The sequence below is a fragment of the Miscanthus floridulus genome, chromosome 8 (assembly GCF_019320115.1).
Source record: "Miscanthus floridulus cultivar M001 chromosome 8, ASM1932011v1, whole genome shotgun sequence".
In the NCBI taxonomy this organism is placed as follows: Eukaryota; Viridiplantae; Streptophyta; class Magnoliopsida; order Poales; family Poaceae; genus Miscanthus; species Miscanthus floridulus.
This window is the reverse complement of record NC_089587.1, coordinates 163,751,157-163,823,245: the sequence shown is the minus strand read 5'-3', so window position 1 is coordinate 163,823,245 and position 72,089 is coordinate 163,751,157. Positions and strand designations below refer to the sequence as shown.

Here is a 72,089-nt window from a genome sequence, read left to right as displayed (position 1 = left end):
GACCTCGGGGTCATATGGAACTAAGGGTCGGTCAGCCCTCGAGCCCAGAACTGGTGGCTCATTGCTGGTCTATTTTGGTTCCTCGTACTGAACCGAGGGCTTGTGCAGGTCGCTAGCGAAGATGCCAGTGGGGACCGGCTCTCTGCTCGATGTCATCTTTGCTAATGTGTCGGCTGCTTCATTGATCCTCCTCAGGATATGGTTGAGCTTGAGACCATCAAACTTGTCCTCCAACTATTAGGCCTCGTGATAATACATAGCCACCTTGGCGTTGTGGCAGCTTGACTCCTTCATGACCTGGTCGATGACCAGTTGTGAGTCGCCTTGGACATCAAGCCGTCAGATGCCCAACTCAATGGCGATGCACAAGCCATTGATGAGTGCCTCATACTCAGCCACATTATTTGAAACCAGGAAGTAGACGTGAATTGCGTACCTCATGTGCACCTCGAGGTATAGATGGCCATCAGGCCATGCTAGCATGGCACGGCACGGCATCGTGCCTCGACGGGCCGTCGTGCCGGCCATGCCATGCCTAGGCCATGCTCGTGCCTGGCCAACGGCCCATGGCACGGCCCGTGGGCTGTTTTGCCATGTCATGCCGCCCGGTGGGCACAGCCATTTTCACCGGGCCGTGCTGGCCTATGGCCCATGATGCACACTTCATAGTTTCACACTTCACAGATCATAGTTCACAGTTCACACTTCACAGTTCACACTTCATAGAATCAAAGTTTCACAGTTCACACAATCACACTTCATAGAATCAAAGTTCACACTTCTTTCATAGTTCACAGTTCACACTTCATAGTTTCACAGAAAAGAGAGAAGACAGACACAGCACACAGATGACAGATCATATGATGATGAACTTATATTCAGAATGAGCTGTTTTGTGCAATGCTACCTCATTAAAAACCTTTCTAGGTAAAACTCACCCTTGTGAGAAACCCTAGAAAGGAAAAAAGAGTGCAGCCAGCTCTAAATGTCAAGGTCTTATAGTTCTATCCTATTAGGATAGCCAACATCAGTGGCAAAGTCATTGTGACTTAGTGAGTTCACAGATCACAGCAATAGGAAGCTAGGAACAGCAAAAGTTCTATCCTATTACAACATCAGGTCATCAGTGGCAAAGTTCTTACTTCATTGATCATAGTGACTCACTCCAGCACACCAAAAGTTCCTGCAAGTAAAGCAATGTTAGTACCAGCAGTACTTGAATGTAAAGAAAAGATGCAAAATGGAACTTGAATGTTGATTCTCGTCGACTTCTAGCAGGTCATCTGCGTATGGCGCCTGGTCCTCGCCGTCGCTGAGGGGATGCTGATTCTCCCCCCGCGTTGCGAGGCCGGAACCACCCGCGGACGAGCCGGACAGCCGTGCCCGACCTCGACCTCCAGCAGCACCAGCACCGCCCCTCAATGGGTGCTTGGGTGGCCTAGCCATGTCTACTCTAGAGGAGGAAGATGCGGCATCAGGCGCCAACCTGCACGCAAGAAGAAGAAGTTAGAAGAAGTGAAGAACTGAAGAAGAAGAAGTGAGAAGAAGACGAAGAAGAAGTGAGAAGAAGAAGAACAGATGACAGATCTAGGGTTAGGGTTAGGATAGAAGTCCAACCTGTGTACCCAGAGCCTGGTGCCGGTGATGAAGAGGCTAGCCAAGCAGCGGATGAGACAGACAGACATGGATTAGAATCGACGGCGAGGTGGTGGAGGAGGAGGGACTGCCATGAACACTCACATAGTTCACCGAGAGGGGAGTGAGGGAGTGAGAGTAGAGGAAAAGGAGGGAGGAGGAGACGGCGGGGAAGCAGGGACCAGCGAGGAGCGCCGACGCGGTCACCGCTCGCCGGTGACGGGGAGGACAGATGAATGTCGGCGTCAGCGACGGTGGATCTGGATCGAGAATGGGAGAGCGGAGCGAGAGCGAGAGACTGAGAGAGTCGTGGCGGGGGAGAGGATTAGGTTAGGGTTTGGGAGGGGGATGCACCATGGCTAGACAGCTTATATACGACGAGGGGAGAGGGGTGCGTGGGGTGGGCCGGCAGCTTGCCTTCATGGCTTCGTGGGCCGTTTCTCCGACCGGGCCGCATCATACACCGTGCCATGCCCGTGCCATGCCACGGGCCAGGCCGGCGGCCCAGGCACGGCCCGGTGTCTTGGGCCGGGCTGGCATGGGCACGGTGGCCACTGGGCCGGGCTTGGGCTGGGCCAAAACAACAAGCCACGGGCTGGGCCGGCGGGCCACGGGCTGCATGGCCAAATATACCTCGAGGGGGGAAACAAAAACTAGCTTGACCCTGACGCCCTTATTCATTAGTGATCCATCGAAGTACATCGTCCAAAACTCCTGATCGACAGCCGCTGGTGGCATCTGGATCTCAGTCCATTTAGCCACAAAGTCAGCCAGTACCTGAGATTTGATGGCCGTTCATAGGGCGTACGTGATGTCGCCCTAATCCATCAACTCGAGCGCCCATTTTGTGATTCTCCCTGTGGCCTCCTAGTTCTAGATAACCATGCCAAGGGGGAAAGATGACACGATGGTCACCTAGTGTGAGTCAAAGTAGTGGCGTAGCTTCCTCTTGGTGATCAGGATGGCGTATAGGAGCTTCTGGATCTAGGGGTAGCGTCTCTTGGAGTCAGACAAGACTTCGCTAATGAAGTACATGAGGCATTGTACCTTGAGGGTGTGTCCCTCTTCTCCCTGTTCTACAACTAAGGCGGTGCTGACCACCTGAGTCATAACTGTGACATAGAGTAGGAGTGGCTCTCCCTCAGCCAGCAGGACCAGAATTGAGGCCTTCATCAGGAGCACTTTGAGCTTGTCAAGTGCCTCCTGAGCCTCAGGCATCCACATGAATCAGTCAGTTTTCTTCAGGAGTCGGTAAAGGGGGAGCCCCCACTTGTCGAGGCATAAAAAGAAGTGGCTAAGTGCTGCGAGGCACCCGATAACCTTCTGAACTCCCTTTAGGTTTGGAATCAGGCCCATCTTCGTGATGGTTGAGATTTTTACCAGGTTGGCTTCGATGCCACGCTCGGAGATGATGAATCCGAGCAGCATGCCCCTTGGGACCCCAAAGACGCATTTCTTAAGGTTGAGCTTGATGTCGTTCTCCTAGAGCTTCCTAAAGGTTTGCTCTAGGTTAGCCACGAGCTGGTCGGTCTGCTTGGACTTGACTACGATGTCATCTATGTAAGCCTCAATGGTCCGCCCAATGAGGTCTCCAAAGCATTTGGTCGTGCAATGCTAGTATGTAGCTCTAGCATTCTTGAGTCCAAACGGCATCGTAACGTAGCAGAACGATCTAAATGGGGTGATGAAAGAGGTCATGAGCTAGGCAGACTCTTTCATCACAATCTGATGGTACCTGGAGTACGCATCGAGGAAGCATAGGGTTTCACACCCCAAGGTCAAGTCAACTACTTGATCTATGCATGGCAAAGGAAACAAATCCTTCGGGCATGCCTTATTGAGGCTTGTGTAGTTAACACACATTCTCCATTTCACACTTTTCTTTTCTACTAGAACAGGATTAGACAACCACTATGGGTGGTATACTTCCTTGATGAAACCGGCCGCCAAGAGCTTAGCGATTTCCTCACTGATGAGCCTTTGCTCTTCTCATTGAAGTGGCACAGGCGTTGTTTGACTGGCTTGGAACTCGGCCTAATCTTCAAGGCGTGCTCAGTGACTTCCCTCGGAATTCCTGATATGTCTGAGGGTTTCCATGCAAAGATATCTCAATTGACATAGAGGAAGTCGATGAGCGCGCCTTCCAACTTGAGGGAGAGGACGGTGCCAATGCGCACCATCTTGTTGGTGGAGTTGTCTGGGTCAATGAGGACCTCCTTGACGTTCTCCACAGGCTCAAAGGATCCGGTCGCCCGCTTCACGTCGGGTGCTCCTTCAGTGATGTCCTTCCCAATGGCTGCGACCTCCTCGGAAGAGAGGGTTGCCAAAGTGAGCTCACACTCATAGGCCCTCTAGAAAGAGGTGCCAACGGTGATGACCTTGTGTAGGCTTGGCATCATGAGCTTGAGGTAGGTGTAGTTGGGGATGGCCATGAACTTCGCATAGCATGGTCGTCCTAGGATGGCGTGGTAGGTTCTGTGGAACCCAACCTCTTCGAAGGTGAGGATCTCCGTCCTATAGTTGGATGGACCCCCGAAGGTAAGGGGCAGATCATTCTGCCCAAGTGGCATGGCCTACTTTCCAGGCATGATGCTTTTAAGCAGTGTACGAATCTTGTAGTCGGCCATCGCAGGCTCTAGAAGGCCCTTGAGCAAGGCTACCACAGCAGCGACGTTCTGGCTTGCCTGGGCGAAGTGCGAGAGTGCTTGATCATCCTCAATGATCCTCCAGTTCACATCACGGACCATGGCGCGTGCGCACCCCCCATCTCCATGGTGCTCGATCTCACGATCGAGCCCCACGTGTTCCTGCTTGAGCAGGAGTCGTGCTTCCTCAAGCTCTAGGTATTGGGCCTTCAGCTGCTCCACCCATAGGTGGGGTGGGGCTCTAGAACCCCCCTCAACCTCGACCTCGACCTCGACCTTGCCATCAAGGTCATTCATCAGGGTAGCATCCTTCTCATGGATGCTCTCAACATGTCCCTCGGGGGTACCTATCATGAAGCATTCATGAGAGGGTGATGGCTCCCCCTACTGGAGTTAGAGCCAGAGGGTGACTCTTGCTCCTCTATGAGGAGGTAATGGAAAGACTCCATGACATATTCGATCACCCCCATGAACTTGTCGTTCATGGGGGATGGAACTTGCATTGTGCCACAAGGTGGCCAACGGTCTCTGCGGTGTTGCGGAGACCGAATGGGAGCACTGTCGGGGTGCTCCAGATGACGTATTCCGAGGAGAGCAGCTCTCCCCGATAAGCTACGCCATGACATTGGTGAACAAGAAGGTGAGGTGGCATAGGCCATCCTGGGACTGTTGGGGTCCAAGGAAGATGGCGAGCTGACGCTCTAACCTTCCATAGTCGAAGTCAAGGAGTTGGCCGCTCCTAGGGGCATGGGCCTCTGGTGTGTGCAGCCATAGCTCCTCAAGCGCCTTGGCGATCACATCGAGGCCAGCAGAGTGGAGAGGCTAAATGACGATGGGTGCCTGCGCCAGCTCCCTCTCCGTCGTGATGATGAAGTCTAGGTCTCTAAAGTGCACATGCATGCCCAGGACCCAGGTGATGTCGTGACTAGCCATCTGAGGCCTGGTGTTGATGTCGAGACACACAAAAGTGCCCCTACCTGACGCGCCAACTATTGGTGTTTCGAGTAAACACCAATGAGTAAATTTGTATTATTACGTGTCTAGCTCGGAAGGTGTGTTAAGAGGACACAAAGTTTATACTGGTTCGAGCAGAATGTCCCTATGTCCAGTTTGTTATTGCTGCTTGTGTTACTAGCATTGAGTTTGTAGTAGGGGATTACAAACTAGAGTGAGAGGGAGGAGCTCCCAAGTCTATGTGGTTTGATTGCTCAATGTTTCTACTGCTCGATCTCTTGGTCGATTGATCTCTTGCGGTGCGATGTGCAATGCCCCTGGGATGCCTTGCTTTCCCTTTTATAGGAGAAGGGAAAGCAAGGGTTATAGCAGAAGGGGAAGAGGGAAAAAAGAAAGAAAAATAAGGCTCCAGGGGTGTGCCATCCTCCTCTTCGCGAGGGTCCCACTGACCCTATAGATCATGGTGGCAGCGGCATTGCACCGGGGTCCTGTTGGCCGCTGCAGCATTCATGCGGGCGTTGTGTGCCATTCTTGTCTTCCATCCCATCTGAGCAGACATAATGGTCAAAGGGTCCCCTAACAGAGGACATACAGGGGGCTAGTAGTACAATGTCAGTCAACTGATGTTGGTTGACTAATGTTGAACGGTGGTCAGGCAGGGAGTTGGCAGCATAGTGCTGGCTTATTGACACGATGGGCGACGTGAGTCTCCTAGCATGGCCTGATATGACCGCCAGTCGCATTAGGATGCGCCCGAGACATGCTCTTAGGCGTGTGCCTCCATGCCGTAGTGGTTGAAACAGTTTGGGTCCCACCCTAGGGCCACTGCTTTTGTCTGAGAGCAAATCCGACCCCCAGGGAATGGGACAGGTGGAAATCTCGCCCTAGGGGTGGGGTGAGATGGAATCCTACCCTTGGGGTCAGGCGAGGCGGAGCCCTTCCCATGGGGCCAGATGAGTCGGAGCCCACGCCCTAGGGACAGAGGAGTCAGAACCCATGCCTTGGGGTCAGACAAGGCGAAAACCTCATCCTTGGAGTCAGAGCCCACGCCTTGGGGTCAAACGAGGTAGAAACCTCATCCTTAGAGTCGGAGCCCATGCCTTGGGGTCAGACGAGGCAGAAACCTCGTCCTCGGAGTCAGACGAGGCGTGGCCCGGCCCCTAGGGGTCAAACGAGACTGCAGTTGCGTCTTTAATCATCAGATGAGCCAACATGACGCTCATTAATCCTTTGTCTTGGATACCTGGGTATAGATATCTGAAACACGCATTGCAACATGTGCAACACCCGATCTACTTTTGCAACATCCAGATAAAACACTTGCAATATACATCTGAAATAGCTAAAACACTTGCAAAACACTAGAAAAACTTGAAAATATGTGTGTAGCCATTGCAAACATATGCAAATATCGAGATGAAACACTTGCAACATACGTGTGAAAAAACTTGAAACACTTGCATATATATGCAACATCCCGATCTAGTTTTGCAACATCTAAATGAAATATTTGCAACATACATTTGAAATAGATGAAACACTTGGAACATACACTTGAAACATACGTGTATAGCCACTGAAACGTGTGCAACTCCTGATCTACTTTTCAACATCGATATAAAATATTTGCAACATACCTCTGAAACATCTGAAACACTTGAAACATACGCTTGCAACATGCGTTTTCAGTGCAATGTCACCTTGCTGCTTAGACGAATGGTGGCTCATCATTGTGGAGCTCAACACCAGTGCGGAGGTCAGCTATGACACATGGAGCTCATAGTGGCGTGAAGCTCGCCGGTGCGACAGCGGCACGGGAAACTCGATGGTGGGGCGATGTACATGAAGCTCCTCCCCTGCCCGCTTATTGGAGCATCCATTATGGAGGTTCACCAGCTCGGTGGAGCAGCCACGGTGGGAGGATGGTGCGGTGCATGGAGGAGAAGGAAGCGGAACGATTAGGAGGAGGTGGATAGACGCGGGCGCGCTGCGGCAGGCATTATTGCTGGAGGCGAGACCACACAGGAGGCCACTGAGTGTGGGTCTGGGCGCGGGTGGTTGGGAGCCTGATGAGGACACCACTCCTTTGGATGTACCCGCTGATCCTCCAAACGTCATGCAAGGTCCAATGACCCGGGCTCGAATGTGTCAACTCAATTTAGAGGTGAGCTCGTTCTTAAACGATCATTTTTATACTTTTGAGAATAGACTACTGCCTAATGATGTTATCTTGCTTAGGAACATTAAAGAGGGTCATGAGGGACTTAGAGGAAGAGGTGGAGGCGTTGATGACTAGCAAGGACGTTCAACAGAAATTGGAGGCCCGATCCAACATGATTTTGAGTCTGCCTCGGCCTCCAAGACCAGTCTGCCTTAAACTGGTCACCTAGGACGCATCTTGACTCCGTTTTCTACGATCCACATATGGTTGGAAAGCTAATTTGATAAGGAAGCCAATCCAAGTGGTCTCACGTCAAAAATCCTTCAGAATCAATGGGAATCGTTGAAACAAGTTAGCATCTAGAATCTGTTAGGGTGCTACGACACCGTCTTTTGGTCCGTTGGACCGTGTATCGTGTTTGGGCCCATTAGGGGGCATGTCCAGGGTAGGCGATGACCCTAAGACCTTTATAATCATATGTCGCTGTTGTCATTAGGTTTTGAGTTTTGCTTAGATTAATCTATCAAGAACAGTTTCACCGCTCATCTGTTTGTGAGACCCCAGCTTCGTGAGATTAATCATTCATGTGCAATTTGGTTGCTGTCTTTCTTGTTCTTGCTTATGTTCTTCATTGCATAGGCAGGGATTAGCCTTCTTGGCGAGGTCAATCGGATTCGTGTCTCGATTGATAACCAGAGGAGTTGTAGTGCTAAGATTGCAGGGTTTGATCTTTCGATCTGAAGCCGAATCGGTGTGTCATTCTCCGCCACAACGATAGTTATCACTACCTGACGAAAGATCAGGATCCCCGTTCCCATTATGTGGTAATCAGAGCTAAGGTATACCATCAAGTTCATATTTATCCCCTAGTTTTGAGTGTTTCACATTCGTCCCATAGTCTAGTGCCATTTTTTCCTATCCTAGAACCTTCCACGCCATAGCCTTTGCATATTTTAGTTTCAGAGTTCGTCGTGTTGAGTTTGTGTCATGGTCAAGGTCTTGTTGCCGGTTAGGTCATGTTAGAGTCCAGTTCGTGTGTTTTCTCCCATTGTTTCCATCGAATCTTTGCTGTCGTGACCAATTTTGCGCACATTGTTCTCGTTTTGTCCTCTAATTCGGAGCCAATTCTTAAAACTGGTCTAGTTTTCGCATACGAACTCGGATTTTGATGCTCCATATATCAAAATCGATCAGAAAAAAAAATTCAGATCCGTCCATCCCCCATCTTGTCAGGATTGGAAATTTTAATTTGGTCAAAAACTGGTCACAAGATCCTCTTTTCGTGGTCACAACCTTTTTGTCGATTTTGAGCATGTCTTCTGAAATTTCCACAGGCCACGCCTTTCACTTGTTTTAGCTCATATTTTTTGTGGTTACTTCTTTTTTGCTCCTAAGTAAAGGAAAAATATCAAAAAAATAAAAAAGAAAAAGTCAAAATTTCCCAAAAAAAACAACGACAACCCAAAAAATAGAAAAAAAGAGAGGGACAAAAGAGGAACAATATCTAGAGGAGCACATAGAGAAGGCCAAAGTGAGCCGTGTTAGCGTGTGATGTCTGGTTCCTTGTTTGTATTGCTGTTGACAACCACCATACTTGTTTTTCACACACTTGTCACCTTGCTATCCACCATACTTGTTTGTCACACATCTGGTACTTGGAACATTTTAGACCAGCAACAAGAACAAGTACTTTGGACTATAATTCAGCATTACTTTCTGTTACTGACTTGTGTGCCAAATATACATATTATTCTTTGTGTGCCTTCCAAGCTCCACAAACTCTTCAAATTAGTATAGAAAAAGGGCCTTACAATCTCGGTACCACTGCCTCACAGGTATCCCAAACCAGCCGTTGGTTGTACCATCCACTGCTTGCGTTAGTAAGAACTTTGTAAGAGCTTGGTAAGACGCTTCCACTTGCTATGAAAAGTGACACCACTGCAACCATGTAGTCATTTGGTAGGGATAACTTTCACCGTTTGTTCCTGTTTTTGTGTTTATAATGGCAGGAGGTGATTAGACTAGAGATAACAGTCCCAAGGCTTTCAACGAGTGTGTTAGCCAAGAGCAACTGCAAGCTGCTGTAGATAATGCCCAAAAAAGGATGAATGAGGCCATCAGGAAGGCCATCACTGACGCACTCATTGAACTCAACATTGGCAACAACATGGAGAGATTGCACAAATGAAATTTCCATGCTAACTGACAAGGTTACTGAGTTGGAAACCTTGGTGGTGGTCAACAACAATGTCTCCGACAGCAACACCGATGGTCTCTTGCCAGAAGACATGGTGCATGATGCCCCTACAAACATAGATCGAGCAGCCTTCCGACAAGCAAGATTACGACAACGTCTTCGCCACAACATGATAGGTATGGGTGGTGTCCACCACCATCAAGGTAATAATCACCGTGTGCTCGATGATCCTTATGCTAAGATTAAGTTCACAATACCATCTTTTTTAGGTCATTATGATGATGAGGGATATTTTGATTGGGAGATGATGGTAGAACAAAAGTTTAGTGCCCACCTTGTGCCTGAGCATCATAGAGTTCGACAAGCTACTAGTGAGTTTAAGGACTTTGCCATTATTTGGTGGAATGGGCTAGCTGCGTAGGATGCTTTACCTGGTACATGGAAAGAACTTAAGATAGCTATGCGTGATCGTTTTGTTCCTCCTTCTTATCATAGAGACTTGCGTAAGAAATTGATGCGTTTAGAACAAGGAGAGAAATCTATACAGGATTACTATGGTGAGCTCCAAAAGGGATTGATGCGATGTAGTGTTGTGGAGGGGAATGAAGATTCCATTTGTCATTTTTATTCGAGTTTGAGGCGTGAGATTCAAGACATTGTTGATTATAAAGAATTTAACACTGTCAACCAGTTGTTTCAGTTTGCTATGCTTGCAGAAAAGGAATTGCAGGGGCGTGAACAACAGAGCAAGAGCAAGGTCAGCACCACATACATGCCACGCTCGGCACCATCTTCGGGGCTGACCAAGCCAACCACTTTTCGGGCGCCTCCACCAGCGAGCAAGCGACCAGCAGCCTCTGGAGTTACCGCTACACCTAAGGCACCTCCCGCACGACCTTTAGATTCAGGTAAAAATTCTTTGCAGGTGCCTGCCAAGAGTGCCTCATCCATTGCATTGATGGGACGCACTTCAGGCATTCAGTGCCACCGCTGCCATGGAATTGGCCATGTGCAGAAGGACTACCCAAGTCAACGGGCATATATTGCTACAGAAGATGGCTACATCAGCACCTCTAACAATGAAGATGAAGAAGACAAAGACACAGATGAGGAGGGCGGTGAAGTCCTTGGTGGTGAGGACACAGTGGTCTATAGGAGCATCATTGTATAGCGAGTGATCAGCTCACAAGTACATCAACCTGAGAAGCTACAACGCCATAACTTGTTCTAGATTTTCTTCGTCATCAGCAACCATCGAGCACGTGTCATTATTGATGGACGTAGCTGCAATAATTTGGTGAGTTCTGAATTGGTCAAGAAGCTTGGCTTGACCACATGCCCGCACTCACGTCCATAACATATTTAGTGGCTAAATGATTCTGGTAAAGCAAAGGTAACATAAATTTGTAGAGTATCATTTTCCATTGGTTCTTATGCTGATTCTGTTGATTGTGATGTGGTACCTATGCAAGCGTGTTCACTCTTATTGGGTCATCCTTGGGAACATGATAATGATGCTACACACCATGGTAGAAGTAATAAATACACCTTTGTGCATAAAGGAAAGAAAATTACTTTGGTACCTTTGACCCCTGCTCAAATTATACAAGCTGATAGAAAATGCACTGCTAGCTTGAATGATGTTCAATCTAAAAATCAGCAAGTTGCTAATTCTATTCTCCCACCTAAAAAGGATAAGTCTACATCTATTTCTAAGGCTGAGGGGATTAAATTGAAGGGTGGTGTTATGCTTACAACAAAATGTGACTTTGCTGAAATTTCTGATGATGATATTTGCTATGCTTTGGTATGCAAACGAGCTATGTTTTCGCTTGATGATATTGTTAGCTCGGCGCCTCCTACTGTCACTAACCTTTTGCAGGAGTATGAGGACATTTTTCCAGCTGAGATACCCCTAGGGCTGTGACCTATGAGAGGGATAGAGCATCAAATCGACTTGATTCCGGGAGCAACCCTGCCCAACCATGCTGCCTATCGAACCAATCCTAAGGAGACTAAGGAAATTCAGCGGCAAGTCCAAGACCTTTTGGACTGTAGGTATGTACGTGAAAGCCTTAGTCCTTGTGCCGTTGCTGTACTTTTGGTTCCTAAGAAAGATAGAACTTGGCGTATGTGTGTTGATTGTAGAGCCATCAATAATATTACTATTCGGTATCGTCGTCCTATTCCTAGGCTAGACAACATGCTTGATGACTTGTGTGGTTCTATAATTTTCACCAAGATTGACTTGAGAAGTGGCTACCATAAAATTAGAATGAAACTTGGAGATGAATGGAAAACTATGTTTAAAACAAAATTCGGGTTGTATGAGTGGTTAGTAATGCCTTTTAGTTTGACCAATGCACCTAGCACTTTCATGCGCTTAATGAATGAGGTTTTGAGAGCTTTTATTGGTCATTTTGTGGTAGTTTAATTTGATGATATATTGATTTAGAGTAAGTCTTTTGATGAACATATGGATCACTTGCGTGATGTTTTTAATGCTTTACATGATGCACGTTTATTTGGTAACCTTGAGAAGTGCATCTTTTGCACGGATCGAGTGTCTTTTCTTGGCTATGTTGTAACTCCACATGGAATTGAGGAGGACAAGATGAAAATTGAAGCCATAAAGAGCTGGCCGGTTCCCCAAACCATCACATAGGTGAGGAGTTTTCTTGGTCTTGCAGGATTCTACCGCCGCTTCGTCAAAGATTTCAGCACCATTGCTGCCCCGTTGCATGAGTTGACGAAGAAAGAGGTGGTGTTTCATTGGGGAAAGACACATGAGGAGTCCTTTGACACTTTGAAGGACAAGCTCACACACGCACCATGATTGCAACTTCCAAATTTTGGTAAGACTTTTGAGCTAGAGTGTGATGCTAGTGGAGTTGGCATTGGGGGTGTTTTTATGCAAGATGGTAAATCCATTGCTTACTTTAGTGAAAAATTGCATGGTCCTGTTCTGAATTATTCCACATATGATAAGGAATTGTATGCACTTGTCTGTTCTTTAGAGATGTGGTGTCATTATTTGTGGCCTAAAGAATTTGTTATTCATTCTGATCATGAATCACTTAAGTATCTTCATTCTCAACATAATCTGAATCGTAGGCATGCTAAATGGGTTGAATTTATTGAATCTTTTCCTTATATTATCAAACACAAGAAAGGGAAGGATAATGTGATTGTTGATGCTTTATCTAGATGATATACATTGATGTCCCAACTTGATTGTCGGATTTTTGGGCTTAAATCAGTAAAAGAACAATATGCGCTTGATCCTAATTTTAAGGACGTGTTGCTAAATTGTAGAGAAGGACGTACATGGAATAAGTTTATGATCAATGATGGGTTTTTGTTTAGAGCTAACCATCTATGCATTCCAGTTGGATCCATTCATCTTTTGTTGTTCCAGGAGGCACATGGAGGCGGATTGATAGGACATTTTGGAGCCAAGAAGACAGAGGAGGCGAGATGTAGAACGGTACATGGCTCGGTGCACCAAATGTCAAAAGGCTAAGTCGCGGTTGAACCCACATGGTTTGTATATGCCTCTTCCTGTTCCCTCTACTCCTTGGGCTAATATATCTATGAATTTTGTGTTGGGGTTGCCAAGGACTAAGAGGGGGAGGGATAGTATTTTTGTGGTGGTTGATCATTTTTTCTAAGATGGCACATTTTATTCCTTGTCATAAGAGCAACGATGTAGTTCATATTGCTGACCTTTTCTTTCAAGAAATCGTTCACTTGCATGGTATGCCTTCTACTATTGTTTCAGATTGCGATGCAAAACTCTTGAGTCATTTTTGGCGCACTTTGTGGAATAAATTGGGGACCAAGCTACTGTTTTCTATAACATGTCATCCCCAAACTGATGGGCAAACTAAGGTAGTGAATCAAACATTGTCCACCATGTTGAGAGCAATTCTAAAGCGTAATTTGAAGATGTGGGAAGAGTGTTTGCCGCATGTGGAGTTTGCATATAACAGGGTGGAACATTCCACCACCAAGGTAAGTCCTTTTCAGGTAGTGTATGGTTTTAATCCCCGCGCTCCTATTGATCTTTTGCCTTTACCTACCATTGAGATAACACATAGTGATGCTAGAGAGCGTGCTAATTTCATTCGTAAGTTGCACGAAACAACTAAAGCAAATATTGAAAGAATGAATGAAAAGTATAGAATTGCTGGTAGTAAAGGTAGAAAAGAAATTAAACTTGAATCGGGTGATTTGGTTTGGTTACATTTGAGAAAAGATAGATTTCCAGAGCTACATAAGTCTAAATTAATGCCAAGAGTAGCTGGTCCTTATAAGATAATTGAGAAAATAAATGATAATGCCTACAAACTTGAGTTGCCACCTGAGTTCGGGGTTAGTCCTACCTTTAACATTGCAGATTTGAAGCCTTATTTGGGAGAAGAAGATGAGCTTGAGTCGAGGATGACTTAGTTTCAAGAGGGGGAGGATGATGAGGACATCACTCCTTTGGATGTACCCACTGATCCTCCAACCGTCATGCAAGGTCCAATGACCCGGGCTCGAATGCGTCAACTCAATTTAGAGGTGAGCTCGTTCTCAAGCGATCCTTTTCATACTTTTGAGAATAAACTACTGTCTAATGATGTTATCTTGCTTAGGAACATTGGAGAGGGACATGAGGGACTTAGAGGAAGAGGTGGAGGCATTGATGACCAGCAAGGACATTCAACAGAAACCGGAGGCCCGGTCCAACATGATTTCAAGTCAGCCTCGGCCTCCAGGACTAGTGTGCCTTAAACTGGTCACCCAAGACACATCTAGACTCCGTTTTTGATGATCCACATATGGTTGGAAAGCTAATTTGATAAGGAAGCCAATCCAAGTGGTCTCACATCAAAAGTCCTTCAGAATCAATGGGAATCATTGAAACAAGTCAGCGTCCAAAATCTACCAAGGTGCTGTGACACCATCTTTTGGTCCGTTGGACCGTGTATCGTGTTTGGGCTCATTAGAGGGTGCGTCTTGGGTAGGCGACGAACCGAAGACCTTTATAATCATACGCCGCTGCCATCATTAGGTTTTGGGTTTTGCTTAGATTAATCTGTCAAGAACAGTTTCGCCGTTCATCGGTTTGTGAGTGATGAGGACATGACCTCCATACATATGACCATGCTTGGAGAACCATATGGAGACCAAGGAGATCAGCGAGGGTGTCCTAAGCATGAAGGAGGCCTGAAGCTCATCCGGTTCGAGTCACCAAGGTGGAGGCCCAAATCAAGTTCGAGTCCATCTCGGCCTCCAGGACCAGTCTGCCTTAAACTGGTCACCTAGGATGCATTCGGACTCCATTTTCGACGATCCACATATGGTTGGAAAGATAATTTGATAAGGAAGCCAATCCAAGTGGTTTCATGTCCAAAGACCTTCAGAATCAATAGGAATCGTTGAAACAAGTTAGTGTCTAGAATCTATCAGGGTGCTGCGACACCGTCTTTTGGTCCGTTGGACCGTGTATCGTGTTTGGGCCCATTAGGGGGCGTGTCCAGGGGGTGATGCCCAAGACTCTATAAATAGCAACCATCGCTCTCCTTAGGGTTTGGGTTTTATTTAGTTCTTGATTTCCTCATGAAACAGACGTCATTTTGCTGCAACTGTTACCGCCAAGGCCGCTTGATGTGAACTAGGGTCCCAGTTCTTGATCTTGTTTGCCTATAGCGATTAGTCCTTTCGAATAAAGACTTGAACTCTTTCTCATTATCATGAGCCTCATATTTATTTGCAATTTTAGATTGAGTTTATCTCGTTCTTCCTTGTGTTCTCGATTCGCTTGCAGGAAAGCCTTCTCGGTGAGGTCAATCGTGTTCGCGTGGTTGATAACCAACGGAGCAGTGGTGTAACGGTTGTGGGGGTCCGAATCAGTCTTGGTTCAAAGCCATGATCATGAACGTCAAGTCTCCACCAATTGACGCTATCATACCTTTCGGAAGATCGGGCCTAGTCGACATCAAGTGGTATCAGAGCCCTTATTGCCCATTAGCTATAACTTTGTTTTCCCCTTTAGATTGTTACTGTTTTTGCATTACCTATAGTCCACAAAAAGCAAAAAAAATATACATCGTCACATATTACCTATTGAAAGGTCCTAATATGGCTAGAGGGGGGTGAATAACCTATTTAAAAATCTACAAATCAACTAGAGCAATTTAATTAGTATGACAAATAGCAAAAAGCAAACTTGCTCTAGCTCTACAAGGGTTGCAAGCCACCTATCCAACAATTCTAGTTGCAATGATTCCTAAGCACACAACTTGCAAACTTACTACTCACTAAGAGCTCTCAATCTTGCTACTCTAAAGAGCTCCACTAAATGAACTTAAAATAACAAAGCAAGCTCTCAATTCTAATTACACTAAAGAGCTTGCCACAACTAGTTTGCAAGAATATAAATGAGTGAGTAGGGTGATTATACCGCCGTGTAGAGGAGTGAACCAATCACAAGGTGAATATTAAATCAATCACCAGGAGAATACCAAATGGCAAGAGACAACCGATTTTCTCCCGAGGTTCACATGCTTGCCAACACGCTACGTCCTCGTTGTGTCGACCAACACTTGGTGGTTCGGTGGCTAAGAGGTGATGCACAAACCTCGTCCACACGATTGGACATCGCAAGAACCTACCCACAAGTGAGGTAACTCAATGATATGAGCAATCCACCAGAGTTACCTTTCGGCGCTCCACCGGGGAAGGTACAAATCCCCTCACAATCACCGGAGATGGCCACGAACAATCACCAACTCATGCCAATCCTCCACCGCTGCACCAAGCCGTATAGGTGGTCGCAACCACCAAGAGCAACAAGCGAAATCCACAGCGCAACACGAATACCAAATGCCTCTAGAGGCAATCACTCAAGCAATGCACTTGGATTCTCTCCTAATCTCACAAAGATAATGGATCAATGATGGAGATGAGTGGGAGGACTTTGGCTAAGCTCATAAGGTTGCTATGTCAATGCAAATGGCCAAGAGAGTGAGCTTGAGCCGGCCATGGGGCTTAAATAGGAGCCCCCACGAAATAGAGCCATTGGGCTCCTCACTGCACTGAACACGGGCTGACCGGACGCTTCGGTCAGATTGACCGGACGCTGGACCTCAGCGTCCGGTCATGTGATCTACGCCACGTGTCATCGGCTTCAAACGCCGATCGCCCGATTTCAACGGTCAAGTGATGACCGGACACGTTAGTTAGAAAGTGACTGGACGCTGGACCTCAGCGTCCAGTCGTTTCTAGTAAGGTTCCAAACGTGAATTTTCACGACCGGACGCGTCCGGTCATGCTCGACCAGACTCACCCAGCGTCCGGTCACTCAATGTCTCCACTGTGCACCACACGTCAGCATACATCAGCATTGACCGGATGCACCTTGTCAGCGTCCGGTCACAAGATTGAGATGCGTGCTCACTGCTGCTACTGATCGGACTCTGAAACCAACGTCCGGTCACTCACAGTGACCACCGTCATTTCTATCTAGGGCGCCGGTGGCACCATCGGACTGTCCGCACTCTACTGGCGGACACTCCACTGGTGAAGTTTCCTACCCTTACTCAAATGTGCTAACCACCAAGTGTATCAGCTTGTGCACATGTGTTAGCTTATTTTCACAAACATTTTTAAGGGTGTTAGCACTCTACTAGATCCTAAATGCATATGCAATGAGTTAGAGCATCTAGTGGCACTTTGATAACCGCATTTTGATATGAGTTTCACCCCCTCTTAATAGTACGGCTATCGATCCTAAATGTAATCACACTCGCTAAGTGTCTCGATCACTAAAACAAAATGGCTCCTACAATTTTACCTTTGCCTTGAGCCTTTTGTTTTTCTCTTTCTTCTTTTCCAAGTTTAAGCATTTGATCATCACCATGCCATCACCATCATCATGATCTTCACCATTGCTTCATCACTTGGAGTAGTGCTACCTATCTCATAATAACTTTGATAAACTAGGTTAGCACTTAGGGTTTCATCAATTAACCAAAACCACACTAGAGCTTTCAATCTCCCCCTTTTTGGTAATTGATGACAACCCTTTAACAAAGATATGAATTGAGATTTAATTGAATTCATGTTGCTTACCCAAGCATATCTACCATGTGTAAAAGAATATGGACAAGTTTCATGAACTCCAAATGGTAGTAATTCCTCCCCCTACATATGTGCTAAGAGTTTGGATTATAGCTTGCACATATGCTTAGATAGGAAATATAGGAGTCAATTTCTACCAAATGATGCTAAGGTATAAGAGATGGACCTTTGAAGTGTGATACCAATCGGAGTGCACCAATATACCTTCCTTAGCACCATTAGTAACTAGACATACACAAAAACTAGAATACCCCATGAGATCAACATTACAAGCAAGGGTCTAGTTTCCATAGAATGAACATAAGTCTAGTTACTTTAGCCTATGCATGCTAGTTTTTAATTTTATCATTCAAGCCTATAACTAGCATACACCACACAAGCATGGATATAGAAATTTAGAACTTGTGCTATGCAAGCAAATATATGAAATGCACATCAAAAATGCAACATACAAGTTAATGAGCTTGCTCCCCCTACTTGTGTGCATTTTTTATTGATCCCCTTACAATGTCATTTCATTTGTTTGCTCCTCTATCTTATTATCTTTGTGAATTTCTCTCCCCTTTGTCAACAATTAGCACAAAAGGTGAGCTCAAATTATAGATATGTTGGGGTGAAACCATGTGAAATGAGGATCATTTTCCCAATTTGGTTCAATCTAGATTACTTGCAAAAGTTATTTAACTCGGCTTGATCCAAGGACAAGCTTCTTCACACCTCCAAATAAGGGTTATCTTGTACCATGTTGAGTTAAACACTTATAGCTCATTTTATAGATCAAACACTAGGTTTACAAGCCCACAAACATGTCATATGCTACCACTAGATCATTTCAAGCATCCAAGCAATAGTGGTACCATACAAGCATCAAATTCATTTGAATTTCATGAATGAGCCTATTTAAATGCGAAAGATGTCTAGATGTACTAAACATGTCCTTAGCAAGGATGTATGCTATGCCAATCAACTTTTACCTTGGATTGCTCGAAGGAGAGGCATGTCATATAATTGGGGATGCATCAACACACATTGGAGAAGTCAAGTATGTTCAATTCATTCCTTAGCTTGCAAAATCTCTTTTCATCAAGTGGCTTGGTGAAGATATCGGCAAGTTGAGCTTCGGTGCCCACACTCTACAGAAGAGCCGCATCATCAGGAGTACTCCTAAAATATGTCTCATTTGAAGAGGGCAAAGAGATCCTAGACAAAATACACTCAGGTTGCTATGGCAATCACGCCGCTTCAAGAACACTAGTCGGCAAAGCATTCCGCACCGGATTCTACTGGCCAACAGCTTTGAAAGACGTAGAAGAACTTGTCAGAAGATGCAAAGGTTGTCAAATGTTCACAAGACAAGCTCATGTGCCAGCTCACAATCTCATCTGCATCCCACCCGCTTGGCCTTTCTCCTGCTGGGGATTGGATCAAGTAGGACCTCTCAAGAAAGCAAAAGGCGGTTTTGAGTACATCTTCATAGCAATTGACAAGTTCACCAAGTGGATTGAATACAAACCACTCGCAAAATACAACGCAGCCAAAGCAGTCAAGTTCATCCAAGACATTATGCACCGCTTCGGCATGCCCAATCGAATCATCACAGATTTGGGTTATCCCTTCACAGCCATAGAATTCCAAAGTTGGGCACAGGACTATGGCTTCAGCAAAGATTACGCATCAGTCGCACATCCAGAGGCCAACGGACAGGTAGAAAGGGCTAATGGACTCATACTAGCTGGATTAAAACCAAGATTGTATGAAGAACTAGTGGACTATGGATCAAAATGGATTGAAGAATTACCCAAGGTCGTATGGGGGCTACGAACTCAAATAAATAGAGCCACCGGATACTCACCTTTCTTCCTAGTTTACGGATCAGAAGCCGTACTACCTGCTGACTTGATCTGGATGTCACCAAGGATAGAACAATATGACGAAGGAGAAGCAGAACACACCCGAAGATTAGAACTCGACAGTATAGAAGAAGTCAGAGTAAATGCTACCCTTCAATCAGCAAGATACCTCCAAGGATTAAGACGCCACTACAACAAGAATACCCAGCCTCGATCACTACAAGTCGGAGACCTAGCACTAAGAAGAATACAAAAAACTGACGGACACCATAAACTACTCAGTCCATGGGAAGGTCCTTTTATCATCAAAAAAGTCACCAGGCCAGGCACATACAAGTTGGTAACTGAAGATGGAAAAGAAGTCAACAATACATGGCACATCAGTCAGCTAAGAAGATTCTACGCATGAAAACAACTCAAGGCAAAATATATATATACAAGCCACAAGTGATCAATGTTCATGATCAATAAAGATGGTGCTCATCAACAACATATGTACTATTATGACTTATCAATGTTCATGATCAATAAAGAGGGTTCTTTTTCGACAACATATGTCTTATTATGGCTTTCCCCGAGTTGTTTCCAATAAGCATACCGGCCGAGAGCAAAAGAGCTGAAAAGATGCTTGAGCCCGCCGATGAGGGTAGCTAATAAGCTAACACCTAAACCAAAAAGCAAAATGGCTAAAAATACGCCTGAGCATACCAGCCGAGAGCAAAAGAGCCGAAAAGATGCTTGACCCCACCGATGAGGGTAGCTAATAAGCTAACACCCGAACCAAAAAGCAAAATGGCTGAAAATACGCCTGAGCATACCGGCCGAGAGCAAAAGAGCCGAAAAGATGCTTGAGCCCGCCGATGAGGGTAGCTAATAAGCTAACACCCAAACCAAAAAGCAAAATGGCTAAAAATACGCCTGAGCATACCGGCCGAGAGCAAAAAAGCTGAAAAGATGCTTAAGCCCGCCGATGAGGGTAGCTAATAAGCTAACACCCGAACCAAAAAGCAAAATGGCTAAAAATACGCCTGAGCATACCGGCCGAGAGCAAAAGAGCTGAAAAAATGCTTGAGCCCGCCGATGAGGGTAGCTAATAAGCTAACACCCGAACCAAAAAGCAAAATGACTAAAAATACGCCTAAGCATACCAGCCGAGAGCAAAAGAGCCGAAAATATGCTTGAGCCCGCCGATGAGGGTAGCTAATAAGCTAACACCTGAACCAAAAAGCAAAACAACTAAAACTAAACCTGAGCATAAATCAGAGCAATTTCAAGACAAGACCCTCCAGCTCCTTGTTTCAAATAGCAAGAGGCTCGAGGGCTACACTCAGAAGATCCCAAGAAGCACTACATGGTTTCGCTCAAGAAAGCACTCGGACGATGCTTGTTCCTACTCGACAAGACCTGAAGGAACAAGATGAGGCTTCCAGAACTCAACCATGAAGTGCTCGGGGGATTGTCGATCCTAGGATGTTTTTGCAACCAGGAAAAAGACCAAATGATGACCACATTCCGAGTTAAGCCGAAAAGAAGAAGCTGAAGATACTTGAGATCGCCGGTCTTAAATCTTTTCAGCACTAACAAGAAAACAAAGTTTGTCAAGACAACGATCTATACCGAGTTGTTTACACGGCACAAAGGAAAGCCACAAAAGCACTCGACAGATCAAGAAAGTTTGTCAAGACAACAATCTACCTAAATCGGGTTGTTTACAAGATGAAGAAATACAGGCAAAGTTGCTTACAAGTCACAGACGAAAGCCAGACAAGCACTCATCAAACCATGAAAGTCTATCAAAACAATGATCTACATATACTGAGTTGTTTACACAGCACAAACGAAAGCAAGAAAAACACTCAACAGACAAAGAAGACGTCAACAAAAATCCTCATTCAAAAAGAAATATAATATCCCATTACAAAGGTTGGAGTACAAAGGTCAATTACATCAAGCATCATCATTAGGAGAAGAAATATCAATATTAAGATTATCTACAATCTTCCTGGCTAAATCTTCGACCTCAGGCTCCACCTTCTCAATAGCATCTAGATATTCTTGACTCTCAGCTTCATCAGGAACCTTGGACAAAGGAAACTCCAGAGAAAGAACCCGGACCTGGGCAAGAACATTCCTGGTACATAGATGGGTGCACCTCTTCACGAACTCCTAGAAACGGATTGGCACTTGGGGAATAAACTGAGCCCAAGAATGGCCATCATCTGCTAAAGTCCGGAGAAGGTCAGCTACTAACCGAAAAGACTTCCACAAAGCATTCCAGTTCTCAGTAGCCGTTGCCAACTTACCAGTCAAGTCTTCAACGGTTTTTTGGGCCTGCACAAGATCCCTATCAGCTCCACGCCTAATCAACTTAGCAAGCGCGAGTTCTTCTTCAGCTCGAGTAATTACCTCCTCAGCCTTATTGTGGTTAGTACGAACAAGTGTCTTCATCTCCTCGATTCCCTTTGAGAGCTTCTGCCTTTCAACTCGGAGAGCTAGACCAGGCAACAAAAGACAAGTCAGCAGAAAGGCAAATTTGAATACAAAAGGAAACAAAAAAGAACTCATAGTACCATGGCACTCTTTCTTCATGGCCTCCACATTTTTCAAGGCCTCCTGGGTAGCCGCATCCCTCTGCTTTTCTGCCTCAACCACTTGAGCATGGAGAGCCTTCTCCTCCTTCTGATGTGTCTGACGCTCGGTCTCCAACTCGGCCCGGCAGAGGTCAAGCTCTGCCTTTAGGCTACTCACCTCAGAAGACAACTTTTTCTCGGTTTCAGACGAGAAAAAGAAGCCGGTATGATCATGAGAAAAAGACTGAGCAAAAAGAGAGAGAGAAAAACAAGACATAAGGACAGAAGAAAGACGAACATCCAAAGAAAGAACTTCAGAAAAACTTACCTAGAGCTTTTCCCCGAAAGAAGTCGTAAAGGTCGCCAAGTTTCCCCAGGCAGCGGTCAGCTCCAACAATCGATGAGTGGCATCAAATTGCTGCACCACGTCATCAGCCAAAGGCGGACCACCAGAAGCAAGAAGAGGAGAGGGAGAAGCCAGCCGATGAAAAGAAGGCACAACCAGGGCAATCTCCTGGGAAGCCACAACCAACCCCTCAGATGAATCCACCGCCATGGCCATGGTCACCTCAGGAGTCAGCAAATTAGTGGCTGCATACTTTGTCCCCCTCATAGCCACCTCAACAACCGTGCATTCTGAGTCCTAAGACTCAGTACACAAGGGCGCACCAGAGGTCTGACAAGAAGTCGACTGAGGGTTCAGGGAAGATGAAGGCCTAAAAGTTGACAAGGAAACTTGCCAATAAGAATAAGAAAAAAGGAGAATAGAAGCAAAGAAATAAAACCAGAATTCACTCACTCAGCTATCTTCTTCTTCATAAAACCAAAAGAAGACCTCGTAGGGGGAACCACAGCAACAAAAACATCACCACCACCCTACGGCGGGAGTAGCATGGCCGGTACTGGAGCCCCAGAAGAACTCGAACCCAAAGACCGCTTACTACAAGGGAACAAAACCAAAGTCAAAACAAAAAGAGGGGTTCAATAACAGGAAAACAAGAAAACAACTCATCGATGAGTAACAAGGGCGGCATCATCATACTCCTCTTCCTCACTCTCGACCAAGGCCACCATAGCACCAGCTGAAAAAGGACAAAAGTACTCGGTCAAAGATAAAAACAAACAACAAAAGGATAGAGCGTATTAATATGCTCACCTAAGAGCATGCTAGCTAGAACTAGAGTACCTAGATGAGTACTCGACTGGCGAGACTTCTTGGCAGCAGATGGAGTAGAAGAAGAACAATCCGCCCGTCCCCTTTTTCCGCCACTGCGAGGAGCTCAGGGAACTGGACGAGGAACATACTCTTCATATACGTCAGAAAATGCGGAAGAAACACCAAGAAGCATCATGGTAGTTTGAAACTTACTGGTCAAGGATGCCCCAGCAAGACTACCCCCAGCCTCCACATTTGCAGGGCAATCATCAAGGGGAATCGGATCAGCGAAATTACGCCCCAATTCCTATAAAAGAGTAAAACAACAAGACAAGGAAGATTAAGCAAAAAGTGGGTACAACAAAAGACACACAAAAGTACTCGCATAAGAAAAGAACAACTTACAGCAGGGGGCAGGTTGTTAGCACTACACTCAAGGATAGCAAGCGGGACAACGCTTACTCCTTTCAGCATCTTCTGAAGACGCTCGAGCACCTCCTCATAAGTCAACTCAAGGGAAGGGACCATACGAGAAGGGTCCTCTGCCCCAGAGTACTCAAAACCGTAATTTTCTCGCTCCTTCAGAGGTTGAACTCGGCGGCGAAGAAAACTAGAAATAATCCCAAAGCCGGTCAAGCCTTGCTGTTTCAGAGTACAAATCCTCTCAAGAAACAGCTTGATCGCCTAGAGCTCAGCCGTCGTCATAGGATTCTTTTCCCATCGGTCATTAACCAAGGGACCAGATCTAGAATGAACGGAAAGAGGAGGAATCAAATTGGTGGCATAAAACCAGTCGGCATGCCAATCCCTCATAGAATCTACCAGGTCATAGTCAAAGAATTTGCTTTTAAGATCCTAGCGAAACTGAATCCTACAGCCACCAAGAACATTGGTGTCATCGCGGCAGGGTTGTGGCTTTAGACGAAAGAAGTAGCGAAAGAGAGAGAGAGAGAGAAGGAGGAATTCCAAGGAAAGTTTCGCAAAGATGAACAAAAACAGAAAGATGAAGGATAGCATTGGGAGCAAGATGGTTTAGGCTAATCCAAAAATAGTTGAGAAATCGGTGAAGAAAGGTAGAAGTAGGAAGGCAAAGTCCGGCACGGATAAAGGAGACAAAAAGAATAATCTCACTAGGACCTAGAGTAGGGACCTGATGCTCGGCTGGAGCTCTCCAATCAGCAAACTCCTTGCTCTAGAGCAGACCATCACTCACGAGCTCACGCAATTGGTCCTCAGTCGTGGTTGGAGCCGGCCAGATCTTCTAAGCAGCCCTCATGGCCATGAATTCTTGATTTTCAATGATGGAGAGCGATGCTTCCTCATGACAAAGGTCACCTGGGACTTACTCGCTGACTTCTTCCTACCCATATACTAGCAAAAGCAATGGGGCACTAAGAATCAAGAAGACTTAGACGGTAGCGCTCAGATAACGGTGGCAATGGCGACGGCAGAGTTTCGAAGGCTAGGGTTTCAAGGCAAAGGCAAGGTACCAAAGAAAAGAAGGAGAAAGGTCTTTAAATAGATTTTACACTAGTAAAAATGCGGCCCACTAGGCCCATTTTAACATGGCATGAGGACGCAACGGTCCATTTACCGACGTAGCTAAAATGATGGACGGCACAAATCCACACAACAGTACAGTTCAACGAGCAGATTTCAGACTTATCCATCCAGCACCACGGTGGAGTTATCATATTGCTACAAAAAGAACTCATCAACCATGAAGCAACGAAGGGTTACCTCACAAGGAACGCAACAACTTGGTCCATATAGAAAGAACTTGGGAATCTCATAAAACAACTGGGACATTAGTAGAATAAAGAATGATAGCTCAGAAGATAAGATTCTTTCCATTATAAATGGTTTCAAAAAAGAGAAGATTACACATCTTACAAGACCCAACGAACTCGATACTATGACAAGCAAGGTAGCAAAGAGGAACCCAGACACAGCTAGGCTCTGGAACGACTACGTGTTCCAAATTGCTACTCGGTAGAACAAACCGCACTCAGCTACACTGTTTTCTTCAAAGGACGGACACAGTGCATCCAAGGTGGAAATCAGCAGCATGGTGGGACAACATGGAGCAGAGAAGGCCGACAGGCATCTGTCTACCCAAGTCTGATGTGATGCTGGATATGGTGTTGATCTGCATCGGATAGTCTCAGGGCAGGCGATGAGGATCAACCCAGAACTGCGAGATGAAGGATCACATCCCACATCACAAGACTCCCTCCAACTACCGCCATGTACTTCCAAGTACAATGCGGCTGCGGGATTAGCCTACCTCTAATCCCTATCACAAGACTCCCTCCAGCTACGGCAAGATACGCAAGAACTGCAAAATATGCCCAGAGGCTGCTCTACTTCACAAACTACCATATTCATGACTACGGAGATTTCAGACCACGCAACAAAACGCTCGATGAATCAAAACAGCACACAAGGAGGATATTTATAGGCCAAAGAAGTGGTGCACCTAGACCAGGAGCACCAGCAGAACAAACCTAACAAAGGACACAGTGAAAAGATAGAATTCAATGAAAGAGGAGTTAGGCGTGAAGGAGCAGTACTCGAGAACGAGCATATTCGGAAGAATATACCAATACTGTACAACTCGTGAACAAACAACATTTACTATCAACCACCACCATACAACTACATCTAACAACAACAGACTACCAGAGAACATGCCAAGAACCTGCATCCAAGTTCTTTTTGATAAAAGAACCCAGCAAGAGGCTTGGGGGCTACACTCAGAGAGTGCACTTTTTCCTTCAAAAAGCGCACATCACTCAGAAGACTTCCTCAAGACAGCAGTTTTTCAAACAACATAAGATTCAAGACCCTCCAACTTTTTTGTTCCAAATAGCAAGAGGCTCGGGGGCTACACTCAGTGAGTGCACTTTTTTCTTCAAAAAAGCACACATCACTCAGAAGACTTCTTCAAGACAGACCACTTCAAGGCCACATGACAAAAAGAACCCAGACATAGCTATATCCGAGCTCTTTTTGACAAAGAACCCGGGTATATGCTCAGGAGACCTTCGATGAAGAATCAGGGCGATTTCAAGAGAAGACCCTCTAGCTCCTTGTGCCAAACAGTAAGAGGCTCGGGGGCTACACCCAAATGGGAGTACTTTTTTCTTCAAAAAGGTACACACCACGCGAAGATCTCATGAAGCGGTACATGGTTTCACTCAAGAAAGCACTCGGACAATGCTTGTTCCTGCTCGACGAGACTTGAAGGAACAAGATGAGGCTTCTAGAGCTCAACCATGAAGTGATCGGGGGCTTGTCGGTGTGGGACCTACGAGATACCACGCAAGGAAGGGAAAAGATCTAGTCTAACTAGGATTCTTCCCATGTAATCTTAGTAGTAATATTATTCTGTAATCCTACTAGGAACACTTATTGTAAACCGACTAGGATTCTGACCTCCTGACTATATAAAGGAGGGTAGGGTTCCTAGAGACGGGACTTTGAATCGCATCACAACACTTTACGATCAATCCAACGCAAAGGCTAACACCGACTGGACGTAGGGCTATTACTCGATCAAAGATCGAGGGTCCGAACCAGGATAAATCGACTGTCTCTTGCATTTACCGTCGAGTTCTGCATACGCTGAAGCCCGAACATACTTCCCCGGGTACCCCCGTGGTAGGCTATCAGTGGTGAAACATCGACATCATCTTCAACATCAATCACCTCTCTAGGCCTTATATCACCAATGTCCATGTTCTTCATTGCATTGACCAATTGAGTGCCTCTTACATCATCTAGATTCTCATCTTCCTCTTGGGAACCATTTGTTTCATCAAACTCCACATCATGAACCTCCTCAAGAGTACCACTAGCCAAATTCCAAACTCTATAAGCCTTGCTAGTAGTGGAGTAACCAAGCAAGAAACCTTCATCACATTTCTTTTCAAACTTGCTCAATCTAGTGCCTTTCTTCAATATGTAGTATTTACAACCAAAAACCCAAAAGTATGCTATGTTAGGCTTTCTTCTATTCAAAAGCTCATAAGGTGTCTTCTCCATCATGGGGTGACAATAGAGTTGGTTGCTATAATAGCAAGCCGTGTTGATTGCTTCAGCCCAAAATGAATGACTCACATTGTACTCACTCAACATTGATCTTGCCATGTCAATCAAAGTTCTATTCTTCCTTTCAACTAAGCCATTTGATTGAGGAGTGTACTTGGCCGAGAATTGATGTCTAATTCCAAATTCATCACATAACTCATCAATTCTAGTGTTCTTGAATTCACTACCATTGTCACTTCTAACTTTCTTGATGGTTGTTTCAAACTTATTGTGAATGCCCTTGACAAATGATTTGAATGTTGCAAACACATCACTCTTGTCAACAAGAAAGAACACCCATGTGTATCTAGTGAAATCATCCACAATCACAAATCCATATTTGTTTCCACCAATGCTAGTGTATGTGGTTGGTCCAAACAAGTCCATGTGCATCAACTCAAATGCCTTGGATGTGCTCATCATGCTCTTCTTAGGATGTGTGTTACCAACTTGCTTTCCGGCTTGACATGCACTACATAGCTTATCCTTCTCAAATGTGACATCTTTCAAGCCTCTAACTAAGTCATGCTTAATCAATTTATTCAATTGTTTCATTCCAACATGACCAAGCCTTCTATGCCATAACCAATCCATGCTAGACTTAGTGATCAAACATGTTGACAATTGAGCTTCTCTAGCATTGAAATCAACCAAGTATAGATTCTCATATCTAAATCCTTTGAATATCAAGTTAGAGCCATCTACACTTATAATCTCTACATCATCCACACCAAATATGCACTTGAAACCAAGATCACACAATTGAGCTACCGATAATAGGTTGAAGTTCAAGCTCTCTACTAGTAGCACATTGGAGATGCTCAAATCATTGGATATTGCAATCTTACCAAGCCCTTTGACCTTGCCTTTGCCATTGTCACCAAATGTGATACTATCAATCCCATTGCTCTTGTTTTCATTGATTGAATTGAACATTCTTGGATCACCGGTCATGTGTTGTGTGCACCCACTATCAAGCACCCAATGCCTTCCTCCAGCTTTATAATTGACCTATAAAAGAGGATCAATTCCTTTTAGGTACCCAAACTTGCTTGGGTCCTTGAAGGTTAGTTACCAAGGTCTTTGGTACCCAAATGGCCTTCTTCTTTGGGCCCACAATTGGTGTACCAATGAACTTAGCCTTCACACCATTGGCACCCTTAAAAAGTATGTAACAAGAATCAAATTTAATTGAGGATACATTAGGTAGCTTGTTCTTGTTAATCTTGCAATTTTGCTCTATATGCCCAACTTGCTTGCATCTATTGCAAAACCAACCATTGCCCTTCACAAAGCTAACTTTGGGAGTGACAAAGGCCGCCTTGCCTTTCTTGGGGGTATAGCCTAATCCCTCTTTGTTGAGAGAAAACCTTTGGCTACCCAAGCACTTTAGCAAGCGGGCTTCTCCACCATAGGCATTGCCTAAGGCACGAGTGAGCTCATTCACCTCCTTCTTGAGGGTCTTATTTTCCACCATTAGTGAGGTTTCACAAGTGAGACCATCATTCAAAGGTGAAGTAGAAGTGGTAGTGCTACAAGAAGTGTTAGTGGGAGCAACAAAATTAGATTCATCAATAAGATCACATGTTAGTCCCACATCACATGATATGATCACTTGCTCCTTCTTGGCTTCCTCCACTTTGACTTGCTCAATGACAGAGGAGTGAGCCTTTTCAAGCTTAGAGTGAGCTTTGCCAAGTTTCTCATGGGCTTCCATTAGCCTCTCATGAGTAGCATTGAGCTCATCAAAGGATTGCTCAAGAAATTTTACTTTCTTGCATAATTCTTTGCACTCCTTTCTCTTCATCTCATTGTAAGTGTGCACTTGCTCACACATGTCCAAGAGCTCCTCCTTGGTGTACTCCTCATCCTCATCATCATCATTATCATTCCTACAAGAGTCACTTTCACATTCATCATCATCACTCTCATCATAATTTACCTTGGTAGGCTTTACCATGAGACATGTCGATGGAGTGTCAAAGATGGAGAGCTTGTTGTTGATGGCGATACTTGCTAGTGCTCTCTTGATATATTTCTTGTCATCATCACTAGAGCTATCACCATCCGAGGAACCATCACTATCCCAAGTGACTATGTAGCCTCCATCCTTCTTCTTCTTTTGGAAGGTCATTCTCTTCTCCTTCTTCTCCTTCTTTTCATTTTTATCTTTCTTGTGCTACTTCTTCTCATCTTCATCATTATCACTATTGTAGGGACAATTTGCTATAACATGATCGGGGCTCTTGCAATTGTAGCATCTTCTCACATACTCTTTGCTCTTGGTGTGATCTATTCTCTTTCTTGCACCATAGCCCTTCTTCATGAATTTGCCCATCTTGCGCACAAATAGAGTCATGGCTTCATCATCAATGTCACTAAGATCATCATCATCACTTGATTCTTTCTTGGACTTGCCCTTGTTCTTGGATGATGATGAGCTAGCCTTAAATGCTACACTCTTCTTCTTGTCCTCTTCTTCCTTCTTGTCATCCCCCTCCCTTTCCACACGGTATGTCTCTTGGGTCATGACATCACCTAGTACTTGGTTGGGGGTAATCTCTTTCAATCCTCCTCTTATGATGAGCAATCTCAACATCTCAAATCTTGGAGGTAGGCACATCAAGAACTGATGAGAGACATCATCATCCTTGATCTTCTCTCCCAATGCCTTCAAATCATTGACAATCACTTGCAAATGATGGAACATCTTCGAAATGCTCTCATCTTCCTTCATCTTGAAGCTTGTCAATTTATCCTTGAGGATATACAATTTGGCACTCTTCACCGCCGGTGTGCCCTCATATGTTTCCTCCAATCTCTTCCACACCTCATTTGCTCTTTTACAATCCTTGATTTGCTCAAACACCTTGGAATCAATGGCATTGTATATGGTGTTGAGAGCCATTGTATTGCATTGCTTGTTGATGGTGGGATCATCGGGATCAATGATAGCATAGACATTCTCGGTCACTTCCCATACTTGATCATTGATTGAACCAAGATACATCCTCATCTTTCTCTTCCAATAATCATAGCATGTGCCATCAAAGAACGGTGGTTTGCCTCCCACATGGTTGAACACAACTTGAGCCATAATTTAACACCGAGGTTGTTAAGCCTTCAATCAAACGGTGACCATGGCTCTGATACCACTTGAAAGGTCCTAATATGGCTAGAGGGAGAGTGAATAGCCTATTTAAAAATCTACAAATCAACTAGAGCAATTTGATTAGTATGACAAATAGCGAAAAGCAAACTTGCACTAGTTCTACAAGGGTTGCAAGCTACCTATCCAACAATTCTAGTTGCAATGATTCCTAAGCACACAACTTGCAAAGTTACTACTCACTAAGAGCTCTCAATCTTGCTACTCTAAAGAGCTCCACTAGATGAACTTAAAATAACAAAGCAAGCTCTCAATTCTAATTACACTAAAGAGCTTGCCACAACTAGTTTGCAAGAATATAAATGAGTTAGTAGGGTGATTATAACACCATGTAGAGGAGTGAACCAATCATAAGGTGAATATTAAATCAATCACCGGGAGAATACCAAATGGCAAGAGACAACCTATTTTCTCCTGAGGTTCACATGCTTGCCAACACGCTACGTCCTTGTTATGTCGACCAACACTTGGTGGTTCGGCGGCTAAGAGGTGTTGCACAAACCTTGTCCACACGATTGGACACCGCAAGAACCTACCCACAAGTGAGGTAAATCAATGACACGAGCAATCCACTAGAGTTACCTTTCGGCGCTCCACCGGGGAAGGTACAAATCCCCTCACAATCACCGGAGATGGCCACGAACAATCACCAACTCGTGTCAATCCTCCACCGCTGCACCAAGCCATCTAGGTGGTGGCAACCACCAAGAGCAACAAGCGAAATCCACAGCGCAACACGAATACTAAGTGCCTCTAGATGCAATCACTCAAGCAATGCACTTGGATTCTCTCCCAATTTCACAAAGATGATGGATCAATGATGGAGATGAGTGGGAGGACTTTGGCTAAGCTCACAAGGTTGCTATGTCAATGCAAATGGCCAAGAGAGTGAGCTTGAGCCGGCCATGGGGCTTAAATAGAAGCCCCCATGAAATAGAGCCGTTAGGCTCCTCACTGCACTAAACACGGGCCGACCAGACGCTCCGGTCAGATTGACCGGACGCTGGACCTCAGCGTCCGGTCATGCGATGTGCGCCACGTGTCATTGGCTTCAAACGTCGATCGCCCGATTTCAACGGTTAAGTGATGATCGGACGCATCAGCTAGAAAGTGACCGAACGCTGGACCTCAGTGTCTGGTCATTTCCAGTAAGGTTCCAAACGTGAATTTTCACGACCGGACGCGTCCGGTCATGCTCGACCGGACTCACCCAGCGTCCGGTCACTCAATGTCTCCACTGTGCACCACACGTCAGCGTAGGTCAGCATTGACCAGATGCACCTTGCCAGCGTTCGGTCATTCTTCACACCAGTGTCCGGTCACAAGACTGAGACGCGTGCTCACTGCTGCTACTGATCGGACTCTAAAACCAGCGTCCGGTCACTCACAGTGACCACCGTCATTTCTATCTAGGGTGCCGGTGGCACCGTCGGACTGTCCGCACTCTACGGGCGGACACTTCGCCAGTGAAGTTTTCTACCCTTGCTCAAATGTGCTAACCACCAAGTGTATCACCTTGTGCACATGTGTTAGCTTATTTTCACAAACATTTTTAAGGGTGTTAGCACTCTACTAGATCCTAAATGCATATGCAATGAGTTAGAGCATCTAGTGGCACTTTGATAACCGCATTTCGATACGAGTTTCACCCCTCTTAATAGTACGGCTATCAATCCTAAATGTGATCACACTCGCTAAGTGTCTCGATCACTAAAACAAAATGGCTCCTACAGTTTTACCTTTGCCTTGAGCCTTTTGTTTTTCTCTTTCTTCTTTGCCAAGTTTAAGCATTTGATCATCACCATGCCATCACCATCGTCATGATCTTCGCCATTGCTTCATCACTTGGAGTAGTGCTATCTATCTCATAATCACTTTGATAAACTAGGTTAGCACTTAGGGTTTCATCAATTAACCAAAACCACACTAGAGCTTTCACCTATCCTATAGCCTCATTGTGCCATGCAATTTCGTCTCTGTTTCATGTTGTTGAGTTTGTGCCCAAGGTCAAGTTCTTGTTGCTGGTTTTAGATCGTTTTTTAGTCCAGTTTGTGTTTTCTCCTTTGTTTTTCATCATAATCCATGAACATCTCCAAGTCTTGTTGAGTTTCCTTTGTATTCATCAAACCCTAGTCCACGTCATCTTATTTGTTACACTTGTCTTCACTGTTTCCATCAAATCCTTGCTGCTGTGACCAATTTTACGCACATTGTTTCCGTTTTGTCCTCTAATTCGGAGTCCATTCTTAAAATTGGTCTAGTTTTCGCATACAAACTCGGATTTCGATGTTCCATATATCAAAATCGATCAGAAAAAAATTTCAAATCCATCCATCCCTGGCCATGCCAGGGTCGGAGATTTTTATTTTAGTCAAAAAGTGGTCACAAGATCCTCTTTTCATGGTCACAAGGTCTTTGTCGATTTCGAGCACGTCTTCTAGAAATTTCACAGGCCACGTCTTTCACTTGTTTAAGCTCATATTTTCTGTGGTTACTTCTTTTGTTCTCCTAACTGAAGAAAAAACATCAAAAAAATAAAAAGAAAAAGTCAAAGAATCCCAAAAAAACAACGACAGCCCAAAAATAGAGAAAAAAGAGAGGGGCAAAAGTGGAACAATATCTAGAGGAGCGCATAGAGAGCATCATTTGAGCTATGTTTGCGTGTGCTGATTTCTACCTTGTTCCTAATCATATTCTTGCTGTTCACATCACTTAATACATCTGGTACTTGGAATGTGAGTAGGCCAGCAATTAAGACAAGTACTTGGGATACTTATTCATCTTTGCTATTCAGTTGCAAATTTTGCTATTCCTTGCTACTATATTGTGCCTGTCCAAGCTCCACTTTCTTCTAACTAAGTACAGGTTTGCCTTGCAACTGTTACACTCAAGCTACAATGGTATCACAGTCACCGACCGATTGCACCGCTTGTTGCTTTGGTAAGAACACTTGTAAGACCATGGTAAGACGTTTCAGAGTTGAGTGCCTTGTTTTTCCTTGTCCACAACCTAAGTAGTTGGTAGGGATAATACTTTTGTGTTGTCTTTTGCTGTCTTCTAACAATGAAAGGTTGTTCGTATCCACCGACTTATGATGGTATAGGTGCTAATGAGTACATGGAGTGGGAAATTGCCATTGATAACATATTTACTACTCGCTTTATGTGTCCAAGGAGGAAGGTAAAAAATGCAGTTAGTATTTTGCGATATTCTGCTTTATCTTGGTGGGAGTCTTTAGATCCTTCTGATAAGCCTCAAACTTGGAATGATATGAAACTTCTTATGCGAGAAACATTTGTTAATCCACCTCCTATTTTGACTTCATATGATGAGGTGCACCATTTAGAGGAAGAGTCTGTTGTTATTCCTCTTGCTATGCCTAACCTTTTGCAGGACAATGTAGAAAAGAGCAAGGATGACGTGACAGAAAATGAGAAGCTCACAGCCTCATGTGAAAATTTAGAACTATCAACTATTACCCCTGTTGAACATGAGAGCAAAGGTAATGTCCATGATGCTAAACTCACAGAAGGTGAGAGTTCTCTTGATGTGCTGAATTTTTCCACCAATCATGCTATGATAGAGCAAATTTTAATGGAGCATTCATTTGATTTACCTTTGTCACAAGATGATTTGCTTGATGTTTCTTGTGATGAAGATGACTTGCATGATGATATTTATGTTATACCCATGCAATCATTGAAGAATGATCACGCTATATTTATGCTGAAAATGAGACTTGTTATTCATAATGCTAGTGAAGTTGATGAGCTGAAATTGTTGTCTTCTTTAAATACTTTGGGTTACATTGAATTTGATGTTCCATGTAATCTTAGTTCTTTAGAGGAGAAACTTTATGCATATGTTGATTTTCCATGGTTCTCTAGACATACATATCATGTTTTGGTAAATATAACAACCAAGGGCAATATTTGATACAACGAGTTTACATTTATACAAATCTGAATTCTCCTTTTGTTGTGCAAATCAATGATCAACTAGAGGACAGTAAAATCAACACTGTTGTTATGCCATATTCCTCTAGTTTTGCTTTTCGAACACAAGTGGAATCCAAAGAAAGGGAGCATATATTTCTTGTTAGTACTAATCTTTTGCAGGATAGTATTGGCAAAAAACCTATGTATTTCAATCGAGCAGACTACATGTCTATAGGACAAGACATGCTACAAACCTAGACATGTGGTCATATTCTTTCTCACAATATTGTCCATTCCCATTATTTTGGAAACCTCGTTTGTCCTCATGTTGTGCAGGATCGACTTCAAACAAAATCGACGCCGAGGAACACTTTTTGTTAAGAAAGGGAGGATGATGAGGATATGACCTCCATACATATGACCATGCTTGGAGAACCATATGGAGACCAAGGAGATTAGCGAGGGTGTCCTAAGCATGAAGGAGGCCCAAAGCTCATCCGGTTCGAGTCACCAAGGTGGAGGCCCAAATCAAGTTCGAGTCCATCTCGGCCTCTAGGACCAGTCTGCCTTAAACTGGTCACCCAGGACGTATCTAGACTCCGTTTTCGACAATCCACATATGGTTGGAAAGCTAATTTGATAAGGAAGCCAATCCAAGTAGTTTCATGTCAAAAGACCATCGGAATCAACAGGAATCATCGAAACAATTCAGTGTCCAGAATCTGTCAAGGTGCTGCGACACCGTCTTTTGGTCCGTTGGACCGTGTATCGTGTTTGGGCCCATTAGGGGGCGCGTCCAGGGGGGTGATGCCCAAGACTCTATAAATAGCAGTCATCACTCTTCTTAGGGTTTGTGTTTTGTTTAGTTCTTGATTTCCTCGTGAAACAGACGTCGTTTTGCTGCAATTGTCGCCACCAAGGCCGCTTGCTGTGAACCAGGGCCCCAGTTCTTGATCTTGTTCGCCTGTGGCGATTAGTCCTTTCGAATAAAGACTTGAACTCTTTCTCATTATCATAAGCCTCATATTTATTTGCAATGTCAGATTGCATTTATCTCCTTCTTACTTGTGTTCTCGATTCGCTTGCAGGAAAGCCTTCTCGGCAAGGTCAATCACGTTCGCGTGGTTGATAACCAACGAAGCAGTGGTGTAATGGTTGTGAGGGTCCGAATCAGTCTTGGTTCGAAGCCTAGATCGTGAACGTTGAGTCTCCACCAATTGACGCTATTATACCTTTCAGAAGATTGGGCCTAGTCGACATCAGTGAGACCCCAACTTCGTGAGATTAATCATTCATCTACAATTTGGTTGCTTTCTTTCTTGTTTTGCTTATGTTCTTCATTGCGCAGGCAGGGATTAGCCTTCTTAGCAAGGTCAACCGGATCCATGTCTCGGTTGATAACCAGAGGAGTTGTGGTGATAAGATTGCAGGGTTCGATCTTTCGATCTGAAGTCGGATCGGTGTGTCATTCTCCGCCACAACAATAGTTATCACTACCTGACGGAAGATCAGGATCCCCGTTCCCATTGGAACCTGTGACTGCGAAACTATGAGGGACAAGCGGTGCACGGTGAAGACAGGGTCACATATGACATTTGCCATAGGCTGATTGCTTGGGGACTGTTGATGGTCATTAACATCAATTATAAACCATCAATATAACCGGCATATATACTTAATTCCATCACCAAACATAGATCTAGGGGGTTTAAACTAATAAATTCCATGAGTTTTGGTGAATCTATGTTTTCAGCAGGGTTTATTGAGAAAACCATCAAGGTGGGCCCAAATGTCAAAATTAATCGTAATTATCCATGAAGAAAACAAATCCAGAAGGTTACAGAAGACTCCAGAGGACAAACCACCAAAGATGGGTCCCACCTATTACTGTGATAGGCTAGCTGGCCCCACCTATAGGCCGGTTGGCCTATGGGGCCCACTAGTTAGCCCCCGCTTCGTATGTTGGTTCTCCACCCCCTCCTAGATTGCATCTACACTGTCCTTTTAAGTCGGTTTGATCTGAGAGTCCAGAATTGACGCTACTCCCTATATATACAGCCCTATACCCCCCTCCCTAGAGCCATCCTCTAAAACACTAATTCATATCTTTAGGATCAAGTCAGCAATCAAGAGAAGATTAGTCCCCTATAGGATCTAGTCTTATAAATAGAAATAGTGAGATGGAGAGTGAGGGAAGAGTTTGGAGGAGGTGCCGACCTGTCGGTGCTCTCTTTACGGATTGAACCTTGGTGGATCCAAGTTCTATCTGAGCTTGCATCTGAGATTTCACTGGTAATCAACTTCTGATTCAAGTAAGCATCTTATTTATATTGTTCATCAAGTTTGTGACTCTTTTAAGTGCTTTATTCCTGTTCTAGAGGGAGTAAAGTATTAATCATAAGTGTAAACATGCTGCTTAGACTTAGGTTAATCATGGATGCACCCTGCATTCTGGATTGGTGGTTGCTCACGAGGGTGACTCTTATAGCCTCGTTGAATCCTTTGTAGTCCACCTCCCATTTGTAGGCCAAGTAGGACCTGATTACTACAGAAAGCATCCTCTGCGGGTGTCTTTCCTTAAGTAATGTCCCAAGTTGAATAGTAGAAGACATAGCTTACCTAAGTTAGAACTAGAGAACCTAAGAGTAATCCTCCCTACGCTCCTGTTTATCCTAACCTTGTTGCTACACCTAGTTAAGTTAGACCGTAGTTAGTCTCACATGTTTCCCTGTGGATGTGAAACTTAGAATACTTCCGAGTGAAAGCTACAGCGGTATCCATGTGCTTGTAGATTTATCTATGTGCGTTAATAAATACCAACAAGCTTTCTGGTGCCGTTGCCGGGAAAACGGTTGCTGAATTAACTATGAACCTAACTTAACTTTGTATCTTTTATAATTTTCTTTTATTCTTTTCCTTTTCACTATGGATTCCACTCCTATCTATCAATATGCTAAACCCACAAGCGTAAGCCTAAAGCCACCAAAATCTTTAGAGCCTAACCTAACACCTAGTTATGAGCTGTGCCCATGTTTTATAAAATTGATTCAGGAATAATCCTTCTCGGGAGAAGGCGATAAAAATCCATACTCACACCTACGAAAGTTTGAACAAACTTGTGTATGCCTGCGTGTCACGGGCACATCTAACAAAACCTTAAGATGAAAGTTGTTTCTGTTCTCGTTAACGAGAAGAGCTAAACAATGGTATAGTCAAACCATAGAAAGTATGCAAGGAGATTGGAAAACGTTATACTCTAAATTTTGTTTATGGTTCTTTCCCATCTCTAAAGTAATCAGCCTTTGAAAAGAGGTTCTATCTTTTAGACAATAGAAGAAGAATCTCTTGCCACATCATGGGAACATATTAATGATCTTATTACCACTAGCCCAGACCTTGCTATTTTAGGTCCGATGCTCCTTCAACATTTTTATATGGGTCTTAGCGAGGATTCTGCACAAACCCTTGATCAAGCCTCTAGAGGAGCTTTCCTTCATTTGTCTGTTAATGAAGCAAGATCTATGCTTGATACAATTAGTGGAAAGACTCACTGCACTAGCATTCATAATGAACTCCCTAAGGAAGAGAAGGAATCATCCCCCGAACAAGAAGAAGTTTTGATAGCCAAATCACAACCACTCCAATCCCAAGATTGAGCTATCAATCCCGAACCATCAATACCCCAAAATCCTCCAAGGGAAGAAAAAATTCAACCTTGTGAAATTTCTTGTGAGGATGATATTTTTATGCTAATTTTGGGAAAAACTTAAACTTCTAGTTCCACAAGAGACTTTTGAGCGAATATAATTCAAATCCTCTCAAGAAGGGATATCTTAGAAAGCGCCCTTATTTCCTTATAGGACATTGGGAAGAACTCAAGGGTGGCATGTTAAGTGATGCCATAGAAGGAGAGCCGAGTCATTTAGAAACCAACCCTATCTTCTCCCCTCCTATGCTCACAACCAATATAAGTTATGAATCCATCTCTAAACCCATCCTTGACCCCGATAAATCCCCTGATGCTCTTTCTCCTAAGTCTCGTGATGATCCTAGAAATCCACTAAGATAACCCAAGCATAGGAATCATGAAGACTACAAGGATGACCAAGAAGAGCAACGGCAATAGCTGGAGGATATTAAGAACTTATGTGTCGTTGCCATGGAATGGATGGATGAGGTCTTAGATAAGATCAACCCAAGAGTTACCAATCCATAGGAAATCTTGGACAATAAAGAGTCCAATAAATGTCATAGGCATGGAATGATAGAGACAATATTTTCGCCTATGGACATTCATGAAGAATTAGCCCTAGAGCTTGAAAAGAAAGATGACATTGATGAGCATGGAAGTTATTTCAGGAACACCTCATCGAATCCATGCTCACATGAGAAATCTCCTGAATCAATTGGTCTCTCTAACATTACCACACACTAGATCTTAAACCCCCTTGTTGTCGGGTATCGATATTAGGGATACCCGGAGGAAGAAAGTTAATGGCCATGAACGTTAATTTGCTCGGATGGTCTAAGATGTATTTAAGGTCTCGCCTGACCCCAAGGGCGTAGGCTCTATCTCGCCCGACCCCGAGGGTGAGGGGCCCTATCTCACCAGACCCCTCGGGCATGGGCCCCGTCTCCCCAAACCCCTCAGGTGCGGGCTCTATCTCACCCGACCCCGAGGGCGTTGGCTCTGTCTCACCAGACCCCTCGAGCGCGGGCTCCATCTTGTCCGACGGGGATCCATACCGCCTCCAACCACTATGGGTCTAAGAGTACGACCGCAGGGTCCAACTTCTGAAGTGGGCACGTCTTGAAGTGACCCGTGGCCATGACAAACCATACCTAGGGGCTCACATCACCAACAATGTTGGGCGTGCCGGCGCTATGCTTCCTAATCCCCATACGGCTTGTGACAGGAGTATCTATTGACCACGCCGCCCGCCGAGACGGAATGGAACACCACGACTAGCTGATGATGTTGAGGCATGGCACCAATGGTGAATAGGAGCCCAACATGGAACCATCCCCGTCACCATCTATAGCGTCGACAGGACCCGCATAAAGGAGATGAAGGATGCCACGACCCTGGAGGCCTTCTTCTCCCTCGCTTTTCTCCTTCTCTCTCTCTATATATATATAACTTGCGCCTTCCCCTTCACCTATAAAAGGGGAAGCAGGACGCCCCATGATAGACACGAGCACACAGCGGAACGAGCTCAACAAGACTCAACTCCGTTCGATCTTTTCACCAAAGACTTAGGACCTTCTCCCTCTCTCGCCCATTTGTAACCCCTACTACAAACTAGTGCCGGTAACATGAGCAGCAGCAGACTGGGTGTAGGGATATTCTGCCCGAACTAATATAAATCCTTGTGTCCTCTGAGCACACCATCTGGGTCAGACGCGTAGATATAAATTTACTAGCTGGTGGTTCGAAACACTGACACTCGTGCTTCCTGTTCACAAAACTTTTGAAAGGGTGATTGTAGATACATATGTTTATCATAAATATTGCAAATCTCGTTGGCATGAATCTTGAGATAGGTACACAAAGGTTGGTGTTTAAGGGGAAACCACCTCACCAACTTAGTGCGATTCGAAGGTTTCCCAAGGATGAGCTTCTGTCCTAAAATAAGCACTTTCAGGAGACAACACGAGCTTTCACCTTTTGTTGTAATGCCCTTGTGAAATGAGAATAGAAATATAATTATGAAAATATTCTTTCGGGTATTTTTGTCACTAACTGTTCTAGGTTTGAAGCAAAAAGGATAAAGGATGACGACGCAAGGTATGTCCAACCAATTATCATGCAACATTTAATCACATCCATCCAAACTTGATTTTGCGTTTGCAAAATTCAAGTATGGGGGATGGACTTCTCTGGAAATTTTTACGCCATGTTGCTACCTTTAAGCCATGCTCAATTTGCTAAATAAAAATCATGCTCCTTCATCTCCATTTGAGTAAATATCTAAAATGCTTTCATGCTACCTTTGTTTGCTATAGTATATGCGTAGGTTTTGAAGTATTTTCATACACCTTTTAAATTAGGCATGATGCTTAGTTTAAATTGTTTTCCTGAATTAAATTAGATGAGGTGTCTAGTTTGATTCTTGAATCAAAAGGTGTGTTGATTTTACTTCAAAAGGCTTTTAAATTAAGCATGGTGCTTAGGTTAAAATGTCTTCCTACATCAAATTAGATGTGGTGTCTAGGTTGATTTTTAAGCCGATAGTATGCTTTAGTAGATATTGGATATTTTGTTGGACTAACCCCTGTAGGAAACCCTCAATTCAATTTGGGTAAGTCACAAAATGAATCAAATCGAAGATGAAGCAAGGCACATGATGAACTCCAATAACTTTATGAAAAGAAGACACAACTCATTCATCATGGAGAGAGGAACTCAAGTCTACAGCTCCAAACATGCAAATTGTCGTATCCTCACCTCCTAGAACAGATGATGCAAAGAAAAGCTAAATGCAAGGAGGGGTCTTGATCAACAGACCTAATAATCCCTCACCAACAAGAGATCATTTATGAAAACAAATCATTGACACATAAAATAAAGGGTGAGGCGGAAGGTCCAATAAAATGGCAAGATCGAAGAGTAGAAAGATGACATGACAAAAGGATGAGAAAGGAAGGGTGCAATCTAGGCAACAAGAAGCTCATAACTATGAGGCCAGTCGAACAAGGAAAACTTCAAGCAAAAATGGAAGGACCATCACGAGTCATCTACCCTTCGCCATATGGTGTCATCACATTTCAATGACAAAGGTAACATCCTAATGTAAATGATCATTATTTAAAAGAGTTTTTCCTTGATTCTGATAGGCACATAAACAAGAAATAAACATGTTTGAGTTACAACTCCATTACTTGATCCAACCCGATTAACTCAACATATTTAGTTCTTTAAGCTTGTTCCTAGCACCACTTTCTTGATCTCATAGTCTTAACCAAATAAGCTAAAAAGTACACATCCTATCTCTAGAAGATGATAATCATAATCATGTAAAGTTTGATACATTATGCACAGATAGACAATCCTTCCATGGGTTAAGCAATTCAACTCTTTTGGCTAAATGTACTTAAATACTACATTCATATCCAATCTTCTGAACAAAGCGCATAACATCAACTTCGTCTTGTTCCATGTGCCTAAGGCAAGAGAAGAATGAATAAAGTTTTGGTTTTATTGGTGTTTTTTCACCAACAGAGCCCATGCACTTGATCTCTACCTTGTCTTTATGAGCAAGACACACTTCAAGCAAAGTATGGGAGAGTCGGTTGATTCTCCAAATTTCTACAACTGTTCTGAACTTGTCAAACCAAAATCCAAACTAGAAATCAAGAAGGGTTTGGTAGAAGAAGGTGATATCACCATTAGAGGTGCCATCACAAGAACCCTTGTCTTCAGAGCAAATTGAGGTACTCGATTAATAAACTTCACGAGGAGAAGTCCAGTTTGAAGGAATTACAACACCGAACCCTCATCGAAAGAGCTAGTTTGGGGGAGATGCATTCCCATGTATCCAGGTAAGTATTCTTTCCCTTAATTTTAGTTTTTAGTTTCTTTTTAATAGTTAAAAAAGTGATGAATGAAAAACAAAATAAAAATTATATTTGCATTAGTCATTTATAGTAATAATATGTAATCTAGTAAATTTGAAAACAAGATAAAAAAAGGTGTGTCTAGTTTGCTTTAATTTATTTTTAAGAGTTGAAGAAAATAAAGAGGACTCAGAATAATCTCTTAAATGGAAATGATGAATAGTTGCTCTATTGTAATTCCTTTCAAGTACCTAGTTTTTAGCCTTGAATTCTCCTGAGTTTTGGATAAAACTGATTTGATATAAAGATTTACTCTGAACTTGAAACTCGTGGGTAGCATATGCTTGATCTAAGTCTAGGTAATTGATAAATATGATATGAGAAGGTCTGAGCTGTTGTTTATCTTGTTCCAAGTGACACTAAAGTTCTTAAGATTTATCTTTTGAAAACACAAAAATGTTATATGATGAGTTCCTGTATGATAAAGCTTGAATTTCCACCAAAGCCACACATTATTTAGGCTAGAAAAACTTCCACATATATGTTGCTTGCTTTTTCATTGAGTTTTGTCAAGCTTTGTTGACCCTTATGAGAGATTTGTCATACTCTTAAAATCAAGATCATGTACTCACCACCCACATATGCGCTACTCCTACACCGGAGGTAAGCATAAAAACATGCCTTCCATCTAGATCCACCTAAAAATGTTTTACTCCTACACTGGGAGTGAACATAAAAACATGCTTGATAGGTTTTTTTCATCCACCAAATAAATGCTCCAAGTTCTTATTGTTATCTCTCAAAAGTTTTTGTTGTAGAAAAAAGGCATGGGGCTATGCAAAAGTTATTCATGAAAAAAAAGAGTTGAGAAAGAAAAAATTGGCAAGTGTTCGAGATATCTAAAACAATGGGTACTTAGATGCCTGCCTAAAAAAAGAAGAGATGAATAAGATAGCACCTGCTCTCTAGCAAATGTTTTCAAGTTTCAAAAGAGAGATATGTTTTCAAGGAGCAAAGCAGAATTAGGTTAGCCACTATATACATCCATCATATACATCCACACACATGCATATCTTGATTTGATTGTATGACTCAACTATCTTTGGATCCGTTGTTTGACTTTATAATATATGCATTGTAAGTATACTCTAGCTTTCTCCCTACCTATAAACTCCACATAAGTCTTAGTGGTAGAAAGAGAAAAGGCATAACATCTTTATTGCCTTGGTGAGGATCCACAAATACCATATGTATTGAGAGACTTGAGAGTGTCATACAATAGAATCTTTGAGTTTTATTTTGAAAACTTACAAAAACTCTGGAACAATGGTGGAATAAATAACTCAAGACATAGTGCTTGACTTGATCGTTTTGTCTTTCAATTGCTCAAGACCCAAGTGAAGGCCAAGAAGCCCCATGGTTGAAGGTAATATGGGTAAGTTTGAAAATCAGATCAGTTTATTCTAATCCGGAGAAGAATTCTTGATTGAACGCATGCGTGCTTTTGAGGCGTGAAAGTATTGTAGCAACTCTTAATCCATTGCTAAGTTTAGCTTTGCTCAGGGACTGTCAAAGGGTAAGCTTGGAGGAGCTTATTGACGGTCATTAACATCAATTATAAACCATCAATATAATCTGCATATATACTTAATTCCATCACTAAACATAGGTCTAGGGTTTAAACTAATAAATTCTATGAGTTTTGGTGAATCTGTGTTTTTAGCAGGGTTTATTTAGAAAACCGTCAAGGTGGACCCAAATATCAGAATTAATTGTAATTATCCATGACGAAAATAACCCAGAAGGTTCCAGAAGACTCTAGAGGGCAAACCACCGAAGATGGGGCCCATCTGTCACTATGACAGGCCAGCCGACCTATGGGGCCCACCAGTCAGCTCCCGCTTCGTATGTCGGTTCTCCATCGTCTTCTAGATTGCATTTACGCCGTCCTTTTAAGTCGGTTTGATCCGAGTGTCCAGAATTGACGCTACCCCCTATATATACAGCCTTGTACCCCCTCCTTGGAGCCATCCTCTAAAACCCTAATTCATATCTTCATGATCGAGCCAGCAATCAAGAGAAGATTAGTCCTCTATAGGATCTAGTCTTATAAATAGAAATAGTGAGATGAAGAGTGAGGAAAGAGTTTGAACGAGGTGTCGGCCTGTCAGTGCTCTCTCTACGGCTTGTACCTTGACGGATCCAAATTCTATCTAAGCTTGCCTCTGAGATTTCTCTGGTAATCAACTTCTGATTTAAGTAAGCATCTTGTTTATATTGTTCATTAGGTTTGCGACTCTTTTGAGTGCTTTATTCCTATTCTAGAGAGAGTAAAGTATTAATCATAAGTGTAAGCGTGGTGCTTAGACGTGGATGCACCCTACATTTCGGATCGGTGGTAGCTCGCAAGGGTAACTCTTATAGCCTTGTTGAATCATTTGTAGTCCACCTCTTGTTTGTAGGGCAAGTAGGACTCGGTTACTACGGAAAGCATCTTCTGCTGATGTCTTTTTTTAAGTAATGTCCAAATAATAGAAGACATAACTTACCCAAGTCAAAAATAGAGAACCTCAGTAATCTTCTCCACGCTCCTGTTTGTCCTAACCTTGTTGCTACCTCTAATTAAGTTAGATCGTAGTTAGTCTTACATGTTTTTCTATGGATACGACGCTTGAAATACTTTCGGATAAAAGTTACATTGATATCCATTCGTTTACGAATTTATCTGCTAATAAATACCACAGACGTCCTGATTAAAGCATTACCGATGAATATTGTGCGACCGCACCGTCGTCGCAGCATACTCAGCAGCAGAGCAGGGGCAAACCTGGTCCTAGGGTCGTGGCCCTAGTTGTGGTCCAAGTACCCATGTAGTTTGTTGGCCCAACATCAGGCCTAAGCAAACTAATCCACCGACTAGGGAACTTGTTCGCGACTCGCGCCTTCCGACGCCGATACCGACCCACCCCGTTCGATCCCTCATCCTTACGCCGGCCTGGATCCCTCAGCTCAGCCCTCGGCAGACCATCTCGGCTGCTCGCCTGCTCCTTACTCCCCACGGTCGTTCTCGTGCAGCCCGGCCGACGGCAACGGAACAGTGCACAGCCGGAGCAGCGGCGCCTTGTGCCACTGCCCACATCCAGCAGGGCACAGGCCGGCGTCCGCAGCTCCAATCCGGCGGTCTGGCCTCCACTGTTCTACTCCTTCTCGTCTGCTCCAATCCAGCCGCGGCCTCTAATTTGTGGTATTTCCCTACTGCCCACTCCCTAATTCCCAATCCCAACTGTTTGTTTTTGTAGTATCTATTCAATTTGATTGAAAATTGAAACTAGAATCTTCAGTCTAAAATTACAGATCATTCAAAAATGAATGAGACCAATACTTTGGCATCTTATTCCCTTGCGCTTCTGCCACACAACTGAATGAAACATTTTTTTTATACAATTTAATGTTCTTAACTATTTTATTGTACTATTAAACATGTAACTGAAGTATCATATCAATTTGAAAATTTCCCCTCATTTTAGTTCTCAATATGTGTGACATATATGGCTAGTTTTTGCCAATGGGAAGTGGCCCTAATCTTGAACAATTCCTGATTCCGCCACTACCAGCCAGTACCCTCACTTGCTGCCATTGCCATGCATGCGCCATCCCGTGTATCCAGTCTGCTCGGCTAGTCTATGACAAACGTGAGCTACCCACCCAAGCAAGGGTAGTGCACTGTTGCCTCAGAACATCACCAGCTCCTCCCTAGTCGGCGCCGTCACCGACCAAGCAGAAGGGAGATACATGCTACCTTGTGCCATAATGGAGGCCCGCGACCAATGCACAGGCACCTGGGAAGCCCTCAGTGGTGGACCCAGGATTTCTGTGCTGGGCATTCAAAAAATGGAGTGGCACAAAGAGAGCATGAAAGTATTGCTAAATTTACAATAAAAAATACATACAACGTCCCCAAGAGTGAGACCGCGTGATAGCCTTTTGCTTGCTCACGTGCCAATTGGCTCGCAGCCAGAGGGGAATTTTGTCGAATGGAACATGGTCCGGGTCTCTAATTGAGGCCCTTTTTGCTTTGGCAAGAACAAAGACAGACATTCTGTCTTACTTGTTTGCTATTGTCTTTGAAGCTCACACAATGCGTATCCATGGTTTTTGTGTCAATAAGTGCAGTTCTGATCGGGGATACTGAAATCAGTGATAGAGATACATACTCCTGTCATTTTAGGATTCTAGTTGGTCAGACTTCTTTAACTTGACCCATCAATGCATGAAAAGTTACATAGATTGGCAACATATGCTTGATGTTATTAGATTCACCATGGAAAGTACTTTCACTATAACTTTCATTATTTCAAATGATATATTTTTACAAAAGATGCAAATCAAAGTGTCGAATTGGAGACTGTGTTGCTGTCCTAAACGACTTACATTTGGAATCACAGGGAGTATTGTATACAATTATCTTCATTGTGTGTGTGGCTTGACTACATACAAAACTCAGCTTTGTCTCTCTCTCTCTCTCTCTAAAACAGCTCACCATGAAGATAGCCTGGGGTAAGAATTCCAAGGTTAAGAAGCAGTCGGTGGTAGTATCAACTATACCAGGCCTACCATTTGGAGTGGAGAGTGACAACGATGAGGCTGAAAGGGAGGAAAAAGCAGATGAAAACACAAACTGTCCTGGAACAAAGCCAGTTGAAACTGCTGACTTGCTCCAGAGTCAGGGAGACAAGCTAGCCGAGGTACCTCTATTTCTTTGAGATTGAATCCCACAAATTTGTTATTCCCTCATAGTTGAACGGCTGATATGTGTTTGTGGGGTTCTGTGCTGTTCCTGTGCCGCGCTCCTTGGGAGTTAAATTTTCTCATGGTTTCCTTGGCCAAAGAATATTCAATAACTGCATACTTCATGAAGTGATTCTTAATTATCGTGTAGTCTTTGAAATAAGGAGTTAAAGCGCAAAATGAATTAGTCTGTCTCAGAAATCCACCTTGTGTGGGTAACTGGGTATACCCTCTCTTAGAAATCCACAGAAAATGTAACACCCCAGGCGCCACAAAAGCCCAAGATGTCACTAACGTCCCTTCCCTCTTTCCTGGGTATAAAACTCGGCAACAAAAAACCCAACATCAAAGTAAAGCGCGGAAACAACAACAAGAACAAAACTATAATTAAGTAAAGCTCCAACTTAAATGTTTTTATTAAACCATGAACGATCACCACGAAGATATACTAAGTTTATTACAGCAAGCCAAGAGTGGCATTATTATGTCTAACTGTGGGTGAAACACTAAAGATGTGCTGCTAATCCCATCACTTCAAGCAAGCAAAGCATCCAAGCAAGCATCCAAACATGCACCTGGAAAGATAAAGGGGTGAGAATAAATCTCAGCAAGCAAAGTGCCTGAACATGTCATTCAAACTACAAGTTCATTAGACATTGATTTAAATAAAGAAGAATACATGTCATACTAAATAAAGGTTCATGATAATAATGGTTACCCATTGAAATTTCCATAAACATGTAATGAACATGATATACAATAAATAAATGATATCCACATATGAATAAAATAGGGACAATTGGCCACGGGACATGCCAAATGAGCACCGACGGCTAGTGGACACCCCAAATCCGCAAAGTTGCTGCTGGACACTGTGTTTCCACTTTGAATTGCCAGAAGACACCGCACCCTGGTTTCAGCCAAGAAAAGTGATGATTTGCCCAAATTGCCCTTGGCCCAACTGGTCAGCCCATTCCATCCACCGCGACGTGGTCCTCGTCAGCGAGCTAGACAGCCTCCCAGACGAACCCACCCTCGCTGCCGCCGGCCGTCGAGCTCACGTCGTCGCCCCGCTACTGCGCCCTTCCTCCGTACGACCGCACCATGCCTCCCTATCGGCGCATCGCAGCTCCCGCGCCTCTCCTCCCCGGTCGCCGCCGCCGGTGCTAGCCTGTCGCGGCGAGGACGCGGTCGCAGCCGCCAGTGCCTGTGGCCGCCGGACCACCTCCAGCCGAGCCGAGCAGCTCTGCGGGAGCACGCTGGCCGCTCCCGAACTGGCCGCGCCGCGCGCCGCCGTTGAGCTGGCCACGCATGGCGGCGCTCGCGAGCAGCAGCTCCACCGTGGCCTCGCGGGCGCACGCGAGCAGCCGCTCCGCCACGGCCTCGCCGGCGCGCGCGACCAGCCGGTCCGTCACGGCCTCGCGGGCACGCGCGCGAGTAGCAGCTCCGCTGCGTCCTCGCAGGCGCACGAGCAGCAGCTCCGCCGTGGCCTCGAGGGCAGGCACGCGAGCAGCAGCTCCGCCGCGGCCTCGCCGGCACGGGCGAGCAGCCGGTCCGCACGGCCTCATGGGCACGCGTGCGAGCTACGGCTCCGCCATGACCTTGCCGGCGCGCGCGAGCAGCAGCTCCGCTGTGGCCTCATGGGCACGCGTGCGAGCTGCGGCTCCGCCATGGCCTCATGGGCGCATGTGTGCGCCACCGCGGCCAGGAAGCCTCCTCCGGCCGGGAACAGCGGGCTCCGGCACCTCCTTTGCCCCAAATTCATGACGCGTCCGCGCGGAGCTCGCCTTGCTTCCGACGCCCTCTCCTCCGTTTCTCCTTCAACGGCGGGAGGCCGGCGGCCGGCACAGAGAAAGAAAGGGGGAGGAAGAAGAATGGGCTGACCAGTTGGGCCAAGGGCAATTTGGGCAAATCATCACCTTTCTTGGCTGAAACCGGGCGCGGTGTCTTCTGGCAATTCAAAGTGGAAACACAGTGTCCAGCAGCAACTTTGCGGATTTGGGGTGTCCACCAGCCGTCGGTGCTCATTTGGCATGTCCCATGGCCAATTGTCCCAATAAAATAATACTCATATAAACAAAAACAGTGATCCTCAGATCCACTTATGCCAACATAGAACTTCAATATAAATAAACCTCAAAGAGCGCAATGCAATGCATATCCACGTCCACTGCCTCCATACCCAACAAGGTATGAAGCTGCATCGTACCCCTCCTCGGGCAACGTACGATGTTGTACCGGTACGGTTGCGGCCAGCAAGCGGCGACATAATCCACAAGAGCACTCCGGAATAGTCATATAACTTTTTCACCGACCTGGCTCTAGAGCACTCCGGAATAGTTATATGACTTTCTCACCGACCTGTCTCAATGCATATGCTCATGACAACAATGCTAATGATGCAATGATATGATGCAACTGCAAGTATACTTACATCATCTGCCATGCACATCCACAACCATAAAACATATCACTTACCTTCCGATGATAGATAAATTCTTACCACATATGTTATATACCTCCACAATAATAAAATATATCACTTACCTCATGATGATAAACAAATGACAAGGGATTCAACATGAAGATCATATATATGTTACTTTAAAGGATAAGTGAATTCATACTTAGATATATTATCTTGATTTAGTTAATGTTATGACAATGTGTAGGTAGATTAAATAACATGTCAAGCTGTAGCAAACCACCGCTACATTTACTTGCCTCGAAACGGCGATGCCATAACATGAGCTATGAACAATCCAAAGACGCACAACATCATTACCTCAGACAACATACGCATGAAAACATACAAATAACACACAATCACTTCTACGACCTGCGCCATCGTTTCCCTCAAAACAGCTACCAAGACAATCAATCAACAGCAACAACCTTGCTTCACATTTTGCTGCAGACAAACCACTTGTCTAAAAAATATAAAACTTCCTCAGAATATACAAAACAGCATTACCTACAACTTTCATGTTATAACTTTTGGATTTTAAGGACTCTAAGATATCCCAAACAAGCCAACAATATAACTAAACTTTTCTGACATCAGAAAACCAGCAGCTGAATAAAACATGCATAACTAGAGATATATGTATCCAAACTTTATGATCCTTAACATTCTGGAAAGCCTATAAAATTCCACACAACTTTCATTTAGATCATTCCACGAGATTCTGGAATTTAGGTATGATAAAACTAAATACATCTAATACTGTCCAGAATTCTGACAGCGCAAATGCATCATAAAACAACGATCATATCTCCTAAGTCACAAGAGCTATAAAGGTGATCTCTATGCCAAAAAGGAAGGTGCTGAAGTGTAGTAACATAATATAATTTTTCTATGATTTTTGGGCACATAAAAATAGCCGTAAACAGCACATAAACAACAACTGCACATTCTGGAAAACAGCATGACTTAATTACGAGATTAGAACCCTAAACCCATCCACTAATCCAACGAATTCACCAAAGTCTAGCATGGATTTCACATCAAAACAGTGGGGAAAAGAGAGATCATACCCCAACGGGGACTATGACAAAGTACACAATGATTGATCTCCCGTTCCCCTTCTCCCTCGCAGCGATCTCCGCGTTACACGTCCCGTCGACTTGATCTACTCCATGGATGGCATCACCATCAAGAACAGCGAGGGAAAGCATGGGATTGGGAGCAAAACAAAAGGAGAAGAAGAACCCTAACCGGTTTTAGAGGAGGAATTGATACGGCAGCAATCAACGATCAAGTCCTCCCTTTCCTCTCTCTCCTTTCTCTTCTCCAATCTTCTCTTCACGAATGAATTCCAAGAGGCGGCGGCTCGTCAAGAGATATAGGAATTAGGTTTTGAGAGAGGGAGTGCAAAGGACACGGCAGAGAAGGTCGAGGTGGCACTGTAGCGGGGTGCTACAGTAACGCGAGTTGCTGTTCTCACCTTTTTTTTTTTTCCCCCTTTAAACGTCTAGTGACCGTAGCCTCTTGGTCCAAACTCCGAATAACTCATATGAGTAGTCAAACGGAATGCATTTGACGAGCTCTACGCATCTATGACATTTGGTCGTCCATCCGAGCTACATATAAAAGAATTATTTTTTTACCACTCATTAAAAATTCTCAATGAATCATTTGCCACTTTACACTTTCTAATACACAAAACGTATTTTGGGTATTACAGAAAAGCTGCTGAAATATCCAGTTTTGGCTATCCATGTGCTTTTGCATTTGCCGCTGCCTATAAAACTCTTTGTGGACAGCTAGTGAGGTACAAAAATTCAGCAGTCCAGTCATACTCAGCTTCTATGTGATACTAGAAATTAGTAACTTTTTTTGTTATTTTGTAGGAAGGGAAGTACCATGAAGCACTTGCTAAATGGGAGGCTGCACTTATCTTGACACCTGATAATGCAATACTTCATGAACAGAAAGCTCAGGTTTTACTTGAAGTGGGAGATGCATGGCGTGCACTGACAGCAGCAACCAGTAAGCTCTTGTTCTTTTGGATGAATTACTTGCTGGGCTATGCTATAGGAAATGCCGTGAACTGGGAATAACACCAACCATTTAAGTGATATACTACTACTACTATTATAGTAGCACCAACCATGACACTTTTGTTGTAGACATGCATACAACATTGATGACATGTGTGAAGAACCACCCTGTTATCACAAAGTACATATGATCGTGGTGTCAGTCCCATTTTCTACAGTAATCAAACCATTTAAAGACATGTTGGGGTTATCTTGCAGGAGCAACAGAACTGGATCCATTTTGGCCTGAGGTTAGTAGGGATTTCATCAGTGATGCTACTGGCTCTCTTTCAATTTTCAGTTTCTGCCCAGCTTGATCCCTCGGAGAATGCCATAATTACTCAATACTGTCACCCAATTAATCAGTAGTGTAACCATCAGCATTATCTGATGATTTACAGGCTTGGGTTACACTTGGTAGAGCTCAGTTAAATTTTGGGGAGCCAGATTCAGCTATACTGACATTTGACAAGGCGTTAGCTATCAAGGTGCCCATTTTTTTTCTTTTTAACCTAGTATAATCCCGATTATCTCCTATGCAATCATTGGCCATCATACATAAATAAGTTGCCTTTTACGCCTAAACGATCTGTTGGATGCTTTGTGCAGCCTGACTACGACGACGCAAAAGCTGACCGTGAAACTGCTGCTCGTCTAGTCAAGAAACGAGGGCAGCTGCATACATCAGGTTTAAGTGCTAACAAGAGACGGTTCACAGTTGGGGAGTACCCAGAGAAGGGTGCAGAGGGCGAAGAAAAAGGGTAAGAAACAGCCGTATAGTCCAGTTAGTCTGCTCCCTTTTAAGCCAGGGTGGAGCGCATGTAAGAAGTAACCGCTTCAGGATTCTGCTCCTTTTGCATGTCGGGATTCTGGATTTATGAGCTTTTCGGTTGTGACAAAGCTGTATCATCGCTCTGTGAAACCATATATTTAGAGGGAGAGGTATATGGGGGTCTAGAAGATGAGTGTCGTGAAGCCATGTGGTATTTGTGCATGCTCCTGTGAGCCATGTGCTGATCTGCCTCGTTGGCCCGGCTTATCAGTGTCAGCTAATCTGTTAGAACAAGTTACAGAGCTCGCTTCATTTGAAGCCTTTTTAACTGGCAGCTTCTCAGCAGTGTCACAAGGATTGTTGACTATTGAGGAAAGAGAGGATTGTGGGTATATACGAGCATTACTTTACAAGTTGCTAGTTGCTACTTGTACAAATTCAGGGATTGTAGAATTCTACGAGACATCTTAAACAAACCAACTTAATATATTGTACTCCATCCATCTTCAAAGAATCTCGAAGAGTCAAAGCATCTCAAGTTTAACCAAATTTAGATGATAAGATAATAATATTTATGATGTCAACTGAGTATCATTAGATTCTTTATTAATTATAATTTCATAGTATACCTATTTGATACCACAAATCTTGTTAAACTTGAGATGTTTTGACTCTCCAAGATTCTTAGAATTCTTAGAATGACTTATAATTTATAATGGAGGGAGTAACATTTTTGTGTCAATGTGGAGGCTGCTCTCAGGACGGCACCAATGAGCTCATGTTAGCAATTAGCATAGGGTTGTGTTTAAGGATTTTGCTGGTTTACTAGCTTACAAATACCTCCACGCTCCACGAGACCCTGTCCCCTGATACATGAGAAGCCGACAAGCCGTCCTCTCCTGCACGGAACAAGCTATCAGAGGATACTGTAGCTAGTGTGAATGTTTTTTTTTAGGGAGCAGGAGGGGCAAGGAGCCCCTACTGAAGTTTTATTAATGAATTAAAAGGTACAGATTACAAATGAGCAGAATAAAAGCATAGTGTGAATGTATATATGATGATTGGCCAAAGGTGCGAGTGCATCAATCCATTCATCCTATCGCCATTCTACTTCGCGACGTGCACGTATTACCCTGTGAACTCCATTTAAAAAAAAACTGCATTAGTAGAGGAATCGTTTTTTTTCAAAAAAAAAAAAAACTGTACATAGGCGACTAGGCGAGGCTGGGCATATAGCTCAAGCTACAAGGAACAGATACTCGTACGCCTCGATGCCTCACAAGTCACAACCAACTGCGGAGCCAAACAAGCTAGACAAGAGGAAAGCGTGCCTCTAGAAAATGCTTCCTTATGGTTTGGGGTTTATACCTTATCCTAGTTATTCTAAATCCGAGCTTGACGCCCAAGGTCGGGAGCTCTCTTAGCTCCACCCTAGCAATGAGAAAGGCCTTGGGGACCTTCTTGCAGCTCTTGGTGCTCCTTGGTCTCCTCCTTTCTCCTTTCCTCCTCCTTCATTTCTTCTTTCCCTTTATGTTTCTTGCTAGAGATAATCATGAGTGGTGTGGAGAATGGCAATAGAAAGGGAGGTGTTGTGTAGGTAAAAGTTGTGCTGACATGTGGATCTAAGCGGGGTGTGGGACGAACATCTCATAAACTGCGTGCTCTAGGTGTAATTGTGTTCTGCGTGGGACCGTCCATTCTCTTTGCCGGACCGTCTGTTAGTGCACTGATTTTTCATTTTCAAAGTACATAACACTTAGGTTTGGAATTAAAGAGTCTAAGATGCTGGCGATCATGCTTCACAAGGTAGTACGCGCTGGGATATCAGACATAAAGAACACTCTCGTTGATTCAGCCACCCCCAAGTCCGTACCCGATCTTCTATCCATAGCAGAAAGCAAGTCAGTTGAAGAATTTAGTGCGTGCTTGGGTTATGGAATGAGGTGGTCCATCATCATCTCACTCTCTAGTTTTTGTTTGGTTTGTGGAATAGATAAGTTGATCCATCGCTACCCCATTTCTTGTAAACTAATAATTAGTACTGGTATGAAAAATGAGGTCATTTCAATAGATTCGAGGAATAAACTTTGCATTACCTCATCTAGAATGAGTTGATTTCCCAAACCCAACATATTGGATGAGTTCATGTTCATCAAATAAGATTGTCAAGGTCGGAGCTAGTTGAGCCAGTGTGAATTTATTAAAATGACAAATTAAGGCCTCATTCAGTTATCTTGGAATGGCCTAATCAAACCTATACAAATCAGGTAACTATTCTAGCTGAGAATCTTTTGAGGGGATGGTTCTTGCACAACCGAACAAGGCCTAAAGGGGTTTGCTACTTTTTTTTTTTTGTAATGTCAGTTTGCCTCTTTTTTTTTTGAAAATTTGTTGTGGAATGATATATAAAATTTTCTTTTGCAAGTATGATCATACTTTTTAAGAGCCTCTTTGGCAGGGCTTTTGCATGGGCTTCAGCTCCGGCTCCTGCAGGAGCTGTGCTAAATGTCTGTTTTAGAAAGGGCTCCGCATGGGGAGCCGGTCAAGAGCCGGAGCCATTTTTTGCCTGCGCAGGAGAAGCCTAAAAAACGAGCTTCGCGCGGCTCCTTGCTGTGGGTTCACGTCGTCTGGTGCGAAGGAGCCATTTTGCCAAATATTTTTCAGAACGGCTTCAGCTCCTTTAGAGAAGCTGCTCCTTCAGATGAGCCAGAGCCGAAGCCATTTTAAGAGAAGTCAGAGCCCTGCCAAACAGGCCCTAAAACTGAGTTTTGGGTGTATCTTTCGAAACTCTATACATGTTCATTCAAGAAGTTCAAAATTCAAAACTCAAAAGGCTTCTGCAGTTACGTAGGTGTGGGCCCTCGTCAACGTTTTTGGGAAGCAGGAAGCGGTACAGGGGCACCGATTCGAAAGATCCAGAGTTCCAGACGCTCTCGCTCCAGATGTGGGGGAAGGGAAAGAAGCGTTTCGGCGGCGGCGGCGAGCCGGCGGCCAAGCGCCAGGCCGCCGGGGACGACGGACCCTCCGAACCCGCCGAAGACGGTACGGTCGTAGCCGAGGTATGGACCGCGCCCAATACCTTGTTTCGAGACAGAACCCTAGGGGCTAGAACCCTAACCCATTGGATCATTCTGATGGCGCCCGTGCAGATATCGAAGAACAAGAAGGTGTCCGTTAGGAGCTGGAAAGGCAGGGTCTACGTCGACCTCCGCGAATTCTACGTCAAGGACGGCAAGACTCTCCCCACCCGCAAAGGTACCACCAGCGACTTCTGCCCCTCTCATTTCTGTTCTACTGTTCCTATAGGTGTTCTTTTTTCCCCCTGGCTGCGTCTGGCATCCGAGTAGAGCGCTCCAGGTCAAGGTATCTTGCACCATTGCTAGCACAGATGGATTTAGTTTGGGGCTGGACTAAGGACGCGCTTGGTTTTGTTCTAGAAATACATGTGCGGCTTTGCGCCGCACACAATTGAGCTGGCCAGCCCAGGATATACATATACTTTGTGATGCGCATGGATTACCAGCCTAGTATACAATTCTTGTAGTCACTAACCTATACTTGTTCCTTGTTTCTATATATATGAACCACATTTTTTAAAATGTGGATGTACCTTGATAGAAAAGACCAGGATATGGTATAAGCGGCATGTGGCTCCAATTCCTTTGATCAAGTACAATAATTCATCCTTGAGCTGCAATTAAAATCAAGGGTATCAGTAGATGAATATGTGTTTACCCTTTTAAGCAATGGATAGAAGATTATAAATAGAACACTTGAAAGGAACCATACTACTTCATATTTCAAAAGGTTCAGATCCTTCTTTTTGTCACTCTCATTCTGCCTATGGTGTCATCATTTGCCTTTTGTTGCTCTAATTATGTCTATGGTGTCACCATTTGCAAAACCATTCACATTTATCCATCAGCTGTTACTGCAATAACATTGTCAGGATCCAAAACAATGAACAGCAATAATGTCAGACCTTAGCAGAAAGCCTCTTGCTCAGGGAGGATTGCTCTCACCATACACCCAATCTCTGGTAGACGCTACACGTTAGGACAAAACATACCTGACACTATTAGTGATACTTCAACTAATCTCTTCAATATCTATAGTTGTCTGTGAAATTTCTCCTCTGCTGTAAAAATATATAATTAGAAAATTATTCCTAATTACCAATGCAAGATTATAATGAACTCCATATCCAATGGAAAGAAATGCCATGTTATATCAGTCTTAATCTGATCAGATACCTCAGGAAATCATCCCATATGTGGCTCAGGTGCAGTGCAGGATGGATGTCAGATCATTCCCTATGTAGGATAGAATGTTGTGTTTTGCTTAGTCACAGCCTGCGTGCTGAGGGGGCCTTGGGCCTGTATTGGGGAGGTTTTGACATTGTGCTGTGTTGCTCTTTCCGTGGGGTAGGTGCATTTTGTTTTGGTTAGTTTGGTTGGGTCCTTGATGGCTGATCCCTTGGTGATCAGAGTCATGGACAGCTTTTTCGGTATTTCATATCTCTCTGTTACGTTACATTCTGAACTGTGTAATTTCGTTACGTACTTAATGAAATTCGGTTTCGACCGTTGTGGAAAAAAAGATACCCCAGGAAATATACATTTTTGTCAAGCATGTGGTAGATATATACCCTTTTTCGATCTTGATTCTTTTCCTTCGCTTGTGCTTTGAGATGGCTCAGTTTAACCAAGAATCTGTGGTAGGCAATCACTTCACGCAACCGGAATTTTTGAAATACTTACATTCGTGCAATTATTACTATATGAACTTCAATGCAGCAGACACATAGGAATACTAGATAAGGATAAACAAGAAGAATTTGGTTGAACTCACCACAAAAATTACAAATAGAATAGTTATATGTCTATAACTAATAACTGTATCTAGGTTCTGTACATTCCTAAAATAAACTGAACGTGGTTTGTCAGATGCACACCCTCTTACCTCTGTTTTGACAGCACAGTCAACTCCATCAGTGCTGCCTAGCTGTGGGAGGCAAGTGAGGAGTGAAGATGCATTGGATGAGCTCGTGCATAGCATAGAACAGATAATATCAGTAAAAATGTATGAGTTATGGACGAGTGATGATTTGCATCTACATGTTGAGATGAAAAGTAAAAGGTCCAATCAAACACATATACAACAAGTGATATTTGGACCTGTTACCTGGTGAGATATTTGTCGCAGTCTTGGCCTCCAGCTTCAAGTGCAGTGGAGGATGAATCCAGCAAAAATGCTGGCGATGGACGCTTACTCTCACTGTCTCACAGGGATTGATTGTTTGCTTGGGAAGTTGCAGTAGATAAGGTCGGGTGGAAGGAGATGTGAGAAGTGGAAGAGACTGGCGCAGGAGCTGTTGCTGTTTGGACTGCAGCCCAGGCTGGTCCATGGCTATGCAGCGCGTCATTTTGTCGAACAGGCCGTGTGCACGCGATATGTGCTACGCCCACGCGCTGCTGGCACACCCAGAGCTGCCTCTGGTGGTGTGGAGAGCCCACTGCTGAGGAAGAGGATAGCTGCCGTTGCAGGTGGACCTCCTGTAGCTGCTGCCTGAGGTGCCCGTGCTGCATGACATCTTAGGCCACGCAGAGCACCTCACAGCCTCATGTAGAAGACCAATGCAACGGCTGCGAGGTGATGAGGGCCATGATGCTGCCCTCGATGATGCGGCAAGGAGAGCCACTGTGCTGCCACTCTTCCCAAGGTCCCCTGCACCTTCCATGAGCCCATTCAACCGCCCTGCGTCACCATGACGCCTAGTCATCGCATGACTTGCCAAGGGGTGGCTGTGAGCTCTGCAGCTCGGTGCCCTCTGCACAGACTCCACACTGTCGGCGTTCCACGCCACACCCTACGCGTGGCTGTGCCGCGGGGAAGTAGGTGGACTCACAGGGGAGCGGCAGCAGGTGAGGCACAGGCAGGGACATGGGGAGCGAGATAGGAATTTGCGGCCCACGAAGGTTCACGGTGGTTCAGGTCAGCCACAAAGCGGGTAGGAGATCTGAAGTGACTTGCATTGGACGGATCAGATCGCTTGATTGCACAATCCAACGGTTAAGGGGTAACAGGCGGCGTGGCCCTATTGTATTATATATAGAGATTAAAGATGGGATGAATGACTTCCGTCTAACCTAACTGCTTCTGTGCTCACAGATTTTAGCTTTAATCGATTTTTTGCCATGTATTTAGACCATTATGTGAAGGGCGGGCCTGGTGCAAGCGGTAGAGTCTTACCGCCTGTGACCGGAAGGTCCCGGGTTCGAGTCGCGGTCTCCTCGCATTGCACAGGCGAGGGTAAGGCTTGCCACTGACACCCTTCCCCAGACCCCGCACAAAGTGAGAGCTCTCTGCACTGGGTACGCCCTTTTTTTATTTAGACCATTATGTGAACTTTAAACATACGTACCAATAATAGAATGAACATAGCACTGGAAAAAAAAATCGTAATGGTACAGAACTTATCGAGGTAGAATCTACGCCTTTAATCTGCACATAACATTTTCTGTTACTGTTATGCAAGTTTGTGACGACAAGCTTTTGCTCTTCATCACTTGAATTTGAGACCATGCACTTAGCCAAGTGACGAAGTAAGGATTGTTTATATGCATAAGTACTCTAATTATCATGGTGTGTGTATTTGGAAATTATCATATTTGGAGCTGACATATTCTGTCCCTATTCTGTTTTAAGCCCATGGCTTCAAAGGTAAGCGTATTAATTGCATGGTAAGTTTAGATATGCTTAACTTCTGGATGAATTCTATTACAATATGAACATCAGCATATGGGAGAGCAATTAATTTTCTTGATTCAAATGTGGCGTCATCTTTAATATTTCCTAGAGATGATGGTATATATTCTCTACTTATTATTAGTAATATAATTTCATCTCTTCTTTTCCTTTCCAGGTATATCACTCCAGTTAGATCAGGTCAGTGGTGTTTTCAATTTTTTTTACATATGTTGTATGATTCTTAGAATTTATATGCGTACAGGAAGCTTGATTTCATGAAAATCTAGATCTTAGTATATTTGAAATTTGCATGCCATACTTGGAATATTAAGTAGCCCATCAAGTGGCCCTCTGAAAATTTATTTGACAAGCATTGCTATTCTTTTATGGCCATGACAATATTCTCAGCACATGGGGACATGGTTCTATGCTATTCTATAGTCAAACAAATTTATCACTATTAATCTGAATAATAATTAGTACCAATATCCATTTGTCAGGTATCCAGGAACATAATCCGAAGTAGTTATTCTGTTAACTTTGCAGTGAGTTGCCAAGATCAAGGCACACAAATATGCCATCATAATAATTTTTAGCTGCTATTGAACTCTTGGCAAAGTACATGACATTGCCATTCTCCCTCGCCTTTTTTTTTTTTTTGTTACTGAAGCAACAAGTTTTTCATTCCTGTTGGTATTTACATCTGCAGTGGAAGATATTGAGGGACAATATCAAAGCCATAGATGAGGCCATCAAGGAGAACACATGATGGGAGCCGCCGAGCAGTCACGTATGGGCAAACTTTTGCTTGTCGTCTGACGCCTGATGTAGGAAGTAGTGGCAAGACTGGTTTTTGTTGCCCATATGCTGCCATGTTGCTTTTGTGCACTTGACCACCTGCTGTTGTAGGTGGCCGCATGGCCGAAAGGTTTGGTTTCTGCCTCGTGGTATGTAAACTTCGGATGACGTAACTTCTCACTATCTTGTAGCCAAAACCAGTTTGGTAGGAGTGCAGAACTAAGATTTGGTGTAAAAATGATCCTGTTTCTTACTTGCCTTATTATGAGATTATTATGCCAACAAGCATTGCTGTTTGGGATTGTAATTGGCGTGCTGGACTGCTGGTCGGACGGTCGGACGGTTTCAGGTCTAATCCTCGTTAGGCTCGAAGTAAAACCTTGGCTTCCATTCTTGGGCCAAGGTCTATTTGCTTCGATTGGGAAAGGAAAACCTACCTAATTATATATCACTGTCGTCTGACTTTAGTGCCCGAACTCTAAAATTGAATATTTTAGCCCCTATAACTCGTAAAACTTTAAAACCGTTAAATTACTTCTATGGCCTGGTTAGAAGTGGTTTTCAAGACAATTTTATTTTTTAGGTAAAAATTTGGTAAATGCTTGATAAATTTTTTTAGCCATTACTAGATAATATCTCTAAGCTTCCAAGATCCTATAAGAAAATCCTAGAGATATATTAGGAAACGATAAACCCCAATAAAATATTTAGAGTTCTTGAAAGTATATTTAAAAGCTCTCAGAAGGTAGATATAGGTCTAGGAAAATAGAAATATATTAAAAAACATGGAAATTTCTTAAAACATTCGATCGATGTCTAAACATGTTTTCAAAACAGTCTGTTTACTGCATAACCATGTGTTTTATGCAGTTTTAACATATGAATTTTTTTCACCATAGGATTAAGATCCAACAGCCTCTACCCTTATTCTACCTCCAGCCTACAGCCTCCACAGATCACAGATCACATATTACAGATCACAATTTTTTTCTATGGAAGGATAAATCACTGATCCGCCGCCGTCGCCGCCACCGTCGAAGCAGAATGTGTCGCCGACGGGGGACGCCACGCAGCGCCTGGCGCACTGCTTCGTGGAGGACCTAGAGGCGCGCCTCGCCGGCACGGGGAGCGTGCTGCACAGGTCGCTCGCGGCGCTGGACACGACGACCTTGCTTCAGGGCCAGAGTTCCTAAGGGCGTACCGGTAGTTCAACGCCATGTGCTGCTTCCCGAGGGTGGGCTTCGCGTTCTCTAACATGACCATCTGCCGCACCGTGGCGGGGAGCAGCCGGCTGCACGTCGTGGACTACGGCCTCCACCTGGGTCTCGCCGGTCGGCGGCGGCGGCGCCGGTGGTCACCGGTGAGAAAGAGAGATAAAAAATCCATGTGTTTTTTTGTGCTAAAACACATATGTGTTGTATAGCATTTTTGTTTCAAAATCTTCCATAACAAGAACACTTAAGGGCGTGATTGGTTGCAGAGCGAGCCTTGAGTCAGGATGGTCAGACTGTGTAGGACCGAAGAAGTCGGGTTGATCTCGTGCAGGTGGTCGTGTTTGGTTGTCTTGGCTATTGGTTCAGTACGAAACGGGGTTGTGTTTGGTTACATGCATGCATTAGTTTTTTTGGTGTCTGGCGCATGGGTCCCTGCATCCTAGGTGAATCAAGTCATCCTGCACCATGAGGGAAGGAGAAATCCAGAAGACGGAGCCATGCGGGATAGAGGAGGGAATCTGCACGGGAGGAAGCATGAGAAAAATGCGAGTAGAGCAACCAAACACAGATGAATGCACCAAAGGATACGGGATGGGACAAATGACGGTCCGGTTCGGGCAACCAATCACGCCCTAAATGTATGGTAATGCTATGATTAGGGCGTCTGTCCAGGCGTGTGCGTCTGGACACCCCTTTTCCCGAGCCTGCGCAGCGATCGGGCCCAATAGGCAATTGGCCTGCTTCCCTCTATGCTCTCTCCTCCATCTTTACCCCACGACAGAACCCCCACCGACAAAAATTCGCAGCTTCACCGCATCGAGCGCCAGTCCCACTCCGCGTCGCCGCAGCGCACCACACGGCGCCCCCATCCCGTTCCGTGCCACGTCTGCCGCCACATCGCCTCGAATCCTCCTCCAGAGCCTCCTCGATGCCGGCATGGTCAACGAGTCAGATGCCTTTGGCGGGGCGGGGGACACCAACGATTGTAACAGAACCGACCAATTATACGAAATTAAGTAAGAAAATCACCCGCCAGAGCAGACGATTTAGCAAACTTAAGCCCGTATAACCCAGTAGTCCGTGAAATCACGAAGGATTTCAAACCAACTCACATACCAGCCAAGATCGTAATAAGTTTAGCGGTCACCATCACATATTACATAAAAGTTCGCATCACAGGTACATCGGAGTTTAAACATAGTTATTACAACCCCAGTTCAAATAGAAGTAGCGGAAGCCATTTGTTCAAAACCACACACACTCACACGGAGTTCAAGTACAGTGCCAGCTGATGATCATCTCCAACAAAAGCATTAGACGAGACGTAAGGAATGACCATGCCCATGGTCCTAAGCATCACCCATCACAGGATAAAGGCAATTGATACAGTAGCCGTAATACATCTGCCCATCTGCAACAAGTGGGAATAAAACCCTGAGTACGAGAAGGTACTCAGCTAGACTTACCCGACATAATCAAAAATAAAGTGACACCAAGGATTATGAAGGGCTTTATAGTAGGGTAGCTAACTCATTTGCAAAAAGGCATTTTTAGCATTTCAAGAACCTTGCCAAAACATTATTGTCAAGTTAATTATTATTAACCTGTCGACTACATTTGCACCTATACTAGAGCAAGCATGCGATTAAGCAAATAATGATAATCAATGATCATTAACAACTTCCATAATGTCATATCCATTATAACTGTCCAAGTGTTCCATCAACATTACTACGATGAAGTAACTCAAGTCAAGTGTTCACTATCCAGTGAACGATGGCGATTTGAATCGATTATTAACCAGCTGGTAATTTATTCCTTACACAAACCTCACTCACCCGCTAAAGTGAGGTATCGGTCATCGAGTCAACTATCCAAGAAAAATCTCGAGTTTGCCAGGAACCACATGTACCCGGGGGCCGACCGACTGCCTTTCGGTATTATCATCGCGCCCCCGTGTCCTACCACACCTACTCCGGTACAGTGCACTGCGGGCAATCCACTCGGCCCGAATAATCTCCTAGCTTCGCGGTCGAAAGGTACGTTATTCGCACAGCTAAATGTAAGGCATGCGTTCAACATGACCCGAGGCCCAACAACGGTCGGTCCTTAATCGACACAGACGGAAAGCACTACAGTCCAAAACCCTGTAAGTCTCCATCCAGTCTCAACTTCAAATTAACACTTAGTTATACCATGACTACATAGTTATCCGAGCAGATCCAGGTAACCACCTATAGCTCGCAGGTGACAGGAAATCACCCGACTTCTACCGATCTAAGCCAGCTAAGCATTGACTCAACTACGGATACAAGGGTAACAAGGATATAGTATAACAAAGGTAAATAAGGTATAATGCAGCAACGGTTGCAAACAACTCCTGAACGTAATGCATCAATTAAAGTAAAGCATTAATTAATAATCGCAAACTAGGGAGAAAAATGCTCCGGGGCTTGCCTCTCTCGAAGGAGCTCGGGAGGTGATCGGTGCACTTCGGAAGTTCCTCAACGTCCTCCTCGTCTGCTTCGGTCACTTCTTGCGGCTGCACCTCGAGCTGCTCCTCGGGCTCCTCGGGTACGACGACCAGGCTCTCGATTTGCGATCCTGTATGATGCAGGTGCGTAAGCGCTTATGCAAAAGGTGCATCAGATGAAATGAACACAATGAATATGCTTGCATGCAAGGTAGATGAGCATGATTCGCTTTAATGGGGAGAGTATAATACAAATCTCATACAAGGTAGTCAACATCATCCAAGAACATGTACTACAAGCACATGCCATCTACTGCATTCTCTTCTACTACTAATATGCTAAGTCAACACATCTCATTAAATGCTTCAAAGATACACCAAAGCTTCACTAATTTCTTAATCATGCATAAAGCAACATTTGATTAACCCCTAATTAATAATAGGTTCGAATAGCAACATCTATTTTTATAGTATAGAAAAGTCTTAGAAAATTACCATAGCACAGTACTACCCTAAGTAGTCTACCATCAAATTTTTATGGCATTTGGATAAGTGGAATAGCCTACACAAAAATGACAAGCTTGGACCTAAATATGAGCATGAAAATACTTTGTATTATCAAAAGTGTCAAACAACAGATTTAGTATTTTTCCTAGGTTCTAAATAGTAAATAATCACTGTACAAAAATTATCACATGCATGTTTTATACAAATTTTGCTCTCTAGCAAAAATAACAAAAATCAGCCATTAAAGGCACTTGAACTACACCTCATAATTTTTCTACAGGACATGCATGGAATATATTTTTCCTAGAAAGTACATTACACAAGAAGAGTAACAAACTTGGAATCATATTTTCTGATCTTTCTATGATTTATTATGCCTTTCTCAAGAAAACAGCAATTTCAATGATTAAATAAAACTCCACAGAAAAGTGTCACCAAACTGACATGCAATATTTTTAAACCCTAGATCTAGTCATGAGGATCACAACAAAATTTATTTCACCATTTTTGGAGCAAAAATGAGTACACAAACATTTTCCAAAGTATTTCTCTTCCCAAATAATAAAAGAAAAACCGAAAACATCTTTCCTATTACTACCGGGCCGGCCCACGAGAACGACTGGCCCACGGTCGCTTTCGGCCTGAGTAACCGAGCAGAGGGAAAGGAGCGACGGCCTGACTCGGGGCTCCGGCCCAAGGCCGACCTGGCCCAGCAAAGGGCCAAGGGGAGACGGCCACGCTACGCCGGCGTTCCAGGCGCCATGGCAGCGCGGTAGCTGCCAGCGGGCCGACGGCCGTTGCCGGCCACGACCGGGCAAGAAGGAGCGCGCACTGGGTCCGTGAGAAGATGGCGAACACGAGAAGGTGACTCAAGGGGATAGAGAAGGAACGTGGAAGCCCTTTCCATGGCGAGGTCAAGTGCGGCGGTGCCATGACCGACGGCGACGAAACCGCTCAAGGTGGCTTTACCTTGCTCAAACGGTGACCTTGCAGCGAGCACCGGGTGTCGGAGAGCGAGGCGGAGTGATGTGCGCGCGATTGTGGGCGATGGTGGACCACCGGCGGCCAATTTTGCTGGTGGAGCTGCGGTGGCGAGGGCGGCACGAGCAGAGCTCGGTGCGGGGCAAGGGAGAGATGCAGCGCGGGAGAGGAAAAATGGGGATTGCTGGGAGAAGCGGAGCTGCTGGGGCTTGAAAATAGGCGAGGTGCGTGCTCGTGGGGGCCACGGGACGCCACCCGGCATGCTCTTGCCACGCGGCGCGGCATGCCTGACGCGGTCGGATGCGTCCGCGCGCGGGGTGGGGGGGGGGGAAGACAGCGCGCGGGCGTGGGCTGGGCCGAGGCAAAGGCACGGGCGCGGTGAGGAGCGCTGGGCTAGCTTCGGCTGATGGGCCAGAAGTGAGGCGGCGGCCCGTTAAATGAGATAAACATTTTCCAATTCCATTTTCAATAATAATTTCAAAAGCATATTTTGTCAAAAGTTTGAATACAAACTTTGCTCCAAAAAATTGTGCTAAATAATTCTAGATGATTTACAATTATAGCCAAACATATTTTATTAGCCTAGCAAGCATAATTAGGGCAAAAATAACTCTAAACAAGTGTATGCAACATTCATGTTTCATGAGCATGTTTCATATGTTTCAAAGCATTGTTTCAGTTATTATTTACATGATTAGGCATGTATGATTATGATGCTTGATGATGCATAATATGCATGATTTGTAGTGCCTAAATTCTTGCATAACACCGGGGTGTTATAGCCCTCCCCCCTATAAAAAATCTCGTCCCGAGATTTGGGTTACGAACCATTTGTTATAAAAATCTTCATAAGCTTTTTGTAGATATTCTTCTGTTTCCCAAGTTGCATCCCCCTCATCATGATGATTCCACTGTATCTTGTATGTTTTCACCACACTATTCTGAGTAGCACGTTCTTTAGTGTCTAAAACACGGACCCGTTGCTCACGATACACCAAATTTGATTTGAGTTTGATGCCTCAAGGTTCTATTCTTTCCTCTGGAACACGCAAACACTTCTTGAGTTGTGATACATGGAAAACTGGGAAGACGGTACTCATTGTCTCAGGTAACTCTAACTTATAAGCTACTGGACCCCTTCTTTCCAAGATCTTGTATGGTCCTACGAATCTAGCGGCAAGCTTTCTTCAGACTCCAAACCGTTTCTTCTTTATTGGCGTGACCTTCAGATAAACATAGTCACCAACTTCAAACACAAGGGGTCTCCTTCTTCTATCTGCATAAATTTTCTGACGTGATTGGGCCGCCTTCATATTTTGTTGAATAATATGAACTTTCTTCTCGGCCTCTTCTACAAAGTCAATACAATAATACCTTCTTTCTCCTGGCTCGACCCAATTCAGTGGTGTTCTACATTTTCTGCCATACAAAGCTTCGAATGGAGCCATCTTGATGCTTTCTTGATAACTGTTATTGTAAGCAAACTCAGCTAAAGGTAACCATGACTTCCATAAACCCCTAGAAGACAACACACATGCTCTTAACATATCCTCTAGAACAGCATTAACTCGTTCAGTCTGACCATCTGTCTGAGGATGATAAGCGGTACTACGAATCAAACTAGTTCCCAAGCCTTTGTGCAAATGTTCCCAAAAGTGAGCCATGAACTATGACCCTCTATCAGATACTATAGTCTTTGGTATACCATGCAACCTCACAATTTCTGCAATATACTTCTCGGCATATTGAGGTGGTCGATAATCTGTCTTGACAGGTAAGAAATGAGCGGTCTTGGTAAGATGATCCACAATCACCCAAATCAAATCATGTCCCTTTTAAGTAGTGGGCAAACCCGAGATAAAATCCATACTTATATCATCCCACTTCCAACTAGGTACGGACAAAGGTTGCAACAAACTGGCAGGTTTCATATGAATAGCTTTCACTCTACAACACGTGTCACATCTGGCAACATAGGCTGTAACTTCTTTCTTCATCTTGGTCCACCAATAATGAGGTCTCAGTTCTTGATACATCTTACTACTTCCCGGATGGATAGATAGCTTAGAAAGGTGAGCTTCATCCATGAGTTTATTCTTAAGCTCTCAATCCTTGGGAACCACAAGACGGTCGTCAAACCACAACACGCCCTGTTCATCCACTCTAAAGTTCTTAGACGGCTCTTCTTTTATTTTCTCTTTGATGTGAAATATTCCCTTATCTATTTTCTGGCCTTCTATTATCTTACTCTCCAAAGAGCAACTAATCTGAATACTATGTAACATAGCAGGATGCATCAGATCGAACCCATCTTCAAGTAATGGTTGCACATTCAAGCAATGTGACTTTCTACTCAAAGCATCTGCCACTACATTGGCCTTTCCAGGATGATACTGCACATTCAAGTTGTAATCTTTGATCAATTCTAACCATCTTCGCTGTCTCATGTTCAGCTCTGGTTGGGTAAAGATGTACTTAATACTCTTGTGATCTGTGAAAATATTGCACACATTACCAAGTAGATAATGTCTCCAAATTTTTAGGACATACACAACTGCAGCAAGTTCAAGATCATGTGTCGGATAGTTGACCTCGTGCTTTCTCAACTGACGTGAGGCATAAGCAATGACTCTTCCTTCTTGCATAAGAACACAGCCTAATCCAATTTTCGATGCATCGCAAAACACATCAAATGGTTTCTCAATGTCCGGTTGTGCTAGAACAAGAGCAGTGGTCAATAGTTTCCGCAAGGTGTGGAAAGCTGCTTCACACTCCTCTGTCCACACGAACTTGTGATCTTTTTGTAGCAGACTTGTCAATGGCTTGGAAATCTTCGAGAAATCTGGTATGAAACGGCGATAGTAACCAGCTAATCCTAAGAAACTTCTAACCTCAGGAATTGTGGTCGGTGCCTTCCAATCCATAACCTCTTGCACCTTACTTGGATCGACTAAAACTCCATTTTCTGACAGAATGTGACCAAGGAAAGGAACTTTCTTCAACCAAAATTTGCACTTGCTAAACTTAGCATACAGCTTATGATCTCTAAGTCTGGTCAAGACAATTCTCAGATGCTCTTCATGATCCTTCTCGTTCTCGGAGTACACCAGAATGTCATCAATGAACACAACCACAAACTTATCTAATTCTGGCATGAAAACTGTATTCATCAAAAACATAAAGTATGCAGGAGCATTTGTCAAGCCAAAGGATATGACAAGATACTCATACAACCCGTATCTGGTGGAAAATGCGGTTTTCGGTATATCTTGTGGCCTAATCTTGATCTGATGGTAACCGGATCTCAAATCTATCTTGGAGAACACCTTAGCCTTGGCTAACTGGTCAAACAGAACATCAATATGAGGCAAGGGATACTTATTCTTGATGGTTACAACATTAAGTGGCCTATAATCCACGCACATTCTCAACATGCCCTCTTTCTTCTTCTTCACAAACAAGGCGGGACATCCCCATTCAGACTTGCTTGGCCGGATAAACCCCTTTTTCGATAACTCTTCTAGTTGCTTCTTTAGCTCAACTAATTCATCCGGAGGCATCCGATAGGGTCTCCTTGAAATCGAAGCTGTTCTGGGGATTAACTCAATTCTAAACTCAATATCCCTATCTGGCGGAAGACCAGGTAGCTCATCTGGGAATACATCCGGAAACTCACACACTACCGGAATCTGATGAATAGGAATAACTTCACTAGCACATGTCACACTTATAAGGTCCATTCTCCGAGGCAATGGTACTTGGAAAGTACCCTCACCCTGGGGATCCTTAAGGGTAAGTACCTGACTTCCTGTATCTATAACTGCTCTCCAATCCTTCATCCAATTCATCCCTATAATGACATCCAGAACTAGTCCAGGCATAACTATCAAGTTCACTCGAAACTTTCTGCTACCTAATTCAAGGGTTGCCCCTCGAACCATCTGATTGGTCAAAACATCAACCCCCGCTGAACTTATATGATAACCATAACCCAATTCTGTGCATAGTTGTTCATGTTTTTGTGCAAATGCTTGACTCATAAAAAGAATGCAATGATCCAGAATCAAATAGAACAACTGTAGGGTGTTGGTTGACAGGAAACTTACCAGTGGTTATGGGCTCTCCCTCAGGAATCTCATCCACAGTCATACTATGCACCCGAGTAGTATAGGTCTGCTGCTTCTTCTTGGGCGGATAAGGACAGAACCTTGAGAAGTGGCCGGGTTGATCACAATTGTAGCAGGGTCCCCTTACTATACCAGTAGATCCCACAGCTCCCTTAGAACTGCCCTATACCACAGTTGCGGCTGCCTTGTTGGACTGCACTGCCATCTTGTAAGACTTCTATGGTCCCCTAAAATTCTAACCTCTCTGCTGTGGTGGCCTGAACCTAGCACCAGGTGCAGATGGACGATAGGGAGGACGACCTCCCGCAGGTGCTCTTGCTTGGGACGGACCACCTTCTAGTGCTCTCTTGCGAGTCTTGGCTGTGGTACTAGCGTTGTTGTTCTTTTCCTGCTTCAGACAATCACTGATAAAGTCATTGAATCTGGCGTGGGTGTTGGTACCCACATGCTTCATCATCTTTGGATTGAGTTCTCTCTTGAAACTGGCGATTCTCTTAGCATCGGTGTCAACCATGTCGGGAGCATAACGGCACAAGTTGTTGAAAGCATGCAAATATTGCGTCATGGTTTTGGTGCCCTGATTCAATGCCAAGAACTCTCCCAACTTCATCTCGGTCAGCCTGGGTGGAATATAAACTCCACGGAAGGCCTTAGTGAACTCTCTCCACGTAATCTGAGCATTTGGAGGGAAGGTGGTGCGATGGTGCTTCCACCACATTCCCGCTGGCCCTTGGAACTGATGTGCAGCATACTCAGTTTTTAGTACCTCAGTCAGCCTCAACACACGGAATTTATCTTCCATAGTGTTGATCCATTCTTCAGCATCGAGTGGTTCTGTTGCTTCCTTGAATATTGGCGGCCTGGTGTCCATAAAATCCTTGAAGTTGCTGTACTGATTCACCCCATTGCCACTACCCTGATTGTTACCATGTTGAACATTGTTGGCAATGGTACGCAGAAAATCCTCCATGTTCTTCTGGGATTGTTCCGTGTTGCGCTGACTCCTGAGCAACTGTGCGAAGAACACCTCTGGGGTGAGCGGGGGAGGAGGTGGCAAATGCGGTTCATGATGGGGCTCATTGTTGTTGACGTTGTTTCCACCACTACCACCTGTCCCAGCGCCATTACCACCTGTCTCAGCGGCCTCATAAGTGGTATGGCTAGTATTTGTCATCTGCATATTTCAGCAACAAGTAATGATTGAGTGAAGCTATAATAATTGTGAGTGAATGAAAAATTATGCCGTACTGAATTTACTGGAGAGAATAAGTTCATACAATAAAACAGAGGCACAATAATCGCATCCCAGTTAAAACAACATCACTAATTAAATTACTTCAAATGCAAACATCACGTCCATACAACCGAATTGCCAGCATACCTACACTGGACTTTTATGCGTTCAGATATCGCATTACTAGCCAAGTTCCAATCACATGCCAAGTCTCATAAGTTCAAAACAAGTTACATTAGGTTACATGCCGACAAAAGAAAGGTCATCGCGATAGGACCTAAACACTAGCACAAGGCAACTAGCCTACTCCTCGGGGACGTCGTCGGGGTCGGAGATGTCATCATCGCCCCCAGGTGAAACTATAGGCTCGTCCTCATCGTCGTCGTCGATGTCCATGCCAGCGGCGTCTAGAGGAGCATATGGGCCAACCCCATTGTAGAGCATGTGAAACTCCTCATGCTGGTTGACGTTGTACTCCTCTAGCTCATCGACCCTCTGTAGCAGAAGGTCCCTCTCGTTCTAGGCTTCATTCCTTTCCTAAACCAAATGTCCAATCATGCGGTCTGCATTGTTGTTGGCCTGAGTCAACGTATGCACCCGCTGCATAGCTCTATCACCTCTCTCTACCGCCTAGTCCTGCTGTAAGCTCATATCAGCCAACTGCTCCTGCAAACTAGCTATAGCATGTGTCTGCTTCTTCTTCTGCTTTCTTACCTTGAGCTTATCATCACCATGCAAGCTAGTCAAAGTCCAGTAGGTACACTCAAGACCCTGATACGCTCTGATAGCGGCAAACATAGCACTCATAGCATGGTTGTCGCTAGCCTATCCCTCAGATGGATCTCTGACCAAAGCACTTCCCTGAGGCTGAACCCAAATAGCATCACGAGAATCATCCCTAGGAAAGGTGCCAGCTAGAGCTGCTGCAAGCTCACTAGGAAATCTGCTCATGATGTCCCTGATGACACGGAAAGCTGCTCCCTCTGCACCCTCAATAGGAGTGCGACCCTCAAACCCCAAGGGCCAACCATCCCACTCTGGAGCATCACCAAGAGCAGGAACTGTGATCTCTACCACTGCAAGTCCATCCTCTGCTAACTGGCTCTCATTCCAAGAGTACACCGGCTCTTGACTCTCTAGGTATCCCACATCATGGAGCACTCTCCAAAGCAAGGTCGGCATGCCAAACTCGCTCAAGATGGTGTACGTGGTGCGGTGCTCCCTCAGGGCCAATTGACGTCGAGGTGCTCTTCCTCCGGTGGACTTACGAGCAGTCTGCTTCGTGCGGGCCATCTGTAGCAAAAAAATTTTATTACCCCGTGAGAACATATTTTAGGTGATACAACTTTTATCAAAATGAGATAATCAATTTATAAGGGGAGGAATGCATGACATGAATGAAATGCACAAGTAATATGATGTATGTACGTGTCGTACGTTCTCACAAACTTATGAAATAAATAATTTCTAGCGATGAATTCGGTGGCATACAAACGATCTCTCAAATACGTATCTAATACGTTCTACACAATAACGTTGTTATGTACCTGCAGAAGATTCATTTTAGCCCAATTCCCAATGAATGCATAAAAGCAGTAAATTTTATCTACACGCTCTACACGAATCCCCAAATACGCGTACAACGGTAGTAACTACCCGAACCATCGTCCTATTGACGGCATCGCCTCAACGGACAGAATACCCACACATGAGATACCTTTGTAAAACATGCGTAGAACATGTAATTACTCCAGCATCATATAAGCATTCACCCTAGATCGGCGGTGTATCCGATCATGCTCTCACAACTCACACTTACCGAGGCGTAGAGGCAAATGATCCATACACT

The 72,089-nt window shown here is 44.3% G+C and overlaps 3 protein-coding genes and 1 long non-coding RNA gene across 4 annotated transcripts; 2 read left to right on the top strand and 2 right to left on the bottom strand.

The window, feature by feature from the left end:
• Positions 1-3,743: 3,743 nt before the first annotated feature.
• LOC136470109 (uncharacterized) lies at positions 3,744-4,205 on the bottom strand. The gene is made up of 2 exons (XM_066468067.1): positions 4,014-4,205; positions 3,744-3,938 (listed from the first exon to the last, which is right to left on the bottom strand). Exons 1-2 carry the CDS (start codon positions 4,203-4,205, stop codon positions 3,744-3,746), a joined length of 387 nt encoding a protein of 128 aa, XP_066324164.1.
• A 40,852-nt stretch (positions 4,206-45,057) lies between these two features.
• Positions 45,058-52,620, top strand: LOC136473901 (uncharacterized). The gene is made up of 6 exons (XM_066471535.1): positions 45,058-45,298; positions 46,590-46,799; positions 51,196-51,334; positions 51,604-51,635; positions 51,786-51,872; positions 51,994-52,620. Exons 2-6 carry the CDS (start codon positions 46,596-46,598, stop codon positions 52,147-52,149), a joined length of 618 nt encoding a protein of 205 aa, XP_066327632.1. The 5' UTR covers positions 45,058-45,298; positions 46,590-46,595; the 3' UTR covers positions 52,150-52,620.
• On the bottom strand, positions 47,246-50,745 carry LOC136473902 (uncharacterized). Its single transcript, XR_010762783.1, has 3 exons — positions 50,561-50,745; positions 50,380-50,474; positions 47,246-47,417 (listed from the first exon to the last, which is right to left on the bottom strand). It is a non-coding gene; the product is annotated as an uncharacterized lncRNA (long non-coding RNA).
• Positions 52,621-55,055: 2,435 nt separating the features above from the next.
• On the top strand, positions 55,056-60,011 carry LOC136473900 (RNA polymerase II transcriptional coactivator KIWI-like). The gene is made up of 4 exons (XM_066471534.1): positions 55,056-55,215; positions 55,306-55,411; positions 59,082-59,104; positions 59,616-60,011. Exons 1-4 carry the CDS (start codon positions 55,099-55,101, stop codon positions 59,673-59,675), a joined length of 306 nt encoding a protein of 101 aa, XP_066327631.1. The 5' UTR covers positions 55,056-55,098; the 3' UTR covers positions 59,676-60,011.
• Positions 60,012-72,089: the final 12,078 nt, after the last annotated feature.

Excerpts from the sequence above, each read along its gene's own strand:
- LOC136473900 (XM_066471534.1), top strand. The coding sequence starts at position 55,099 with ATGTGGGGGAAGGGAAAGAAGCGTTTCGGCGGCGGCGGCGAGCCGGCG. Across the intron at positions 55,412-59,081 it reads GACTCTCCCCACCCGCAAAG|GTATATCACTCCAGTTAGAT; the intron begins GTACCACCAGCG and ends TTTCCTTTCCAG. Across the intron at positions 59,105-59,615 it reads TATCACTCCAGTTAGATCAG|TGGAAGATATTGAGGGACAA; the intron begins GTCAGTGGTGTT and ends TTACATCTGCAG.
- LOC136473901 (XM_066471535.1), top strand. The coding sequence starts at position 46,596 with ATGAAGATAGCCTGGGGTAAGAATTCCAAGGTTAAGAAGCAGTCGGTG. Across the intron at positions 46,800-51,195 it reads AGGGAGACAAGCTAGCCGAG|GAAGGGAAGTACCATGAAGC; the intron begins GTACCTCTATTT and ends GTTATTTTGTAG. Across the intron at positions 51,873-51,993 it reads ACAAGGCGTTAGCTATCAAG|CCTGACTACGACGACGCAAA; the intron begins GTGCCCATTTTT and ends TGCTTTGTGCAG.
- LOC136470109 (XM_066468067.1), bottom strand. The coding sequence starts at position 4,205 with ATGCCACTTGGGCAGAATGATCTGCCCCTTACCTTCGGGGGTCCATCC. Across the intron at positions 3,939-4,013 it reads TGATGCCAAGCCTACACAAG|GTCGCAGCCATTGGGAAGGA; the intron begins GTCATCACCGTT and ends TCTTCCGAGGAG.